General features: G+C 36.5%; 1 non-coding gene across 1 annotated transcript; it reads right to left on the bottom strand.

Moving 5' to 3' along the window:
* Positions 1-45715: 45715 nt before the first annotated feature.
* LOC131922065 (U1 spliceosomal RNA) lies at positions 45716-45881 on the bottom strand. The gene has a single exon (XR_009382183.1). It is a non-coding gene; the product is annotated as a U1 spliceosomal RNA (small nuclear RNA).
* Between the last annotated feature and the right edge of the window lie 26208 nt (positions 45882-72089).

Below are 72089 nucleotides of genomic sequence, written 5' to 3'. Positions count from 1 at the left end.
TTCCTTCTGTAAAGCTGAATATATTTGTCATGTAATTCTTTTCTTTATCTATTACAGTTGACATTTTTATGCATATGGTGATTTATACTTGCGTCTGTGGTTTTTCTGAGTTTATAGAAAAATTTTCTGGCTCTTCGGACTTTCAGAGTTTCCACTGAGCAATCAGATATTAAAAATAATAGTCTGTCTTTATACAAGACTTGCTTGTTTTCCCTTGCAGTTTTTAATATTCTTTCTTTGTTCTGTACATTTATTGTGTTGATTATTATGTGGCTTGAAGAATTTCTTTTTGTTCTGTGTATTTGGTGTTTTGTGTGCCTTGGTATGCACCTCTTTCTCTAGGTTGGAGAAAACAAAAAGACAAAAAACAAATTGATGTTGTTAAAATATTTTCTGTGCAGGTGACCTGGATTTATTCTCATTTCTCTAGTCCTATAATCATAGATTGGATCTTTTCACAGTATCCCAGATTTCCAATATGTTACATACCTGGATTTGTTTTAAATTTTATATTTTCTCTGACTGAGGTGTCCATTTTTCTACCTTGTCTTCAATGCCTAAATTCTCACTTCCACATCTTGTACTCTGTTATAAGGCTTTTGTTTGACTCCCTAGAATTTTTACTTCCAGTTTTACTTCAGTTTGGGTTTGCCTTAGAAATTCTATTTCTACTTACCAGTCTCAAACTGTTTTTACTATTTTCTTTGATTCTTTTTTGTTTTGTTTTTTCACAGTCTTTATTAAGGGATTGATTCCTATCCACTTCAAAGACATTGAATATATCCATCGTTGTTATTTTGAAGTCTGTGTCTTGTTCTTCACTTACATTGCATTTTATGGTCTGCTGTACTGGTTGTGGTGGAATCATATTGTCTTGGTTGTTTATGTTAGGGCTTTGGGGCTACTGTATGAGTATCTGGAGATATAACTGAGGTAATACAAAGTGTTGATATCATATCTTCACTTTGCTTCATTGCTTAGCTTCTGTTGGTTTCTCTGGATCTTAGAAAAGTGTTGAGAGTATAGAATTCTTTGTATAGAGTGATTCTACAGTTCAGTTGGCATCACAGAGGAATAGTTTATCTAAGACAAAAGGCTGAGAGGTATTGTGAGAAAGAGCTAGAAGTATCCTGTCCACACTAAGAAGTAGGGTCTCCAAGGAATGTGGTGGGAAGAGGGGCTTCTGTAAGTAAGCTGCAGTAGAGCAAAGAATGAGTGTGAAGAGACAAGGATGAAAGTGCTAGGAAAACCTTGGGTTTATAATAAAATAATGATGGACTCTGAGAGCACGAGACATTTGTCAAGGATTTTGTACACAGAGAGTGTAATCAGCCCAAGGAAGAGAAGTGTATTACAGTAAGCAAACCTGGAAGGGTGGAGCCATCTGAGCCCTTTGATATCAGACATTATATTAATGGATTGGGAGCCTGCACTGCTGGGTTCCGTTTTGCTTTGGTCCAGTAATTCCTCACTATGCTCCATTCCTTCCTTTTGTCGTGATAACAAACATTCTGTGCTATAGTACATTTAAAGTATGTAATTTGTGTTTTGATTTTTATCCTATAGGGGTGTTATAATTGGGAGATTTTGATGCTCAGAAGAGACTTTGGAATTTTGACTTTTAAGTCGTGTCAAGACTATGAAAGTCAATCTACACATTTGAAGTTGGACTAAAGGTTTTTATTTATTTATTTATTTATTTTTACTTTTTTTTAGCATTATGATATGGCTACACACCTATGAGAGTCAACGTGTTTAATGTAGTGGTTTGAAATGCAAAGGCTACAAAGGCTCATGTATTTGAACATTTGGTTACAAGCTGGTAGAACTGTTTGGGAAAAATTAGAAAACCAGGCCTTGTTAGAGGAAGTCTGTCACAGGGATAGGCTTTGAGGTTTAAAAAGACTCATGCCATTCCTAGTCTGTCCTTCTTCTTTGTCCTCTCCTGAGGATCACACTGTAAAATCTGACTGCTTTCTTTCATCATGCCTTTACTCTAGCATTATAGACTCTAATCCTCTTTAATTGTAAACCCAGATTAAAAGCTTTCTTTTATAAGTTGTCTTGATCCTAGTGTTCTGTCACAGCAATAGAAAAGTAACCATGACAAGTAACCATGACAGAATCCCACTAAGTTTAGTTAAAGTTATTTACATGAGTGTGGATAGGACTTTATTTTGTGGTTCAAGGGTAATTTATTTGTTGCTATATTACTGAATAAAAATAACATCCCCTCCCCAAAAAGCATTAATTTTTCTTTTATATAACAAAAACAAAATTGTGTTCTATAGCCAAAGTTTGTGATTGTGGTAATCATTTTTCATATGAAAACTTTAACATTAATTATAATATGTGTGCTCTTACTTAGACATTCAAACTTTTAAAACATCACTATAAATTAATTTTAAACATTTTTAAATTAAAATGTTATTAAGTGATTTTTTCCCTTCCCTTTCCTTCCTTTAATCCTTTTCATGCATTTTCACATTGCTCCTCCTCAAAATTGCTGCCTTTTCATCTTTGTTATTGTTATATACATACATATATACATATAGTAACATAAATACATATATATGTATGCTGTGGATATCGCTCTGTATAAATAAAATGCTGATTGACCAGTAGCCAGACAGGAAGTATAGGCAGGACAAGTAGAGAAGAGAGTTCTGGGAATAGGAAGGCTGAGTCAGAGAGACACTGCCAGCGGTACCAGTAAGCCACGAGCCATGTGGCAACTTATAGACTAATAGATATGAGTTAATTTAAGACAGAAGAACTAGATAACAAGAAGCCTGCCATGGCCATACAGTTTGTAAGCAATGTAAGTCTCTGTGTGTTTACTCGGTTGGGTCTAAGTGGCTGTGGGACTGGCGAGTGAGAGAGATTTGTCCTGACTGTGGGCCAGGCAGGTCTGGAGAAAACTTAAGCTACATATGTATCTATGTCCAAATATGGATATGCAACCTTGATGATCTCTTTAGCATTACTTATACGTTTGACTTCAGAGTTATCCACTTGGTATTGGTTAGCAAGCTTGAGGAACATTCTTTGGGAAGACTATTTCTCTCTCTTAGAAATCCTTAGTTGCCTGTAATTCATTTTTTTATGGTGGAGATATGAGAAATCTGCCTTTCATGCTAGCATATCTGTTGGTTCTGTACTTGTTCAGGTCTTATTTAGGCAGCCACATTGTTGAGGAATCCTGGGGACACTTCCCAGTCGTTTGTAGAATATGTAGTCTCACAGCAAATTTTCTGATCCTCTGACTCACAAAATTTTCCCCCTCTTCTGCAATATTCCCTGTGATTACAAGCAGAATTGTGTTATAGATTTGGCTGGGGCTACTCCAATAACACTAGTTCTCAACCCTTTGAACAGTTGTGGTTTTCTATAATATTCTTCATCTGTCCCAAAGAGAAGTTTCTTTGATGAATGCTAAGAGCTACACTTATTGCTTGGTATAAGGATAAGTATTTGAATGCAGTCAGGAATTATGTTGCCCCAAGAATGTGGCTGTACTAGGTCCTCCTCTAAAATCTATGACTTCATGAATTACCCACAGGCACTTGGCTATGTTTCCAGTACCAGAAACAATTCCCTCCCTGTTAATTGGGCCTAAAGTCTAAGTATAGAACTGTTGGATGCCACCAAATATTAGCGTCACTGCTGCACTCTTAGGATCATTGTCACATGGTCATCACCCTTACGGTCCATAGGAGGTACAGCTATGGAGGACTGTTCACTGCCTCCCTCCCTTGAACGCTTGCATAGCAGCTTCATGTACTCCAATTCAAGTCCTCTGGGTCTTGCTTCCAAAATTCATGATGTCCTCTATAACAGGGATCTATTTTCAGCCTCTTGGAGACACCCAAGTGCAACAGCAATGGATTGTATTTTTTGGTAGTCCCCTGACCTAAATGATAACTCAAAAGAGTCCTTTTTTTTTTTTTTTGCTTTTAATTTATTTAGAGATGTTCTATGGTGGGGGGGCACATGCATACCATGAAGGTCAAATGATAACATTTGATAGATCAGTTTACTCCTTCTACCAAGTAGCTTCTGAGGATTAAACTTTAGTGTCAGTTATGACAGCAAGCACCTCTACCTTCTGAGTTATCTTGTCAGTCTTCACAATTTTAAATATATGAATTGATTTAAAAGTATCAGCACTTATGTGAATAATATTTAATATGGTAGATTAAAAAGTGAACATTTAAAGGCTGAAATGTAATATTCTATTCATAGAAAATTGACATAATTGAACTTGGAATGAAACAAATCCTTATAAATGGTTAGCTAAAATGCTTTTGGTGTTAATAATGGTTACAGAATTAGATTATTAATGATTCAATATCTTAATCCTTAAAGAGAGACATGATCTTTCACTTTAGGCCACAATATCTAGAATAGTGTATAATGGTTAGGGTCACATAGTAAGATAATTTCAATCCTAGCTTAATACTTACATTAAATACTTGATAATATGAGTAATAAGTAATGTGCTTTTATTTGTATTTTTCAAAATCATTGTGGATTCTGTATTAAACATTAGCATCATGTGCTATATATTATGATATATTAGGAAGAACAAACAAAGGTTATAAAAATGTAGAATGAAACTGGTTGTCATAAGCAAAGCATTCTTGTGATAAGATATTGTGAATTTTCACCAGTGTTTAACACATATAGTAATAGATGAAATTTTATTAATTAAAAATATCATCTACTGTGGCATAGAAATGAAAAGATGTGAAAAAGCAAGATCAATAACTGCCACCTTGCTATAGAAGCAACTGTCAAGCTGCCCATTGCTTAATACTAAGGTCTCTGGAAAATAATAAAAATTTATGCTAATCAGGGCCTGACTAATGAAGAAAGAACCTGTCATATCTCTAACATGTCACTGTCACCCACCTACCACCACTCTCCCAACTCTCCCAACTTGACATCTGATGAAATAGCCATCTAATGTTTTGGTACAGTATGATACAATATATTTGCTATATTTTGTAAGAATCTTTGTCGTTACAGTACTTTTATTGTATTAGAGAGTGTGGGTTATCATAAAACACATTTCAGCTTTTAGCTTATTAACTTATAAAGTTAACATTTTAAAAAATATAGTATTTTCATTAATCTGCATAAATTTAATATACTTATACAATGTACTTTGATAAAATTCATCTCCCTCTTCCTCAGTTACTGGTCTGCAGCTGTGAAGGTACACCATGACCAAGGCAACTCATAAAAGAAAGCATTTAATTGGAGGCTTGCTTTCAGTTTCAGAGAGTCAGTCCATTATCATCTTGGCAGTGAGGACATCATGGTGCTGAAGCAGAAGCTGAGGGTTTAAATCTGAGTCCAAGGGAGCAAGCAGAGAACCATAGACATGGGAGTAGCATAGAGTTTTGAAGCCATAAAGCCTACATCGAATGACTAACACTCTAAAAGCCTGACCTGTTGCCAGTGGAATCTGTGCTGGAGGTATACGAGAATGAGGACATCAATCCCTCCAGGCCTGCCCCACCGGATATTCTACTAAGCCTGCCTTCTGTGGGCCGGGGGAAAACAACCCTTGTGTCCTGAGGGCAAACTTTATGGAGCATACATGTCATGTTCTCACCCATCCAACTGTTACAGGTCCTTATATTCCTCCTACTCTATTTGCTCTTTATGGTTTTCTTTCTCTCTCCTGCGGTGGTTTCCATGAAATTAGAAATGATATTGAGATTGTGACAATGGCAGGAGTTAAAGCTATTCTGCAGGTCATGGGAAAAACCCGAAGGCTGGTGGCAGAAAACTGTAGATGGAGTGACATATAGATGGGGTAAAAGACAGCCGGGCGGTGGTGGTGCACGCCTTTAATCCCAGCACTCGGGAGGCAGAGCCAGGAGGATCTCTGTGAGTTCGAGGCCAGCCTGGGCTACCAAGTGAGTTCCAGGAAAGGCGCAAAACTACACAGAGAAACCCTGTCTCGAAAAACAAAAAAATAAATAAATAAATAAATAAAATAAAAAATAGATGGGGTAAAAGACAAGAGTTGTTCAGAACTAGTTAGAAGACAACTTGACGAATTACAGAGAGATGAAGAAGGACTTAGGCTGAGAGGAAGCTGACAGTCTGGTACCTTAAACCATTGCTTGTATTTCTGTGCTTTCTGAGAAACCACGAGTAGATGGCCTCTGGGGTGATTACCTCAGATGTTCTGATAATTATTAATCTGTAAAAAAATAAGCTGATATGCTCTGGCTTTCTTCCTGGGAACTTCTATGTACAATCAAGGGGCATGGGGTACACTTTGCTGATTTACAAAAAGAACTTTTAAAACTATTATAAACAACTCAATCACCTGTTAAACTTTCTTATCCCCTATTTCCTTGTATTATTACAATGAAAGACTGGGGTGGAGTCAGATTGGGAAATGGTGGAAAAGACACACATCTCCAGATTTTATAAGACAACTCGTGTGTCCAAGTCTTTTCTTGCACCTGCCAGACATCCCTGCCCTTTGAGACCCTCAAAACTTCTGAGGCTGGTCCCCGGCACTCCAACAAGGCTGCATTTTTTCTTTTTTCTGTTAAGAAATTTTCTACTCATTTTAAATACCAACCCCAGATTCCCCCCTCCTCCCACCTCTCAGCCTTCCCTGCCCAAACTCACTCCTCCTTTCCACCTCTTCCAAGTCAAGGTCTCCCATGAGGAATCAGCAGAGCCTGGTATATTCAACTGAGGCAGGTCCAAGCCCCTCCCCGCTGCACCAAGGCTGTTCAAGGTGTGCTCAATCATATCACAAGGACACATGCTCAATTATGTTCATATCAGCATTATTCCTAATAGCCAGGCCCTAGAAACAACCTAGATGCCCTTCGACTGAAGAATGGATAAAGGAAATGTAGCACATGCACACAATGGAGTACTGCTCAGCAGTAAAAAACAATGACATCATGAAATTTGCTGCACTTCTTATTCCTTTCTGAGACTGTTAATCATGTGGGGACTAAGCCTGAAATTATATGACCCTATGGTGGGAGGGGCAATTTTCATTAGAACCACCATACTGACTCATCCTCCCACAATGCTGTCTAGATCACTCCCACAAAATTTCCCTCTCCTACCTGCTTTCTTTATTCTTTTCCTTCTTTCATTTTGTTTGCAGCCCAGTGAGTCTAATTAAAGATGCCAGTATTTGCATGGATCTGGGACCATCCTGGTACCATCCTGGCCCTACCAAGGGCCACAAAACTCACTTTTCTTTCTTCAGGAGCTATCAACTTTCATTAGCTCCTCAAGTAAGGAAGGACTTCTGTGTCCCTCGCCATTGATGTTGGGATGCAAATGCCTTGACTTTGTGCAGGTCTTGTACCAGAAACCACAGCTGCTGTGAGTTCATGTGTTTTTCAAAAAAAAAAAAAAATTGTCTTAGCCTGCTTTTTCTTGATTTCTGGTTCTTTCAGCATTCTTCCAATACCTTACATAATATTCCTTGAGTGTTAGACTGAATGTAAATGATAACAATATCCTCTTTATGTTTGAGCACTTCACAAACACTTATTCTTTGCACATTGAGCAGTTGTCCATTTCTGTACTAGCTGCTTCTTGCTGCAGAAAGAAGCTTGCCCAACAAAGGCTGAAAACTGCCATTACCTATGGACATAGAGATCATTTGCTTAGAAGGCATTTTGATACTATATCCTTCATCAAAACAACAGTAATATGTTCTCTACTGGGGCCTCTGAACTCCCAACCACAGGTACATGGACAGATATACATTATTAATCATGAGTTATCTCCTGTGAGATTGGGCCTTAAGCCCGATGAGAAAGTGCCTGGTTAGCCCTATGGCATACTTGCTGCTGTTGTACTCATAGGTATTTCTTACCAGGTTGTTTGTTATTATAATATGCAAGCTTCACAGCTGGGGAATATTGTTCATTACTTATCACTCTAATTGGCAGTATGAACCAGAGAAAGTGCGGCCTTGAAGTGAGGCTTCATGCAATAACCAACTTTATTCAGAGTATCAGTTTATACTCTGAGGGAAAATTGTCACCTGAATAAACTTTACAATCACAAGGATAAGCCAAATGTGGCAAAAACATGGTTTTCAACAGAAATATATAAACAAATAACAATGCCATTTTCAATGAGTAATCTACAGTAAACTCTCACTCCTATCTGCTACACCTGGAAGTGGCATGAAAGAACACTCTAAATACAACCCATAATATGGAGGAACAGATAACAAGAATTTTGTCTTCTTTACTTCTAATACACTCACAAGGTCTCAGAAATCTTCTCACATTAAATCATTCATGGACCATGTTCCAAAAATTGATGCTTTTCTCCTCCAGTAACATATATAGCAACTTCCAGTGCTATGAAAACTAGTGAACAAAGGAAGAAGATTCCAAGTCAGGACTAGCTTGATTTTCTGATGCCAATGTCTAATGGTGTCATGGCAATAGTGTCTTACTATCAATTCCTAGTGAGCAACCAAGAGCAGTGAATATAGATTATGTTGTTTGGGGCATCTCCTGTAGGCCATGACCAGTACCTCAAATGCCACATTTTTTTCAACTGTCTAAAATGGCATCAATCAAATTAAAATATTTATGTACACTCTTTCTGCCCTCTCTTCCACAATGATACTTGAGCTTTGAGGAGGATGAAGTATATGCGTTCACTAATGGCTGAACGTTCTGTACTTTCCCATTCTCTGTAACTTGGCTAGTTGTGGGTCACTGTATCAATCAGTATCTATTGTAAATGGAAGCTTCTCAAATGAGGGCTGATATAAGCATTGATCTGTGGTTATACAATAAGTCATTAGAAGGTAGCTTAATATTATGTCCATTTAGCAGCATAACAGTACCCACAAACAGTGGATGACTACATGGAAAAATTTTTTCGACACAGAACAGCTGGGCATATGAACTCATATATTTAGACAGAATATAAAATATCTGTGCAAGGCCAAGCCAGACAAAATTCAAAACAGAGAGGAGATTTGGGTATACAGTCCTACACCTTTCAAATAGCTATTGGCAGTTGTTAGTCACTGGGAGAGAAAATTTTCTCTAAAAGTATGGCCCTTGGCCGTTAGGTCACACTCCAGTGGATAATTACACATTCAATAATATTTGAGAAGAACAAATTGTTTTTGAAAGACTTTTTAAAAAATATGACATAAAGTTATGTAGATAAGGAAAAGGGTGGATCTGAGAAGAGTGTGGGGGGAGTGAATGTAGCATGAATCTTAAAAGTTCTTATTAATAAAATCAAACCTGAGGCCAGTTATTGGGGTCAATGCTGGTAGAGCAGAGAGACAGAACAAACCACAGCTAACCTCACCTGACCAACTTCTCAGCTTGGTCTTGTTTCCTCAGACTGGAAGCTTCTGTGTCCTCATCCCAATGGCTCTCAGCTGAACTGCTGCTTGAAAGCCTGAAGCTTAACCAGCCAAATGCTTAACCAAACCAAATGCCTCTAGTTCCTGGTCCTTATGCCCTATATATCTTTCTGCCTTCTACCATCACTCCCTATGATTAAAGGCTCGCTTTCTGGGATTAAATTCTGGGATTAAAGGCGTGTGTCACCATACCTGGCCATTTCCAATGCGGCCTTGAACTCACAGAGATCCCAGAGGGATTTCTGCCTCTGGAGTGCTAGGATTAAAGGTGTGAGTGCCACCATTTTCTAGCCTTTGTATCTAGTGGCTGTTCTGTCTCTGACCCTAGATAAGTTTATTAGGGTGCACAATATTTTGGGGAACACAATACCACCACAGGTGAATATTATAAAATCTCATTGACCAATACTCTCAAAAAACTAATAATTAAAAACTATATGGGGTATTTTAGAATAAAGTATCAGAGTAAAGTCTGTTGACTATGAACTTACAATATACACACAATTTATGATTGAACAATATACAAAAGAATGCCAGTGATTCTTTTCATTTAGGTCTAAAGATCAATTTAAGCCGTAATCTGTGTGTTGGAGGGAAATAGGATTTTACATCACCAACTCCAGTCCTCTGTTCTGTGCTTATCTGTTACTTAATTTGTTAATCCTAACAATGCAGTGATCCTCACTTTCCTGAAGTCAATGATGTGAGAGAAGAAAAAGCACTAATGTTTTAAGTATAATTTATCTACATGTTGTAGTAGATCTCTACTCCAGAAAGGTGATTAATACAAGAAGGATGGGTGATTCCTTAAGATATCAAACATTTTTTTTTTTATTTTTAAAGTGATAGGAATGTCTTTAAACTCCCCAACAATGTGAAATATACCATAAGGTGAAAATGAAAATCCAGATGTATGTGAAGGTTTATATTAGGAAGTGAGTCATCTTTCTTTTCTGTTAGCCATAAAGAGGAACCATGTTGCCACTCCAGAAAAGCCTGGGGCATGAAAACTGATTCCTCCTAGTACCTTCAATAACCATGGCATCAAGATTATCTAGGAATGACAGCCCAACAAAAGAAGCAAGGTGTGATAGTTATTCTTCCTTCCACCAGCTTGACCCATGTTGAAAATGTCTATTGCCATCTATGTGGTGTTATATTTTACAGTAAATCATATGGAAAACATTAAATATTTCTTCAGCAACAAGTTAATGTCTGGTTTGTTATTGTTATTGAAGCTAGTGAAATATGAAGTTAATGTGACTGAAGGTAAAATGTAAATACAATAAATGGTGTTCCAAAGAAGTATCAAGTTGAGAATAAAAAGATGACTCAGCAGTTAATAGTGTTAGCTTTTCTTCTACAGGACCTAGGATTGGCTCCAAGTACCTACACTGAGGAGCACTTAGTGTCATAGAGAACCTCTAAGTGCCTAACTTCTGCTCTAGGGTATTAAACGCTCTCTTCTGATCTTTATGGGTAGATATATGTGTAGAAATAAAAATTAAATGTTTGAAAAAAATTCATATATTTCCTGTAAAATTTTCAAAAAGTGACAATGCATATAACAATGTATATTATAATTATATTTTAATTTTGAAATTATATATATAATTACAAGATTTCTCCTTTGCCATTCCTCTCTCCAAATCCTCCCTTACAGCTATCCCCATTTTCCTTCAAATTTATGGCCTCTTTTTCACTAATTGTTATTGCATAAATATGTGTATATATACATCTCACATGACTTCTCTTATATGAGCTGGTCAAGTATGACAACTTTGGACATGCAAAGGGGTCTGGGAAAAGCCCTCATGACCTCAATACTACCAAAAGAACTATAGGCCATTGAGGAAAGCTGGGAGTTGAAGGTATGCTCTTCCTCAGGGAAGAGGACAAGCATTTGTTGTCCAGTACCTAAGAACAGCCCTGAAAACATACATACAAGTAACGTTATATGTACAAAATGGATTATACTTAAAAAAAATTAAATCTTTTAAAAAAAGTGCCAAACTGAAATTCCAAGAGTACTGGATTACAGTGACAAACGTGTATTATTTGTCGTTAATTTCTAATTGTGTATTTTGAAAAATTAGCTGTAATTATGACCATATCTCATTCAGAGCAACAGTCTTAAGTGAAGTTAAAATATAAATTTTGGAGTACTTTAAAAATTATTCCCAGATGCATTTTTTTTATGTGTGTGTGTGCATGTGTATGCATGTGTCCTTGTATGCAGGTGCATAGAGAGGGTAGAGAGAGTGTTGGTTCTCCTAGAGCTGGAGTTACAGACAGTTGTGAGCTTCCTGACAGGGTGCTGACCTGCACTCCTAACTGCCTAGCCATCTCTCCATCCTCAATCTGCCATCATCATATAGATATTATTTTATCCCCAGAGAAGTAGTTGTGTAAAAGTTTCCTTCCCAAAGAAAAGAGATGGAGTTTGTTGGCATTCCTGATAACACATTTTTCACAAAGCTACACGCTTCTTCCTCCACTTTTATAGCCATCCTCAACCCTTCCTAAAGCTCTCTGATTCAGGAGTTTCTGCCTTTTCTCTGTTGCTATGTATACATTTTTGCCTGGTGTCTTCCTTTACCTGCAAGCTTTAGTTTTGAATTCTTTGTCATTTTATCAAGGGCATTTCCTGTGTTCTTTCTAGAAAATTCAATTTGCTTCAGGTTTCCCTTTTTATGTTTTATTTTAGAAATACCTGAACTCAGAAATTTCAGACTTATGGTAAATCCACACCCATTCCTTTGTCTCAACCCAGTTGCTGACTTCTTCACACTCCTTAGTATAACATCCCACTTGTTGATCAGAGAGGCTGCCAGCTTCTTCACTTTTGATCTGAAAAGCATAGCCTATGAAATATGTTTCTTGTAGGTTTTAAGCCACTACTTTTTTTTTTTTACAAGAATTGGATTTTGACTGTGTAGCCTTGGATTTGTCAATAAAATAAGATTATCGGCTATGTTATACCACACTGAGGGTCACTCAGTGCTTTGGCCCATAAATTGGACATAATACACACCAAAGATCAAGTCATTCCCATTTAAAGCAAGAGTATACAGCTCTGATACTAATAAAACCTTGTTATGACATCATGTAACTCAATCTTAGCACACCCAAACCATGTCTTTTCAAAGTAAGATAACTTACTGCCATGTTGCCTCATATATAATTTCCCCAAGCACTTTAATGACTATGGTGGGTCTTTGAGACCAACCTAATGGTTGAAACTCTACGTATTTACCAGAACAGACCTTGTTGGCTCTTCCCATAGAATTTGAACAAAGATTTTATTGAACATTAACCTTTAAAAACACTCAAACTCCAGTTTAAATTAGAGTATAAGTTTTTCTCCCATTGACTCTGTGACTGACTATTGACAATCATATTTATATAAAATAAAAATTTTATAGTAGCAGTGTTTATGCACATTTATAATCTTTTTTTTTTAAATTTTTATTTTGCAATACAATTAAGTTCTACATACAGGCACAGATTCCCTTGTTCTCCCCCCTCCCGTCCCCCTCACCTTCCCCCCAGCCCGCCCCCCATTCCAATCTCCTCCAGGGCAAAGCCTTCCCCACAGACTGAGATTAACCTGGTGGACTCAGTCCAGGTAGGTCCAGTCCCCTCCTCCCAGGCCAAGCCAAGGGACCCTGCATAGGCCCCAGGTTTCAAACAGCCGACTCATGCAATTAGCACAGGACCTGGTGCCACTGCCTGGATGCCTCCCAAACAGATCAGGCCAATCAACTGTCTCACCCAGTCAGAAGGCCTGATCCAGTTGGTGACCCCTCAGCCATTGGTTCATATTTCATGTGTTTCCGTTCGTTTGGCTATTTGTCTCTGTGCTTTATCCGACCTTGGTCTCAACAATTCTCTCTCATATAAACCCTCCTCATTCTCGCTAATTGGACTCCCAGAGATCCACCTGGGGCCTAGTCATGGATATCTGCATCCAGATCCCTCAGTAGTTGGATGAGGTTTCTAGCACGACAATTAGGGTGCTTGGCCATCCCATCACCAGAGTAGGTCAATTCGGACTGTCTCTCGACCATTGCCAGCAGTCTGTTGTGGGGGTATCTTTGTGGATTTCTGTGGGCCTCTCTAGCACTTTGTTTCTTCCTATTCTCATGTGGTCTTCATTTACCATGTTCTCCTATTTCTTGTTCTCCCTCTCTGTTGTTGATCCATCTGGGATCTCCCGCTCCCCCAAGCTCTCTTTCCCTCGACCCTCGCCCTTCACTACCCTCACTCATGTCCAGGCTGTTCATGTAGATCTCATTCCATTTCTCTGTCATTGGGCGATCCCCGTGTCTTTCTTGGGGTCCTGTTTTCCAGGTAGCCTGCCTGGTGGTGTGAGTAGCAGTCCAGTCATCCTTGTTCCACATCTAGTATCCTGTTATGAGTGAGTACATTCCATGTTTGTCTTTCTGAGTCTGGGATACCTCACTCAGGATGATTTTTTCTAGGTCCATCCATTTGTCTGCAAACCTCATGATGTCATTGTTTTTCTCTGCTGAGTAGTATTCCATTGTGTATATGTACCACATTTTGTTTATCCATTCTTCAGTTGAAGGGCATCTAGGTTGTTTCCATGTTCTGGCTATTACAAACAATGCTGATATGAACATAGCTGAACAAGTGCTCTTGTGGTGTGGTTGAGCATTCCTTGGGTATATGCCCAAGAGTGGTATAGCTGGATCTTGGGGGAGATGGATTCCCAATTTTCTAAGAAATCGCCATATTGATTTCCAAAGTGGTTGTACAAGCTTGCATTCCCACCAGCAGTGGAGGAGAGTTCCCCTAGCTCCACATCCTCTCCAGCATAAGGTGTCTTCAGTGTTTTTGATCTTAGCCATTCTGACAGGCGTAAGGTGGTATCTCAGAGTTGTTTTGATTTGCATTTCCCTGATGATTAGGGATGTTGAGCAATTCCTTAAATGTCTTTCAGCCATTTGAGTTTCCTCTGTTGAGAATTCTCTGTTTAGTTCTATAGCCCATTTCTTAATTGGACTGTTGGGCATTTTGATGTCTAATTTCTTGAGTTCCTTATATATTCTGGATATCAGTCCTCTGTCAGATGTGGGATTGGTGAAGATCTTTTCCCATTCTGTAGGCTGTCGCTTTGCTTTGTTGACCGTATCCTTTGCCCTACAAAAGCTTCTCAGTTTCAAGAGGTCCCATTGATTGATTGTTTCTCTCAGTGTCTGTGCTACTGGTGTTCTATTTAGAAAGTGGTCTCCTATGCCAATGCATTCAAGACTACTTCCTACTTTCTCTTCTAGCAGGTTCAGAGTAGCTGGATTTATGTTGAGGTCCTTGATCCACTTGGACTTAAGTTTTGTGCACGGTGATAGATATGGATCTATTTGCAACCTTCTACATGTTGATATCCAGTTATGCCAGCACCATTTGTTGAAGATGCTTTCTTTTTTTCATTGTGCACTTTTGGCTTCTTTGTCAAGAATTATTTGTTCATAGGTGTGCGGATTAATGTCAGGGTCTTCAATTCGATTCCATTGGTCCACATGTCGGTTTTTATGCCAGTACCAAGCTGTTTTTATTACTGTAGCTCTATAGTAGAGCTTGAAGTCAGGGATCGTGATGCCTCCAGAGGTTGTTTTATTGTACAGGATTCTTTTGGCTATCCTGGGTTTTTTGTTTTTCCATATGAAGTTGAGTATTATTCTTTCCAGGTCTGTGAAGAATTGTGTTGGTATTTTGATGGGGATTGCATTGGATCTGTAGATTGCTTTTGGTAAGATTGCCATTTTTACTATGTTAGTTCTGCCTATCCATGAGCATGGGAGATCTTTCCATTTTCTGACATCTTCTTCAATTTCTTTTTTCAGGGACTTAAAGTTCTTGTCATATAGGTCCTTCACTTGCTTGGTTAGTGTTACCCCAAGGTATTTTATGTCATTTGTGGCTATAGTAAAGGGTGATGTATCTCTGATTTCCTTCTCCGCTTTTTTGTCCATTGTATATAGGAGGGCTACTGATTTTTTTGAGTTGATCTTGTATCCTGCTATGTTGCTGAAGGTGTTTATAAGTTGTATCAGTTCCTTGGTGGAATCTTTGGGGTTGCTCAAGTATACTATCATGTCATCTGCAAATAGGGAAAGCTTGACTTCTTCCTTTCCAATTTTTATCCCCTTAGTCTCTGTATGTTGTCTTATTGCTCTGGCTAGAACTTCAAGTACTATATTGAATAAGTATGGGGAGAGCGGACAGCCTTGCCTCGTTCCTGATTTTAGTGGAATTGCTTTTAGTTTCTCTCCATTTAATTTGATGTTGGCTGTTGGCTTGCTGTAAATTGCCTTTATTATGTTTAGGTATGTTCCCTGTATTCCTGATCGCTCCAAGACCTTTATCATGAAGGGGGGTTGGATTTTGTCAAATGCCTTTTCAGCATCTAGTGAGATGATCATGTGGTTTTTTTCTTTGAGTTTGTTTATATGGTGTATCACATTGACAGACTTTCGTATGTTGAACCATCCTTGCATCCCTGGAATGAATCCTACTTGATCATGGTGGATAATTGTTTTGATGTGTTCTTGAAGTCTGTTTGCCAGTATTTTATTGAGTATTTTTGCATCAATGTTCATGAGGGAGATCGGTCTGTAGTTCTCTTTCTTTGTTGTATCCTTGTTTGGTTTGGGAATCAGGGTAATTGTAGCCTCATAGAAGGAGTTTGGTAATGTTCCTTCTGTTTCTATTGTATGGAACAATTTAGAGAGTATTGGTATTAACTCTTCTTTGAAGATCTGGTAGAATTCTGCACTGAAACCATCTGGTCCTGGGCTTTTTTTGGTTGGGAGACTTTTAATGACTGTTTCTATTTCGTTAGGGGTTATTGGACTATTTAAATAGTTTATCTGGTCTTGATTTAATTTAGGTATGTGGTAACTATCCAGGAAATTATTCATTTCTTTTAGGTTTTCCAGTTTTGTGGAATAGAGGTTTTTGAAGTATGACCTGATGATTCTCTGGATTTCCTCAATGTCTGTTGTTATGTCCCCCTTTTCATTTCTGATTTTGTTGACTTGGATGCTCTCTCTGTGTCTTTTGGTTAGTTTGGATAAGGGCTTGTCTATCTTGTTGATTTTCTCAAAGAACCAACTCTTTGTTTCATTAATTTTTTATATTGTTCTCTTTGTTTCTATTTTATTGATTTCAGCTCTCACTTTGATAATTTCCTGGCATCTATTTTTCCTGGGAGACTTTGCTTCTTCCTGTTCTAGAACTTTCAGGTGTGCTGTTAAGTCACTAGTGTGAGATTTCTCCAGCTTATTTATGTGGGCGTTTAGTGCTATGAATTTCCCTCTTAGTACTGCTTTCATAGTGTCCCATAGGTTTGGATATGTGGTGTCTTCATTTTCGTTGATCTCTAGGAAGTCTTTAATTTCTTTCTTTATTTCTTCCTTAACCCATTGGTGATTCAGGTGGGTATTGTTCAGTTTCCATGAGATTGTAGGTTTTCTGTAGTTTTTGTTGTTGTTGAAATCCAACTTTAGACCATGGTGGTCTGATAGAACACAGGAGGTTATTCCAATTGTTTTGTATCTGTTTAGATTTGTTTTGTGACCAAGTATGTGGTCGATTTTAGAGAAGGTTCCATGGGGTGCTGAGAAGAAGGTATATTCTTTTTTGTTAGGATGGAATGTTCTATAGATGTCGATTAAGTCCATTTGAGTCATGACATCAATTAAGTCCTTTATTTCTCTGTTAAGTTTCGATTTGGGGGATCTGTCCAGTGGTGAAAGTGGGGTGTTGAGGTCTCCCACTATTAATGTGTGGGGTTTTATATGTGATTTAAGCTTTAATAATGTTTCTTTTACATATGTGGGTGCCCTTGTGTTTGGGGCATAAATGTTCAGAATTGAGACTTCATCTTGGTGGATCTTTCCTGTGATGAGTATGTAATGCCCTTCTTGATCTCTTTTGATTGATTTTAGTTTGAAGTCTATTTTGCTGGATATCAGGATGGCTACACCGGCTTGTTTCTTAAGACCGTTTGATTGGAAAGTCTTTTCCCAGCCTTTTATTTTTAGGTAGTGTCTATCTTTGAATTTGAGATGTGTTTCTTGTATGCAGCAAAAAGATGGGTCCTGCTTTCGTATCCATTCTGTAAGCCTATGTCTTTTTATAGGTGAATTAAGTCCATTGATATTGAGGGATATTAATGTCCAGTGATTGTTCATTCCTGTTATTTTTTGGTGGTGATGTGTGTGTACTTCTCTTCGTTGGGGTTTACTGCTGTGGCTTTATCTATTGCCTGCGTTTTCGAGGGTGTATCTGACTTCCTTAGGTTTGAATTTTCCTTCTAGTGCTTTCTGTAAGGCTGGGTTTGTGGATAAATATTGTTTAAATCTGGCTTTGTCATGGAATGTCTTGTTCACTCCATCTATGATGATTGAGAGTTTTGCTGGGTATATTAGTCTAGGCTGACATCCATGGTTTCTTAGTGTCTGCATTACATCTGTCCAGGACCTTCTGGCTTTCAAAGTCTCCATTGAGAAATCGGGTGTTATTCTGATAGGTTTGCCTTTATATGTCACTTGGCCTTTTTCCTTTGCTGCTCTTAATATTCTTTCTTTATTCTGTACGTTTAATTGTTTAATTATTATGTGGCGAGGGGACTTTTTTTGGGGGTCTAGTCTGTTTGGTGTTTTATAGGCTTCCTGTATCTTCATAGGCATTTCCTTCTTTAAGTTGGTAAAGTTTTCTTCTATGATCTTGTTGAATATATTTTCTGTGCCCTTGAGTTGGTATTCTTCTCCTTCTTCTACCCCTATTATTCGTAGGTTTGGTCTTTTCATGGTGTCCCAAATTTCTTGGACATTTTGGTTCATGCCTTTGTTGACTTTAGTGTTTTCTTTGACTGATGAATCTATTTCTTCTATTGTATCTTCAACGCTAGAGATTCTCTCTTCCATCTCTTGCATTCTGTTGATTATACTTGCATCTGAAGTTCCCAATCGTTTTCTCAGATTTTCTATTTCCAGCATTCCCTCTGTTTGTGTCTTCTTCATTTTTTCTATTTCCCTTTTCAGGTCTTGGACTGTTTCCTTCATTTGTTTCATTGATTTTTCTTGATTTTCTTTCAGTATTTTATTGTTCTCTTCCAGGACTTTTTTGATTTCTTCTAATTTGTTTGCCCTTTCCTCTAGTTGTTTACAGCGTTCTTCACATTTTTTTGTCTTTTCCTCTACACGAGCCTCTAGCTTCTTCATGATGACATTCATAAGGCTATTTTCTTCTGCTTCTTCCAATTTCTGATGTTCAGGTCTAGGTGTTGGAGGAGGGCTAGGGCCTGGTGATGGTGTATTGCTATTCATTTTGTTGTATGTGTTTCTGCCTTGACGTCTGCCCATCTCCTTGTGGTTCGTTCTTGGCCTTATCCGCACACTTGGTTCAGACAGAGCTGACAGATTCAGGAAGTCTCTCTCTCTTGTCCAGATGGGAGCTCTCTTGTCCAAATTGGAAGTCCGGGGCAGGATGGGAGCTCTTGTTCAGAAGGGAAGTCCGGGGGAGGATGGGTGCTCTCCTCTCTCTCTCTCTCTCTCTCTCTCTCTCTCTCTCTCTCTCTCTCCTCCAGATGGGAAATCCGGGGCAAGATGGGAGCTGGGGGCCAGCCTCTAAGTCTCAAGAAGAGGCTTGGGGCTCGGGCGGATGGGCGTGGGGTCAGGGCGTGGAGACTGCAGGGTCTGCCAGGGGTCTTGGAGAAGGGGATCCTTCCTGGTGGGGCTAGAAGGGAACTTGCCCAGTGACCAGAACCTGGGGCCAAGTTGGACAGGTCTTCCCGAGTGGCTGGTGCCCAGGTATGGGGTTGGGGGCAAGTTAGGGGACTCACCTGTGCTTCAGAAGGGAAGTCCAGGGCAAGATGGGAGCTGGGAGCTGGGGGCTGGCCTCTAAGTTTCAGGAAGAGGCTTGGGGCTCAGGCAGATGGGGGTGGGGTCAGGGCGTGGAGACTGCAGGGTCTGCCAGGGGTCTTGGAGAAGGGGATCCTTCCTGGTGGGGCTAGAAGCGAACCTGCCCGGGGACCAGAACCTGGGGCCAAGTTGGGCAGGTCTTCCCCGGAGTGGCTGGTGCCCAGGGATGGGGTCGGGGGCAAGCTAGGGCACTCACCTGTGCTTCAGAAGGGAAGTCCAGGGCAAGATGGGAGCTGGGGGCCGGCCTCTAAGTCTCAGGAAGAGGCTTGGGGCTCAGGCGGATGGGCGTGGGGGCAGGGCGTGGAGACTGCAGGGTCTGCCAGGGGTCTTGGAGAAGGGGATCCTTCCTGGTGGGGCTAGAAGGGAACCTGCCCTGTGACCAGAACCTGGGGCCAAGTTGGGCAGGTCTTCCCCGGAGTGGCTGGTGCCCAGGGATGGGGTCAGGGGCAAGCTAGGGCTCTCACCTGTGCTTCAGAAGCCAGATGCATTTTATATACTTTCCCTTAAAGCAATAATAGATTTTCTTATTGATTCAATGTTTAGGCAAGGCAAAACTCTAGAAGCTGGTAGAATTTTGCATTTTGATTGTGAACTATAAGAAATCATTGCTCTCAATGGTAATCTATGAATTAGCTATTATTTTAATGATGCTTATAAAGTACAGCAGGCCTTTGTGTTCTATAAAATATTCTTCTGTTGGGTTAACCCTATTACAGTACAGTCAAGATCTTTAAGCTCATAGAAAAGCAAATTGTTCTTTATGGCAGGAAACTTCAGTTTCCAAATTTAGTCTAAACATATTGCTAGATTTTACCACTCTAGACATTTAATAAGAATCATGGTAGGATTATTTTGACCTAAATTAAGAAATAAAAACTTTCATTAAATGTAAACTGCTATCAAAATATCACTAGCAAATTAAATACAAGCATATCCAAATAATTTTGAAAATTCACAAATATTTTTCTATCAAATTCACTGAATGTACTAGGTCCTATTAAATTTAACATATCTATTGTTTTCTAGATTTTCTCATAGATATATCTTACCCAAACAATTTCAATATAAAAGAAGAGTTGGCTTTTATATTTGTTTCTGCAGTTGGATTATTATTTCTCCATTATTTATGGAAGTTCACATGTTTAAATAATGAATACACTGCATAAAAGCACTACTTCATTTCACTAGTAGTACATGTTCCTTGAGAAGAAAAGTATTCTGTTTCTTAATGAAGTCTATGAATCATGTTTGAGGGTGCAATCTGGAGTGCACATAGCTTAATTCATCATTTGTTCAATTAACAGTAACCACTGACTCATATTCCAAGTTTTGTTATATTCTTTAAAGTCATTGCAATTTATAACCTACATGCTTTAAAAAATTGCAAGTAGGTGAACACTGATTGATCTTGGAATTCAGATTTTAATTGTGCAAATGTTCATTTAGAAGTTCGGGTCAATATAGAACTAGATAGAAAATGCATCATGAAATTTAAGGAATTGACTTCAGAAAAAGGACCAAGCTATTTTGAATTTAGCTCTCAACATTGCAAATGACAGTGAATCATGTTATTTAACAGCTACACATTGATTAGGGTATGTGTGCATGTGCCTAATAGCCTCCAGTGTCTGTAATTTTTTCCAGGGTGTAAAAGCACAACTCACATGATGAAACATTCTAACCTAATCACTGAATTAGTGTTGAGGAACATATTCTTATGAAGCAGACAACCATAGTGGAATCTTAAGCACATTGCACTTTGACAAGTATGCTAAATACTTATTACCTGCCATCTATTAATGCATGTTACAGTTCATACTCAATTCAAATCCTATGACTCTAGAATATAGATTTAAGCCACTCTGATTCAATGCCATTCATTTGTAGAATGTCATATATTGTAGGTATATAATTTTTCAAATGATAGAACTTTCAGGCAGAGCTAATTCATAAGTATAAGAATACTAGAACCATAGGGAACATAAACTATTAACTGTGCATTTTCTAGTATCTGTATCAATTTGGATAGGGCCAGAATGGTTCAATAATATTCCAATAGATCACAGAATGTGGCAAACATCAGAAACAGATGTACTTCTGTACCCAGTAGCAAGTTCTACACTGTCTGAGTCTGAAGCAAAATTAAGTCAAGGTCATAATCCCAGTAGTTGGGTGGGTTGCAGGGAAAAATAATCAGAATCTTCTTTAAATTTTTATTAAGAAAATTTTGTATTCATTTTACATATCAACTACACACAGATCCACCTCTCTTCCTTCCTCCCACCCCCTAGCCTTTTCCCTAACACACCCCTAATTCCCTCCTCCAACAAGATAAGGCCTTCCATGGGGAGTCAGCAGAGCCTGGTACATTCAGTTGAGGCAGGTCCAAGCCCCTTCCCCAGCTGTGAAGCACTTTGAATCTTAAAATGTCATTATTTAATTACATTAACAGAGCAGACTTTAATCATGATCTCTATTAGTAAACTGGGGATGAGGGGGGCAATAAAGAGGAAGGGTTGGGAAATGTGAACATGACAGAACAGGATGGCAGAGCTGTCAGAGGGATATAGTAGGAGTGCAATCAAAGGGATATCTTGATAGAGGGAGACATTTGGGGTAAGGGAGAAACCTGGAGATAGGGAAATTTCCGGAAATCCATAAGGACGACCCTAGATTAGACTACTAGCAATGGTGGAGAGGGTACCTTGATAATCAGATTGATGAATGCCCTGTCATCATGGAGCTTTCAACCATTAACTGATGGAAGCAGATGCAGAGATCCACAACCAAGCACCAGGCCAAGCTCGGAAGAAAGGGAAGAGGGACTACATGAGCAGTGGGGCATCAAGATCATGATGGGGAGATCTACAGAGACAACTGAATCAAGCTTTAGGAACTCACGAACTTTAGACCAACAGCTATAGAACCTACATGGGACCAGACTAGGCACTCTGAATATGGGTAGCAGTTGTTAGAGGGGCCCCTGGCAGTGGGATCGGGACCTATCCCCTAGTGCATTAGCTGGCTTTTTGTAGCCCATCACCTACAGTCGAAGGCCATGCTCACCCTTGATGCAGTAAGGAGGGGCTTGGTCCTGCCTCAACTGAATGTACCAAGCTTTGCTCACTACCCATGGGAGGCCTTACCCTTTTGGAGGAAGGCTTGTAGGGTGGGTCAGGGTGGGGAGGCTGGGGGAAGCAGGGGGAGGGCTGAGAGGGAGATCTGTGGTTGGTATGTAAAATGAATAAAAAAAATTAAATAAAATAAAAGAAAGAAAAATAAAAAAGCAGGAAAAAGCCTTCTCATACTATAATGTTAATATGATTAAAAAGTATAAATTTTCCTATTTGAAATACCTTTTGAGGATGCAAGTATGATGATGTTTATGAATTAATCCCTTTTAGGACACATGAAAATTTCCTAAGACATATTTGTAATTTTCTCATTTTTATCATCCTATTCTTTTCTTTTATGTTCAGTTCTTCCAAAAATAATTAAATATATTACAGTGAATTAAAAAAAATATTCATTTAGCATTTAAATTCTTCACGGACTTCAATACTTTATTTGTGACATATATTATACCACCCTAAACATAAGCACACTTATCTACACACATACTTTGAATAAGGCACAGGCTCTTCATTTAATGTGTATTATATTTCTCTGCCTTATCATGGTCTTTAATGATAATGTTATTTTATTGCAAAAAGAATCCAAGCAGGGAAGAAATCACAAGGAGAAATAAAATACATGCCTTCCTATCTTTCATTTTATCACTGACCATTTGCTGCTAATGTCAGTAAAATTAAAGTCTCATCTCAGATCTCTTCTCCAGTCATCTGCCTTCTACTATAGACACTACAATGGACTTATCATAGTGCTGTCAAAAGGGCCTTTTGACAATTATGTTTGGCTATTTTAGATCCTCTTCTTTCTTCTTCACTCTTGAAGGCCTGGCATAATCCCCTTAAGTTTCTGGATATACTGATAACATCTCAAACATGACCTTCTCTGAATACTAATACTCTCTTTAAGTACAAGTCCTCCTTCTAGTCACTATTCCAGTAATTCTTAACATCCCATGTATAATCTTCACAGGAGCTATGGATCATTTCTATATAATTCTTTATTTTCTGTACTCTATAATATATATAGAAATATATTACAGCTTTTGCTCCTATTATTTAGAAGAGTCTCAGGATTCTATTAGGGTTTTTTTTTGTTGTTGTTGTTGTTTGTTTTTGTTTTTTTGTTTTTCGAGACAGGGTTTCTCTGTGTTGCTTTTGGTAGGCACAAATCCTGTATCTTGCTCTGTAGACCAGGCTGGCCTTGAACTCGCAGAGATCTACCTGCCTAGGCCTCCTGAGTGCTGGGATTAAAGGCATGTGCCACCTCTGCCCGGCTCTGAACCCAGTAGTTTTGAAAGCATATAAACTAATGGTGATTCATGAATCACCCTCTTTAAATATAAGAAATAATATCATAGTCCCATAAATATCCACTTTAATACGTTAGTTGATATGTATGTCATAACAACTTGAAAAGTGTTGCTGTCTTAGATAGAATCATTTAAAAAAAAAGAGAGAGAAAGAAAAACTTTTGCATGATTTATAAACTAACAATATAGGTATTTGTGTTCTGGAAATAGAAAAAAAATACAAAAAAAATTTCCTGGAATCATATGGAACTTAGGAAAAATCTCACTTATATAGGAAATAACTATGCCATACATGGTAATGCTAGATTATTTTATAATCAGTTCCTCGATATAATGACAGTTAGACGCAGTCTCTTAATTATTCACTACTGAACTGAGGAATGTATTTCACTTCTATAGTTTTCTCTCCTCTCCCTAGAAGTTGAGTCTTTTGGAATTTTACACATATTTTTATTAATTCTAGAATTTCATGCAGTGTATATTAAACATGTTCATCCTCTCTATTCTTCCCTGTAATACACGCTCATTCTCCCGTCTCTCCCAATCAACACTGAGATTACTTCTCTTTTTGGTTGACTGTTTTTCTCTTCTTTCCTCATGGAGTCCAGTTTGTGTTGCACAGCTAGCTAGTTCTTGGAATTGGGGCCTCTTCGCTGTATGGCCAGCCTATTAGGGATCCTATCATTGGGCAAAACAAAACAAACAAACCTAGAAAAATATCAACAACAATGAGAAAAACAAAACAAAAAGTCAAATGACTCTCCTTTTGTCAGGAGACGCAAACGCAAATAAATTGTCTGCTACTGGTCAGATTACAAATGTGTTTTCCTGCTGGCTGTGCTGGCATTTTATTTGTTTTGATTTACTTGTCAATATTACTTCTTTAGTTCTCTTAGATGTTTTCATTGTAGCTTAGTGCCTTAATTTTCTTTTGTTATCAGAGAACTTTTGAGATGGTGTAATTTGTTTATAAGTGTTTTACTGTGACTCACAGTTCTGCAGGTTAGTAAGGCTTAAGAATCCTTTAAGTCTGTATGGATGTGGATACATCGTATACATGCCCACCTAAATGCATGCAAATGCATGTACACACACACACACACACACACACACACACACACACACACACAGAGGTAGGTTTTCACTGACGCACATACCCACATATAGAAACACCAGAAAGCAGAATCTGCAATGGTATCTGACTCTTATTAAAGTGAATAGAAAGAACTGATTTCCCATAAAAGACACGGCAATCCATGACTGAAGATGAATCTTACAGAATCCTATAGAGTTTAAAGGGTAAGAGCCAATTCTTTTTGTAAACTGGTAAAGGTGATTAACCTAATTCCACCACAGCTCTCAGATTTACAGTACATCCTGGTACTAGGTAATATTTGTTCTCTACCTAGCAAAATAGGATTCACCATGCAATTAGTTTACCCTGTTCATAAATGAAAATGTTTGTTTAACTTTATGTGATTTTTGGTTTTGAAAAAAGAATTTTAGTTTAAAAAACAATCCTTAGATAATCTCCCATTAAAGTCTTTAAGAAAAATCATACATCACTGAACAGAGACAATTAGGTCAGTTTAATCACTTTGAACACATTTTTTTAAAGGATATTTTTGTAGGGTAAAATGTGCAAGCCCAGTTCTAAATTTGAAACCTACAAAACCCCACCAGTCCTGGAGCTAAACATCTCACCAATCCCTGAGCTCAAAATCCCACCAGTCCCTGGGTTTGGCTTGCATTTCCACCAATCACTACCCTGGAAATTTCTACCTTGGAAACCTTATGGAGACCTATCTTCTGCTCAGTTCCTTTCTACTTCTCCCTCTAGCAGAGGTAGCCACCCACTTGTGTTTCTCCCAGTAAATCTCTTGTGTAAGGTTTGTTGTGTGGTATAATTTTGTACTATTCTTATGCTCTTCCTGGCTATCAGGATACCTTTCCCTTCAGAGCTGTAACACGTGCATAGGGGATCTCTCCTCAAAGTTGTAACACATGCATCGGAGAAGCCTTTCCCCTCAGAGCTGTAACACCTACAATGCTCATATTGTTTTTCTGCCTCTTTATTGTAAGTTTTACTTTCCTCAAACTGTGTTCCGGTGAATGTTGTAATAAAGTGTGAATCTATTTAGTCTTATCAATAAAATCCAGGAGTCAAAAATTGGGGTAATAACCTGAAAAATCAGAGAAGCAAAGGAGCAGCCCTAGTGACTTCTTACCTCTCTGGATCCTCAAATCAAACCAGGCTAAGATCCTGTCTCCACCCTCCTTATATTCCTGTTTCCACCTCCCAAGTGTGCTGGGACTAAAGGGATGAGCCTCCTGAGCCACCACTGCCTGACTTCTGTGGTTAACTAGTGGCTAGCTCTGCCCTCTGATCTCCAGACAAGCTTTATTTGTCAGAACACAAAGAAAGCATCATACAACACTGTATGTTTTATAACTAAATCATAACTTGAGGAACTTATTTTTTTTTTATATCCTATACTCTTCAATATTTCTCAACATTTCCTCATAGTGACCTGCTGAGTATTTATATAAGCAGTACTAAGTTGATATCAGTAATCATAGAAATATTTTTATTTCAGTTTGAAGTTTTCACTATAAATTTCTATCACATTTCAGATAGAGCATAACCTCAAATCTAAAGGCTCTTCATAGGAGCTTTTAGCTTTTATTTCCTTTATTATTGGCATTCTATCTTTTTGAGTCATCCTGTTACTGCACCTTGATCTTTCCATTATCTGCTGCTAATTTTACTAAAAAAATGCGATGAACAATGGTTTTTTTGGTTGTTTATTTAAATTATATGTATATAAATATGTTACACACATATGTGAAAATTTCTGCAGATTTCATAATAATAGTGTTTAGAGTCAAATACTGAAATGGTGATGTTTTTGAAAAATCTATCAAATTGAATATAACATAAATATTAATGTTTATATTAATTACATAATTATATAATTAATATATAATTAATATATGAAAATAACATATATATACACAATAAAAGGTTAGTGGCTATATATATCCCCTTTTACTAGTTCTTTATAACAATTACTTATATATTTAATAATTATAGCACCTCTTAAATTTTCAAGAGTTGAGCAAAGATGATTACTGAGGTATGAGCAAAATTAGGTCTGTAGGTAAATAAGAACTAAAGAAAAAAATCTTTGAAAAGAAGTCACCTGTCAGGATCGTCACATCCTAGTGAAATACAATTGAGGTGACAGGGGCAAATTGCTCTCTGTATTTGTAAAAGTAGAGTTATTTAGTGAACTTTGGCTTTAATAACACAACTGGGAAAAGAAATTAGTAAATGCAGTAAGTTTTATCTAAATATCTATGGTTTAATCTCCAATGTCATCATGATATATTAATATATACTTCTATAAGACAAGAAGATAATTTAAAGTTTTTATTTAGTCAATGATATTATATTTTGACGCCATTTGAAACAATGGGTATTGTGTGGCAGTTGGACACACAGAATATTTCTCTTGTGTTCACATAAATACAGTCATTCCTTTAGTTAGAATGTTTAAAACAAGATAACTTTATCTTTGACATTTTATCATTAGCTGTTGCGTATGCCATGTGACATCTGTTAACAAGATTGGTCAAGAAAACAATTTAATATCTTAAATAGTAGACCATGATGAGTTGAAAGACTAAACAAAATTAGTATCCTACTTTTAAAAATCTTTGTGATTTGGATGTGGGGTTTTAAATGAGATGATTGGAGAAAAGCATATTTGTCTATGAGAAAATGTTTTACTGAGGAGGAAAAAGTGGAAAGAAAAAAATGTTGCTGGCTAGGAGATGGTATAGATTCCAGGTAAGGCAATTAACATTTTTATTTTACAAGATGGAAATGTCACTAATAAATATTTCCATCCAGGTGTATCTAGAAGCAAATCAGGAGACCATTGATCTCAAATTATGCATGGCACATTGCAGTAGTAGCATGATAAATGATTATTTTAATGAAACTGTTTCACTGAAGAGAACTTTCCTTTAAATGGACCAAAAAATATTTCCAATGTGTGCTACAGTCTGGAAATGAATGTCTTGTGAACTGTCACCCTTCCAGGACACAAGGGACTTTTGCTCAGTGGTTCCAAGAATTATGTCCCTGCACTCATTGATTTAATCTAATTTCAGTCATTTACACAGTTTGTGCTTGGTTTTTCAGATCTTCTTTTTTTTACTTACTTTGAATAGTCTGTAAACATAGCTTCATATTGTAGTCTTATTTTAATTTCTTTTCAATCATCAGTGAAAATGTGTGAAAAGGCTTCAAAAGGATGTGTGGAGACTAGTTGCCTCCCTTTTACCAGACATCTTTTCAAAGGAATTGGAGGAGCATAGGTCATTGAATGAGTAATTCACCTAATTAAAATGCCTGCCCATATTTTACTTAAGGAACTAGGAAAATATTGGATCAACTATTCATTTTACCAATGTTCAGTATTTTTTTTTTCTGTGTAATGTAATGTACCTGGCCTTGGCATATTTTTTTGAGAGTAGCCACAGGGAAATTCTGTGTTTGGCAGAACTGAAAGATTTATGACATGCCTCTTAGCAGTTCTAAGGAACACAGCAGAAATTGTCACGCTTACTGTAGTTCTGTCATGCAAACCATTCTATGTGATCTGAGAGACAGCTTTACACTGCCATAAGCTTTCATACTGCTTCTCACTTGAATACCTGTGGCCATAGTCGATCTAAAATATTTCAGGATTTTCCCCATGAGAGGTGTTTTTAAATAATTTATAGCTATTAGAATGAATGACCACAACCTTGCTAAGGGAAACAGAACTAAGATATGAACATCAACTTCCTGTATAATATGGACTTTAGATGAAATCAGTTGTTCTGGTTTGGTAGCAAAAATATAATGGAAAGAGTATACCATTTATGACAGTGAACAAAAAGCCCTTCTTTATCTCAGCCAGTTGAAAATGTACTATCTCTTGACTTTTCAGAAGAACAGAAAAAAATATTGCTAATCATTACAATGACCCACTTAATTCTGTTTTATAACACATCCTAAGGCCTTTATGTATGATCTAGTTTTTGTACTTTCATTCTGAAATTTTATTTTGTGCATGTAGTCAGTTTTCCTGTGTCCCTCCCAGTCCTGCAGCCACTCAGACCTGAGTAAGTACACAGAGGCTTATATCAATTATGAATTGCATGGCCATGGACTATGGCTCAAATTTCTTTCTAGCTAGCTCTTCTAAACTAAGCTCAGCCCATTTCTATTAATCTGTATGTCACCATGGCCACATGTTCCCTGACTTTACCTGTGTGCCATTACATGCTGTCCCCTGGATGGCGGGATGGCATCTTCCCTGCTTCTCCTTTCTCTTTTCACTCTCTCCCTTGGATTTTCTTGCATGACTCCATTCTGCCCTGCCATAGGCTAAACGTCTTTATTTATCAACCATTCAGAACAACACATGTTCACAGCATACAGAAATATATCCCACAGCATATGCATAGAATTCCAGGAATTAAAAGACCATCAGAGATGTCAGATTTCCACTGAACACTGTAAACCTCTTAGAAAAAAATAGAACATTGATAAATTATCACAAATTAATGTATAAAATGAAAACTGCTAATTTTGAAAATGTTTCCAGATATTTCACTTTGGACATCACCAAGCTCCAAGGGATAGTTCCAACCCAAGGTTTCAATAGACGGCCCTGTTTAAAATATGTGGGTCACAATACAAAGACAACATTATGAACCTGCACAAAGGATTGATAGGAAAAAAGAGGTGATGTTGATTGATTAGGAGAGAGATAGACAGTGCATAGAGAATAATAAGAATGTATTAAATATGTATGGAATTTCCAGGAAATAAAATGAATAAAAATACGTATTCATATAAAAATTTAAAAAATAAAAAAAAATTTGAAGGACAGGATTCATTTCAGATGAAGGAATGAAGTGAACAATAGCTCTATAAATTGATTAACAGCAATATGGCAGTTATATAGGTCTTGTCAATAGCAGAGAGTAAGCAGAGCTGAAGCCCTAAGGCCCCTCCAGAGTTCCCTGCTTGTGGTTCCACTGGGTCATCAGGTGACAGTCTGATTAAGGCCGTCATTATCTGTCAACTTGTTTGGCCATCTCTATGGTGGTATTTTATTTGTACTAAAATGTGATTTTAATTATATGTTAATAAATAAAGTTGCCCAGGGGTCAGAGCTATTAGAGCCATAGCAAGAGCATGGCGTTGGTGGCGCACACCTTTAATCCCAGCATTTGGTAGACAGAGCTAGATAGATCTCTGTGTGTAAAAGGATATAGCCTTCATAGGAGACACACGCCTTTAATCTCAATCCCAACCATAGAAGACCTGGAAGTATTTACAGACAGGCAGTGATGAGGCAGTCATGTGTTTGGGTTTATAATCAATGAGAAGGCAGAACAGAAAGACTATATAAAGACAAATACACAGGAAGTAGCTCTCTTTTCGGAGAGCTCTCTTGGCTGAAGAGGATCACTGAAGCAGGAAGGGTAAGGCTCTTAGCTCTGACCTCTTGGCTTTCTTCTCTGAATCGGCTCTGTGTTTCTTATTTAATAAGACGGTTGGTTACATCTACACATCTCTTTTTTATTCACCTTTAATAGTCACCATGCCTGTAGAGTTTCATTTCCCCCTGATAAACAACTATGACAATACCCTTTCTACCCAAGGAATACGTCACTTATTAGTCTGAGTTTCATGGGTAGTGTTCACGTGTTCACCCAGAAGCACAGTCGTCCTACATCTTCACAACGGAGCCAAAAGCTGGTCACCAGGTGGAATCTGTCAGAACAAGGCAGAGTCTAAATGAGCCTGTTTTACTCAATGTGGAAGGCATAGCACAGAAAACAGCCTGATCTTGATTATTTAAAACAACTCTTTTGAATAAAGTTTTTTCTAGTTATTTTTAAATGGCTAATATTTTTCCAATTCTTGATGATATTAATAGAGTTAAAAATTCTTTTGGATGAATGTCACAAAATATTTGAGTAATTACTAAGGAAAAGAGAAGTGTTTGAAAGGACAGAGGACAAAAGTTGAGAAGTCCCACAATGGCAACGGAAGAGTGACAGATATATGAAGAGGAGAGACAAGATTGTTGTATCTAGTTAAATTTCTGTGCTACCTCCCTTCATACACACTTTCCCATCCCCTCAAAGTACTGACCTAATTATTTCTGTTTTTTTTTTTTCTTTTCTCTTTTTGATTTTTCAAGACAGGGTTTCTCTTTCTCTGTGTAACAGTTCTAGCCATCCTGGAACTCACTTTGTAGACTAGGCTGGCCTTGAACTCACAGAGATCCATCTGCCAGCCTCTGCCTCCCAAGTGCTGAGATTAAAGATGTGGGCCACCACTGCGTGGCCTCTAATTATTTCTAATATTTTCTTTATTAGCATGTATTAATTATTCATTTTATGGGATTTAACATATTTTCATATGCATACAATGAACCTAATATTGTTCTTGTACTCTTCATGACCACATGTTTTCCCTTCCTGTCCCATATTGAATTTTTGCCATCTCAGAATCTTCTTACTATTTATAGTGATTTTCTGTTCTTTGTGACACTGGGAAGGGCTTGCTTACCATTTATTACTCATGACCCTTTGAGATGAAACTTGAGAAGAATGTCTTTCCAGTTTTGTTCTGGCTGGGTGACAGAAAGTCATAGACTTCTGTAATCGATGATTGGTGTTATTTCTGTAAAATGTTTCTTTTCAAATCAATTATGCTCTGAGGACATTTTCTTCAGTCAGTTCTGATATAAGTAACTACAGCTGAGAACTCAGCTTAAATATAGTCCTTAAAGTTTTGTGTTTTCAGTTTTCTGGCTTCCTTACTCAAGCTCTTCCCCCTTTCCTTTCCAATGATTGCTATTGTCTGGAGGCAGTTTGAAATGATAGCCTTAGGTGAAGAGTCCCCATCCTGAATCCTCCCTTTGCCTCCCTCTGCCTAATTTTATCAGTCTTATTACCTGCTGTGACAGCTATTTCCTGCTTCTAGGGCTAGCCACAATTTGGGGTACATACATTGTCTTTTCAAACCCAGCAGGCCCACAAATTATGAGATTCTAAATCACTTAGATTGCGGACTACATGTGGAGAGAATGTCTCTTCACACGCATCATTTTCTCCCCTCTCGGCTTTAGGCTGCTTTCAAAACTTTGAGTTCACACCTCTTTCAGGAAACTTGGCTGAATAACCTAGAGGTAACTACATTCTGTATGATTCTATGATTATTCCTAACACTGGATGTTCTGTGTCAATCACAGTGTAAAGCAAGTTCTACACTTTAACCCACTTTTTATCTGCCACATATGCTAAAATGACAACTGTATCTGATCTTGGCATGATTGTGTATTCAAGACTAGAATAAATGGTATATGTTCAGAAACAGCTGTTCATCTTGCACAGAGCTATTGGTGCTTTTCAATATGTATCCAAGGCACATCTGGTTATATATCATTGGTGATGACTTTGTACTGGGACATCCTTAGAAGCAAGGAAGATTAAAATAACATAGAATGTAACTTCAAGCCTCTAGAGTAAACAAAGGTTAAGAAAAAAGGTGCATATTTAATTAAGATGTAAAGTCATTACTTTGCTCTGAAGGTGACATTCCCTCTCTATTAATATAATATAATATCTAGTCATCTGAGATATTTTCAAATGTTTTTATTTTTTTTGAACTAGTTTTAATAATGTGGCAAGTGACATTGTCATAAATGAATTTCCAAGGCTTTCACATGATTTGTTGTTTACAAATTTCTCATAAAGAACAAGAGGCTTTGTATTGAGACATAACTTACATAACTGATTTCCCCGTTTACCGTTTTTGTGGTTTCTGGATTCTTAATTTATATTACTCTCTCAATTTCGTTAGTTGAAAACTCTTTGTTCACAATGAATAAAATTCAACATATTACATATAGCAAAGTTAAACAAATAGAAATACTCATATGTATTTTCTCATGTTACTCACCGCTCTTACTAATGGATAGTACATATGGAAAAAAAAAACTAAACAGAGAATCTCTGAAGTTAAATAATATCACAAATCAATCATAAAATCAATAAATTTGTTTAGTGACTGCTTACAATTTAAATTGATGTGTTTGATAACATAGTGATAAATTTAAAACATCCCTGTAGTTCAGTTAAGATAATGTTTATTGTGGAATGTTTGCTTCTCTTTTACTGTATAGAAAGTTAGAATACTTGCAGTAAAATTGTTTTGTACAAATAATTGTCATTACTTGGAATCTTTTAAAAAGTTTTGGTGTGAGCATTAATTTTGATCTGCTTTTCAAAAAGCTCTTCCCTCAAGTGATATAATAATGTGATATTTTTACATTATATATTATATATGATATATATTTTATATATACATAGTATTTTTCTTTTTTTGTGTGTGTGGTTAATTAACATACTGAGGGTTTTGGTTTTCTTTTAATTAATTATTTTTAATTTAATTTTATATAATTAACATTTTCATTTATTTTACAAACCAATCACAGTTTCCCCTTCCTCTTCTCCTCCTGTTCCCTCTTCCAACTCCCATCTACTCCCCCTCTGCATCCATTCATCCTCAGTCTCCATTCAGAAAGGGGCAGGCCTCCCATGGGCTTAAACAAAGCATGGTATTTCAAGTTGAGGTAGGATGAAGCTCCTCTCCCTGCATAAAAGCAGGCTAGGTAATTCAGCATGGGGAACAGATTCCCAAAAGCCAGCTAGGTGCCAGGGACAGGTTCTAATCTCACTGCTAGGAGCCTTACAAACAGACCAAGATACCAACTGTCAAATTACAGAATATTTAAATTTAACAATTATAACTAATTTCACATATATTAATTGATGCTAATAAAGGCTAATAAATTAACAAATATATGTTAAATGATGAATATATTTCCCATTGTTTTGTTTTGTTTTCATTTTTTTGGTTTTTCAAGACAGGGTTTCTTTTTATAGCACAGGCTGTCCTGGAACTAGCTGTGTAGATCAGGCTGGCCTTGAACCCACAGAGATCCAGCGGCTTTCACCTTTCAAGTGATGGGATTAAAAGTGGGATCTTAATTTCTATGCCTCAAAATATAAACTATATTGAGGGAGAAAAGAATGTGCTTAGATGGTTGTAATCAGAATGTTATGTAGACAAAAAGCAAGATATTAGCTTAAATATTTTGTTCTTCATTTGTTTTATGTATCCTATATTGTTCACAGGTATACTGCAGAATATTTATTTTTAGGTAGCATGTGGTACATGGCCATTTGTTTATAGTAGCTTACTCTAATATCTGACCACTGATTAACAAATAATAAAAGCTCTTAATACAAGCTATGGGAATAAACTAGTATGTGTGGTTCAGCCTGATGTAGCAACCAAACTGGTTGTGAAGCAAATGTATTTTCCTTAAATATATTTCCTGAATTTGGAGGTTTGTGTTCTAAAACAACAGTAGAAAGAAATCCTCAAAGGCATCATTAGATGTAAAGAATTTAATTTGTTCACCATACATAGAAAATTAATGTATCGCATCTTTTCCCACTTTTTTTTTCCAAGCTAGATCCAAAGGAACGTCTATCACTTTAACAACTCCTAAATATACATGAAAAGTTTTGGACATTATGTGGGTATGTAAATGGGCAAAGCTTCCTTCTAAAATCCCTTTCTTATATGCAGCATCCTAATGAAGTCTATAAGACCTGGAGACAGTGATATTTATGCTGGGATGCATTTGTAGGGCTAAAATTATTGACAAGTATGTAGAAAACTGTCCATCTCATGTTCCCAAATAGTTTACACAAGCAGCAATCAATGTCACTCAACTTTATAATTTTGAATCACTCCCTCATTAAAAAATTGGAAATGTATTTATCAGAATCAGTAAATGCTATATGCACCTATAATTTCTTTGAGTTTGATTATTGAAGAAATAACTACATATACATACATTTTTCTACCTTCTTAGAGTAATACAAAGCATTTATATGACTTAGTGATGATTTCTTTCTTTCTTTCCTTCTTTTCTTTTTTCTTTTTTTTTTGGAACATAAGCTGCTGACAAAATTCTGTTTAGAACAAAACATTTTTACACAAATTTGGAGAACTGTTGCAATGGTGTCTCTTCTTTTAAATTCAAAGCAGATAAACTTAATAGTTTGAATAAAATGATCATTTTTTTTTTTTACTTTTCACTTAATTATTGGCAGCTAGGTAATAGAATGTTATTTGTACAAAATCAGTATAAGCTAGAAAAAAAAAGTTGAATTGGTACAGGCTCCCATTGCTCTAGTAAAATACTTCTAACACAAGTTAAATAATAATAAAAAAAAAAAAAAAACTGATTTTGGTTCAGGACCACTTTCAAACCCAGGACAAGGGGCTATTAACACATCAAAGCAGACTCTGTTGGGTCTCAAATCCAGGACAAAGGGCTATTAAGATGTCAAAGCAGACTCTGGCCACCAGGTTCTTCCAGCATCCCTCAGTCTAATCCATACCTGTTTCAGGGTCTTCCTGGCTGGCACAGAGCGCCCCCATCCAGGTAGAGAACTGGGCTGCCATTCCCCCAGCTGCTCTTCCCTATATGACCCAGCCATTTTGGCTAAGCTCACCTTTTTGGCCACTTGCACTCCTGGCCACTACTCCTGATTCCCCTCTCTCCCTCTTACCTCCCTACTCCTCCCTCTTCTCATTTAGCACAGCTCAGTTTGTGGCCATGCTGACTGGACTCTCCCAGATGCCTTTGCTGCATGCCATTTTCTCCCTTATTTCTATAATTAAAAGCCCCAATGCTTTAGGAGCTTTTATTTCTTTTATTCTCCTTTTATTTCTTTTTTCATTCAGCTCTTAGTTTCAGACTGTTTCCCATGTCGCATTGTTTCTGGGCCTATGATGAAGCAGGAAGTCATAGCATTGGCGGACAGCATGGGAAAGCTGCTCACCTCCTAGGAACAAAAAAAATAGGAAATGAAACAGAAGTTCATTCTACAATGATTAAGTCTTCCAAATAGGCGTCATAGTTGCCACAGCGCTGCATAATAATACAACTGACTGTTAATCTGTCAATGATTAATACATTGAAGATATTAGAGCCTTCATTATCTAATTAAGTCTGAATATTGAATGCTGCACTGTGGACCAACTCTGATTTATGTGTCCTGGCAATAGACTTCATATCTATGCAACAATAAAAATATGGGAAAATTTCAGTGAAAAATGCTTGCACACACTCATCTACTTTTAGCTGGTTACAAGGTCTTCTGAAATAAATGACAGTATTCTCATTAAGAAGTTAGACTCTGAGCCGGGCGGTGGTGGCGCACGCCTTTAATCCCAGCACTCAGGAGGCAGAGCCAGGCGGATCTCTGTGAGCTCGAGGCCAGCCTGGGTTACCAAGTGAGTTCCAGGAAAGGCGCAAAACTACACAGAGAAACCCTGTCTCGAAAAACCAAAAAAAAAAAAAAAAAAAAAAAAAAAAAGTTAGACTCTAATAGTTAGAGGCTGTTACTATGGAAAAACTGGATGATGGTCTACACTCCAAAGATTTGCCATGCTTTAATGTGTAACTTCTTACACTTCCTTGAAAGAAAGCTATATGCTTTTTTCTTCAGCAATATTTAATGTTGATATTGGATAGAAAATAATAGAAAAGAAGGAAAATAAACATATTTGAACACAGAGAGAAAGAAATTACATTGAACAATATTAAATGTTTTATATGCTAATAATTCTTCCTATAAAAGCTTCTAATCAATAAAATTTAATTCATTCTCTAACTGAAATTTTAGTTGAGCCAAAGATATAAGCATAGCTAAATTCAATTAAAATGGTTTGAGCCTAGAATTGCCTTCATATATTTAAAATATTAATTTGTTAAGCCTGAATTACTAACATAGAAGGCACCGAATATAGTAGAGGTAAGATACTCTCTGAATGTGGTATTTTATTTACCACACTTTGATATATTGCTTTCCTAGTTATTCTATTAATAGCCTTCTAAAATTACAACCACCACCAGCACCAAATATAACAAGATTTTCCTGCTGGATTTCTTTGTTTTCTTTTTATTCTATTGCAACTATTCTGTCATTTTTATTGAGTCTTTCCACACAATCTATTCTTGAAATGATAGTCTCATGGCCAGTTTTTCATTTACCTCATATTCTCTGTTTGGGAAATTACAGTTCTTCCTATTTCTTAATGGTATCTAAGAGCACATAACCCCCCAAAAAAGACTCTTCAACTCTTCTTTCTGAAGCAAAAGACCAATAATTTCAAGTTTCACTTGTCATTTCTTCTGACAAGTTAAAAATGTTGACGAGTGCATCACTTTACCTATTTCCTGAAAACATCTCCTTCTCCTAAATTCTGGCCAACCCTCAATGTTTTTGTTTTGTTTTGTTTTGTTTTTTCTCTAACACAAGTAACATCCTATGCTCGGAAATACAATGACATGCATTTGAAGCTCTGAGTTCTTTTGGACAGCATTCTTTCAGGTGTTAGGTTTGTTTGTTCACTTGTTTTTGCTAACGCCATATGAAAATGTATTTTATATCACATATGAATATGTCCCTATAATATACCTTTCTTTGTGTAAATTTGCATTGTTGGAATTTGGTTCTAAACCAATCCTAGATAAAACCCTGAGGCTGACATTTGATATTTAAATTGTTATTTTCCCACTATACATTCAAAGTCCAAGTCATTTATCCTTCTGGTGATTGGAAGCTTTTATTAAGTAAAAAGAACAGTTCTATCACAGCAAACCTATTTATAAACACATGTGGTAAGCATTTGGTTGAACCTTAAAAAGTTAGAAAGTATATATGTATTGCATACAAGGCAGATATACTAGGTAGCTTATCCTTAAAGAAGTAGAGAAATATTTCATGTGCAGATATATCAAATGTTTTCCTGAAAACAAATATATGTGCCTACATAGAATAGATTTCCTTTAACTAAATAATCAGCTAAATTATAGATACTGCTTAATAATTTATTACTTAAAATGGACTATTCTAACTCTAGATTTCTATTAATTGACAATAATGCAGTATGTATGAACAAGCAAACAAACAAAGAACATATACTGGGCACCTGACTTACTCTATGTACCATACCTCCTAGTATAGTGCTTCAGAACTATAGGCTACTTATTCTTAGATGGAACTATGGTGGGACTCTCAACAAAGCAATCTACCATATCCTTATTTTGAATTTTTATGTCCAAAATTCATATTAAAATATAACACACAATGTGATAGAGTTAAAAAGAGGAATCTTAGAAATTGATTAGGCCATGAAGGATTTGTTTTCTTTCAAAAAAGTCTTCAAATTCATCTTTTCTCCTCTCAATATAATCTGCTTTCTGAGGTAGTATTGTGTTCCCCAAAATATTGTGCACCCTAATAAACTTATCTGGGGTCAGAGACGGAACAGCCACAATATTAAACATAGAGGATAAACAGTGGTAGCACACGCCTTTAATCCTAGCATTCCAGAGGCAGAAATCCATGTGTTCAAGGATACAGCCAAGCATGGTGACACACGCCTTTAATCCCAGGGAGTGAGCCTTTAATCCCAGGGAGTGATGGCAGAAGGCAGAAAGATATATAAGGCGTGAGGACCAGGAACTAGCAACATTTGGCTGTTTAAGCATTTGGCTGTTTCAGCTTTCAGGCTTTGGAGCACAGTTCAGCTGAGACACAGAGGTTTCCAGTCTGAGGAAACTAGACCAGCTGAGGATCTGGCAAGGTGAGGTAGCTGTGGCTTGTTCTGGTTCTCTGATCTTCCAGTTCACTCCAATACCTGGCTCAGGTTTGATTTTTATTAACAAGAACTGTTAAGCTACAGCTTTCCTTGTCATAGTCTACAGTGTGCAGCCCTTCCAGGAGACAGCAGCAAGGAGCCATCCAGAAAGCAAAGATGTGGCCTTAAACAATAGCTGAACCTGACAGCAGCCTGTAATCTTCAGCCTCCGAAACTGTAAGGAAATAAGTAAATTTAATTTGTTTATGAATCACTCAGCTTGGGATATGGTGTTATATAGCACAAACAGACTAAGACAGTTTCCTAGTAATATATTCTGTGGTCAGAGTTGATATTTTGTAGGAAGCTGGGAAATGAAAAAAAAATTTGTAAAGCTTCTGAATTATAGTTGTGCAGAATGTTTTTAACAGAGAAGGAAAAAGTTATGTGAATTGCAAATCTATTTCCTTAGTAAAAATCATACTCTCTACATGATGAAAGGGTCTCTGAAATAGTCTCCCATCGGGACTTGTCTTGATACTGGATTCTACTTTTGCTTACAGTGGCAGTAGGTAGTCCATTCTGCTTTAAATAATGGAAATGCCTGTTACTGAGCCAATTTTAGGTCTTCATTCCTGCTACCATGGAGAGATTTAAATAAGTCTATCTAGCAAGCAGCAGGATGGCTAGGGAATTAGACTAAGACCCACAAGAAAATTATCTCTTCTACTTGATTATTGAATTTTAGCTTCTCTTGAATTTTACTCTTACAGGCATTTACATGAGGTACAAGTACCTCACTCTTATCTCCTTTCTGAAGGGCACATATAAATAGTTCAACAGATTACCTGGAAGCAATCCTTAAACTGCATCCTTTTTAAGTTCTGACAAGCCAAAAACTTATTTTTTCCAGGGTTATAAGTAAGTACCAATCCATTTCTGAGTAAATATCTTATTCCACATAAGGGCAAAGGCTCATGAAAAGTTACAGGATTCCAAATTTTTCCCTTTATACTTGTTGACTTTCAGAGTTATTTCTGAGCACATGTATGTAGTGGTAGCTATTGTCTTCCAACTGATAGTATGTGGAAACTATTAAGAACAAACAAGCACCTTAAAAGTTTTTTTTTATATTAACTGACTAATAGAAAATTTCTCTGAAATTTTCAGTGTTACATTAATAGTGGGCAACAGAACGAAACACCCAACAGAGGGGTTAGTTGTTTACTCTGGGTATACACCAATTTTTTACTATCTATGATATATCATTTATATCTACCATGGACTACTGTTGTGTGGCTATTATTTGGGTTCATTGGGTCAGGTTATGATGTATCATTAGCTCATATGGTATTCCACAACCAGGATTTCAGTAACTGCAGAGACACAATATCAAGATATAGACACCCCTTCAAAGAAATTCACAGAGAAAAAAAAAAACAGATTCTGCTCTATAATCATCTTACTTGGTCTGTCTATGTGTTTCCTACTTTTCTATTTATATACCAAGACTTTATTTTGTGGTAAAAATATAAATCCAAGTGTTTTTAATTTTATATTCTACTGGCACATAAGCAGAACACAGAAAAATGATTAGATTTTATATTATACTTCTGTTGTTTTGTTTCATATTTTTTGAGACAAAGTCTCATTATGTCACTCTAGGTGGCCTAAAACTCACTATGTAAAAAAGGCTATCCTAGTACTCACAGGAATCTCCTTGCCTCTTTCTCCTGATTGCTATGATAAAGGCATAAATAAATTATACTTTTACTTGCTGTTTGGATTAAAATTGCTTATTAGTTTAAAGAGGTTTTTTACAATTAATTTCTGAATCACTGTAACATATTCACATCATAAGTTGGAATGGAAGTTTTATTTTTATCTCAATGTGTGATTCATTTTTTGTCACATTGCCATAACTATGTTGTCTAATACAGTGTTGAAATTAGAGATGAGAGGAATTATCTTGCCTTGTCTCTTATCTCAGACTGAGAATTTCAGGATTTTCATAATTATGGATGATGTTTACTGCAGGGTTTTTGTTGACCTTCTTATTAAGTTGACATAGTTGTTTTCTATTTGTGGTTTTCATGGGGATATTTTTAAGCAATTAATGAGTATTGAACTGATTAACAATTTTTCTACACTGGTAGATGAGCCACTTATTCTTTTTGCAGATGTAATGCATGTCATATTTGAGTCATTGAATATTGGAATATTTAATCTATATAGTCACATCATTGTATTTGATTTACTACAACATTTGTTGTGAAGTCTATGTCATTTATGTTTATGAGATGTGCTTCTCTTCCAAGGTTTGTTTTCTGATGTAGTTTTATTGATTGGTGTGTATGTGTGTTTGTGCATGCCTCTGTTTCTTCTTGTAATGTAAATGCTTTAAGTATTCAAGTAATGTCTTCAAATATTGATTTGGAGATAGTAACATTAGCTCTGTGCTTAAATAATGTGGTAGAAAATATACACAATTTCTTTCTATAGGTTAGAAATGAGCAATGCACCTGTCTAACCTTGTACTTTTTTTCCTGAATTGGTTAATAATTGAATTAATGCACTTAATAGATTTATGCATATTCAAGTTATCTGCTTTGTATTTTGTGAATTATGCCACATTTCATCTTTGAGTAATTGATCATTTTATCTAGATCATCAAATTCATGATTATAAAGTTATCCATAATGTCTTCTGCTATATTTTAATGCCCTTGTAGTTTTTAGGGGGAATCTATTTTTTTACCTGATGTTTGCAATTCATGTCTCTCTCTCTCTCTCTCTCTCTCTCTCTCTCTCTCTCTCTCTCTCTCTCTCTCACCTTGTGTTTCTCATTAGCACAGCTGGAGGCTTACCAACTTTTGGCTACAGGAGGATTCATTATTTTTCTCTATTGACTATTCACTTTGATTTTCAATTTCATTTATTTCCTTAGCCATTTTATTTCCTCTCAACTTTATTTTGAATATAATCTGTTTTTCTTACATTAGTTTAATGTATTTTAAACTTATAATTTTGATATTAAATCAATTGCATTTTATTTTAATATAGGTTAAACTATTATATATTTTCCCTAAGATTCTTAGTTTTATATATGTGTTATTTAAATAAATAGTTTTATCTACAAATATTTTGTGATAGTTCAGCAAATATCTATTTTCAATTTCTAGTTTAATTTTCTTGTGAACAGAGAGCATAGATTATATAATTTGTATTAATTTAAAAGTATTATAGAAATGTTTCATGACCCAAAATATGATTGATATTGGGGAATATTCTATGTGAGCTAGAGGATAATTATTTTACTCTGTGGATGAGAGACATATCCAATTGGCTGATGCTGCCCATTTCAATGATTGTCCACTTTTTCTTCCTGAGATATCTTTCCACACTTGGTAGGCATCTTTGTATTTATAATGGTTTTCTTGTAAAAGATGCACAGTTGAATCTTTAGAACAATTAATTCTGATGTCTCTATTTAATTGGTGGATTTAGCCAATTATTATTTAAGTGATTATATTTGTTATTCCTTTACATTATCATTGTTAGTTATTTAGCGGCGCTCTTACCCTGCGAGGAAATATCACGAAACATGACAGAATCCACTAACAAGAGTTTTATTAAGATAGAAAAGAGAGACAGGCGTGACAGGCCTGTGTAAAGACATGTGAATAAAGATGGAGTTGAAAACATGGTTCCAGCTTATAAAGGCTGGGCCGCACCTACGCACACAGACCCATGTGGCTATTCCATGCATGCATGTAGATCATATGGTTGCACTGCGTGCTTTATGCAACCACACAAAGCCACGGGATCCTGGTCACACAAGACATTTTGACCTGGAAATGGCTAGGTGGAAGTGTCTAGGTCTGCCGGGCATGCACAATCCTGCCCAACCATGGGGGCATATTGTGAATCCCTATCAATCAATATGTTTTCTTCCCTTTGTTCTTTCAAGCTTTCTCTGCCTTCTTTTTTTTTTTCTTTCAATACATCCACTAGGCATATTTTCCAATTAGTGATTTCTTTAGAGTTTTCAAACAGATTTACAACAAATCCACAACCTTCTGTTTTTGGCAAATGGAATTACAATACTTCTCCTTCCCCCTACAAAACCTACCATATACACTAACTTGTTAACTTTATAAATCCATGTCCTTTTTAAAAATTAATTGTCAATACATGCTTACATGTGCTGTAGATACATATATATTCTTAAATATAAACTGCTCAGTCCATACAATATTACTTGTATCTGTGTTTTCAGGGCTAACCATTTGGTATTGGATAAGCAATTAAAAGTAGTATTGTAAGCCTAAATGGGAATATTTTATATACATCATGTATATTTATTTATATTGAGAATTCTGTGTTTTATAGTTTTGGGGAGGTAGTTTGTTTTATGATTCCTTATGACTTTTTCAGTCATAACACATTGTGGTATGAATTCATGAAAAAGCTGCTTGCCTGTGGCCTTGCGGGCCCCTGCTCAGACCCGAGCTACCCTCAGCCAGTTATGGTGGCACACTGGCTGCTGCTCTGAGTTACTGGCTGCTTCTCATCATGTTGGTGACTGTGGTGATGCTGCTACCTGGATAAAGGGTTTACTGATGCTTGTTCAGAGAAGAATTGCCAAGACCATCGTGTTACAAGAAAGCATCAACAAAGGTCAGTTTGGAAAAGTTTGGCAAGACAAATAGTGGGGAGAAATTGATGTGAAGATTTTCTTTTTTAGGGAAGAATATTCATGGTTCCGAGAAACAGACATTTATCAGACTGTGATTGCTCCAAACCACAGAGGAGGCACACACACACACACACACACACACACACACACACACACACACACACACACACACACGCGCGCGCGCGCGCGCACACACAGAGTCTGCAGGGAACCATGACCACACCTAACAGCAACTTTGGAATCTTCAAAAGGATGACAGGATCCCACAATGATGATTCCACATGGATTACGATAAAGCCATGAAGCTGATTAACACGACGGAAAGATCGACTTTGGACTACAAACTAGTCAGGACAATTTTGAGATGACTAGCTGAGATGATCCAGCCTGACAGACTACTCGAGAAAGGACTTGTGACAAGCCCTGAAATTTCCTGTTATGCAGAGACTGGACAAATGATACAGGACTTGACAATTAACCCCCCAAAATTTACTTTTCAGGATTCCTTAAAGATGTCTTCACCCCTAGAAAGCAGGAAGTAATTTTAAGAAAAAGACGCCCACATTCCCAAGAAGTGGGGTGGGTAGTTTTTGGTTACTTAATGAGTTATGGATATTGTCATTGTTTATGATGGTTGGTTACAACTTGTTAATTGTTAACGGTCAGGAAAAAAGCTGAATAAGGAGATTAGATTCAGAGTTTTTGTTTAAAAAAGAAAAAAGAGAATATAGATTTGAGGTAGATCATTAAAATCTACTCTGAGAAAAAAGATAAAGAAATAATAGGATAAATGGGTAGATCACTGAATCTATTCTAAAAAGAAAAAGGGGAAGGTATAAAAATGACAAAAGGTAGATTACTGAATATATTATGAAAAGAAAAAATACTTCTAAAACGGAACTGCTTGTTTTAAATAAGATAAGTAATGAAAAATTTTTTGTCTGAGTTTATCAAATGTTACTGGACTGGACATTGTTAATATATATAATGGAGTTTTTTATCTGAATCTGTCAAATGTTAATGGACTAGACATCGTTAATGTAATCTTGACTGTGTATATATTGCATATACTTATTGAATAGTTTTTCTTGTATTAGTTATAAGCTTTTTAAAATTTTAGATAAAAAATGGGAAATGTGGTGGTATTGTGTTCCCCAAATATTGTGTACCCTAATAAACTTATCTGGGGTCAGAGAACAGAAAAGCCACTAGATACTTAGGCTAGAAAATGTTGGCACTCACCCCTTTAATCCTAGCATTCCAGAGGCAGAAATCCATATGTTCAAGGATATAGCCAAGCATGGTGACTCACGCCTTTAATCCCAGAAAGCGAGCCTTTAATCCCAGGGAGTGAGGCAGAAAGCAGAAAGATATATAAAGCATGAGGACCAGAAACTAGAAACATTTGGCTGGTTAAACTTTTAGGCTTTGAGCAGCACAGTTCAGCTGAGAGCCGTTCTGGATAAGGACTCAGAGGTTTCCAGTCTGAGGAAACAGGATCAGCTGAGGAATTGGCAAGGTGAGATGGCTGTGGCTTGTTCTGCTTCTCTGATCTTCCAGAGTTCACCCCAATAACTGGCCTCAGGTTCGATTTTAATAAGACCTAAGATTCCTGCTACACTCCTTCTATGTTTACTTCCTCTCATTTCCTAAAGAATCCATCCATTTTCTGATTTTCTGATGAAATACCTTGGATTGTGCTATTCTCCTGTACCATTTTCCAGCTTTCTCCTGTGTTTATGTCCCTCCTGTTCCCTAAATAGCCCCCTTTCCCGTTTCTCCGATCAGATCACGGGCACCCTGCCATTATTCTCTCTATTGCTCCCCACTCTCCTAACCTGGCATTTTATCTTCCAGTTTTCTTCAGCTACTCCAGGCTTACGTCTGAGGGTTTGGAGCTAGGATCCTCCAAGGAAAGAGAACATGGGACATTTGTCATCCTTTGGGTTGTGTCACACAATATAATCTTTTCTAGTTCCATCCATTTTTTTTTCTGCAAAGTTCATGGTTTCATTTTTCTTAGAGTTAAATTGAATTTCAAACTATATGTAAACCAATTTTTAGCTACCATTAATTGCCTATGCCTTCCTTCCTTCACTCCTTCCTTCTTTCCTTTCTTGCTTATTTTTGACCGGATTTGGACTTCCAAGAGATAGTGACTTCATAGGAGGAATTTGGGAATGCTCCTTCTGTTTCTATTTTTTGGAATAATTCAAGAATGATTGGCTGTAGATCTTCTTGATCTTGGCTTGCTTCTTAGGTTCATTTCCCTGAAATACCTTTTTCAAACGTTTATCCCTAAGGTGATATCTATTCTTGATAATAAGGTGTTTTCCCTGGATGTAGCAGAAGAATGGATCCTGTTTTGACACCCATTCTGTTAGTCTGTGACTCCCCCTACTCCCCAGGGGAGAACGCTAATGCAGTCTCCACTATCACAAATTATGCAATCAAGTTTCTCACATTTGGGGAAATCTCAGGGGAAGGACAGTGCAACCAGAGTGCACCTTATAAGCCTTATCTGTGGGAAAACCACTTTTATGATCCATTGTATCTCCCCTGCCAGGTAAGTTTTTGAAGGTTTTGTTTTCTGTGTGTGTGTGTGTGTGTGTGTGTGTGTGTGTGTGTGTGTATGTATGTATGTGTGCGATCTTTTTTTGTTTGTTTGTTTGTTTTGAGATAGGTTTCTCTGTGTAACCACCCTGGCTGTCCTGGAACTAGCTTTGTAGACCAGAGTGGTCTTGAATGTTATAGAGATCTACCTGTCTCCCCGCCACTCCCCCGTCCCACCACCCCCCCCACCCCCAGTGCTAGGAGATAAGGTGTATACCACTACCTCTCATCAGTCTATGACTTTTTATTTAGGATTTTAGACCATTGGTGTTGAGAGATAACAATGATCAGTGTTTGTTAATTCTTGTTATTTCTCTATTGTTGTGTTTGTGAATGCGTGTGTGTGTGTGTGTGTGTGTGTGTGTGTGTGTGTGTGTGTATTTCTCCTTTTTGGATTTGCTGCTCTGGGATTATTTATTCCTCTTGTTTTCTAGGGTGTCATTAACTTTATTAGTTTGGAATTTTCCTTTTAGTACCTTCTGTAGGGACAGATTTGAAGGTAGATAATCCTTACATTTGGTTTTATCATGAAAATGTCTTATTTTCCCCATCTATTGTGACTAAAAGTTTTGCTAGATATAGTAGTCTGGGCTGACATTTATGGAGCACATCTGTCCAAGCCATTCTGGCTTTCAGAGAGTTCTTTGAGAAGCTGGGTGTTAACAGTTCTGCCTGTATATGTTACTTGGTCTTTTCCCCTTGGTGGGATGAAGTCAGAGGAGGAGGCTATAGCAGGTGGTCTGCTGCAGAGTTGGGGCTGAGCTGGTGGGGGCGGGGACTGGATTTAGAAGAGAGGAGGGAGAGGTGAAGGACCAAAGTTAGTCTAGCAGCAGGGTTGACCTGTTAGTTTTCAGGAAATGCCTGTTGGATCTGGAGCCTGGGATACAGAGATGAAGGGGAACAGGGAGTTAAATGTGAAGATGTGTGTGATCTCCTGGAAATATGGGCTGGTGGTGGGAGGGGGTTGCAGCATGAGTTCTACTAAAAAGGGATGAGAGGGGAAATGGATCTGGAGGAGAGGAGCAAGTGGTGACGATGCAATTAGGTGATCGGCTTTACCTTGAAGATTAGGGAAAAGACACTTACACACTCCCTTGATGGTTTCGTTTAGACCTTACATTTGTTCTTTTGCATTCTCTATTCTATATTTTCCTGGTGATTTCCTTCTCTCATTCTTGATCTTTTTCTTCTAACTTTATCTTTATTCTTTGTGTTTCCTTTCTAGTACCTTCCAACTCTCTCATTCCTGATGTTTCCGTTCTCATTCATTTTAATTCTCTCATTCTTGATGTTTTCCATCTAGCCCATTTTAAATCTCTCTAACTCTATTGCTATTCTTTCCCTTACAGCTTATATACCCCAGCAAAATCTTTCAGGCAATATAAAAATTACAATGTGGTTACATTCTATTTTTCAAATGAATGATTACTATGAATACAAATAAAAACTTGTATTTTATCTTCCTTACATGATTAAACATTTTGCATATTACAGGTGAAAAACAAATTATCCCAAGAACCCATGTACATTCAAACTCAAGCAACTTCTTATAGATTAAATGTGTGAGTAAGAAAGTTACTCTTCTCAGTCTGGTCTCTTACTGGCAGACTGCATTTTGTATTTACAAAGAAAGGACCAATTACTTTATTGTTTATCTTGAAAGACAATCTTACAAGACATTTTAAAGGAATCATAAACCTATCCTTTTATGTATGAAAAAGAATCAGTCAGCTCTACTTTAAATTTTTAGGGTGTATACCCACTCATTGATAATTTTTTTATATCAGAAGATTGAGGGCAAAAATGAGTACAAGGAATTAATCATCACCTTTGATCATCAACCAAACCTAGCAAGGAAAAGCACATCAGCTAGTAATAATTGGGCTGCTTTGTTCTTGTTCCCTGAACTGAAAGAATTCCTCACTCAACTATGTGCCTTTTTAAAACTTTAGATTATCTTCTTGGGTTTTTTTTTTTTTTTTTTAACCTCAAAGCTATTTGACAAAAACATCTTAGTCTAACTTTAAGTTATTTTCAAAGCTTTGTTTCAGCTGTGATGCACTCCAAAACCTGTGAACACACCTCCCAACATTAAGGTTAAAAGAATTTAAGTTAGCTGGGATAACTAGGACTCAATTGTTTTTCTTAATCATTAACCTAAGCCACAATCTATCTAGCTCCTCAATAGAAACTTATATGTTGTAGCAGTGTGACACTTCTGTGTTTATCTTTAATCATCAAAACTCTACTTAATCTAATATTATGATTATCATTTAGACAATACAGCTTAGGAAGAAATCATCTTCATAATAATCCACAGGTAAAAATGCCCATTAGAACAAAATGCTTCAATGAGACAGATACACTACATTACAGGAAGTAGGTAGGGATCTCCCCCATCCTTTCATACACTTCCAGATACCAGAGGAAGATGGCAGGGGCAAACATTTAAAGGCATATCAGAATCAAAAGACATCCCAAGGATTGTGGTTTCATGGGGGGTGGGGGCTTGCCTAGCCAAGGTTGACCCATCAGGAGAGTACACCCTGAAGTCAATTGTCATTTGCTGCTCCCTGGACATGGCCACCAACATATATATGAGATTTATTAGAGTACAGGATGTGGTGCAGCAAATCCAACAGTAGCTGACTATGAAAAGAAAGTCCAAGAATCCAGTAGTTGCTCAATCCATGAGGTTGAATTTCTCAGCTCATCTTTAGTAGACACTGGAATCCCAAAGACATAATCTCTAATGTCAGTAAAACAATAGGCTTACTAGTGAGGTGAGAGCAAGTAGGCAAACAGCAAAAGCTCTTTTCCTCCCATATCCTTACAAACTTTTAGCAGAAAGCGTGACCCAGGTTAGAGATTGGTTTTTACCAGTTTGAAAGAGCTGGATTAAAGGTGTATCCTCCTATCTCATGTATCATGATTAGAAGTATGTCTTCCTACTTCAAATTAACCAAAATCCCTCATAGTTATGCTTTTCATGTTTGTGTTTTAGCTAATAGTCAAGTTGACAACCAAGAATAGCTATCACAAGCCTTATGTGGGCATCACTAATGCATTTATTCTTCTTAGGTCCTTTTCTTTAATCTCATTGAGCCATACATTTGTATCTTCTTTAAAGTCTTTGAAATCTCTGAAGAAGTTTATGTTTCCTATGATTTTTTTCAGGGTTTATCTAGGTAATTGTCATTGGCAAGTGTATACTGCTGGTACATTTTAGAGAAGAGATACTGGATTAGCCTTTTACATTAGTAGTATTTTGGCAATGAGACCTGTGTATGTGGACTATTTTTATCACTTCTGAGTTTGTTATGGGAAGAGCAGACTGAGGCAGAAAGGAGGGATATCAATAGGTGTAGTTTGCTGTTATTTTACTCTTTTCCAATTGGGTGCCTATCACCCAGATCTCAAATAAATCACACATGAAGGCTTATTCTTTCTTATTAATGCTTGGCCTTGACTTGGCTTGTTTCTTACCAGCTTTTCTTAACTTAAATTTTCCCAGCTACATTTTGCCACCAGGATTTTACCTTTCTTTATTTCTGTATATCTTTTCTTTCCTTCTTATTCCATGTCTGGCCATTTGGCTAGGTGGCTGGTCCCTTATTTTCTCACTCCTTTTTTTTATTTTCTCTGCCTACCAGCACCACCTATCCTTTCTCCTACCTTGCTTGCTATTATTAGACCAATCAGGTGCTTTAGACAGACAAAGTAACACAGCTCCACAGAGTTCAACAAATTCAGAGTAAAAGAATGCAACATATCTTTGCATCATTAAACAAATATTCCCCAGCATAAACAAATGTAACACATCTTTAACTAATATTCTATAACAGGTAGGTAGAGCAGAGTGGTTGAGAATTTCTTGCATAGAATGAAATTCAGTGGACTAAGGGGACTGGGTAGCTATGCAAGCTGTTCTTCCTGTTTCAATCCTGGAGTGTGAGGGTAGATTTGGCTGAGTGGAAAAGTTGTATGTAGCATGGGAGATTCCTGTGGGTTGGCAAATATGTTGGGAATAACTTCACCAAAGTATAGAGGTCTTTGCAGTGGAGGCATGGGAGGCAAGAGTGGGCTGATGCATTTTTTTTTTTCTGGGACTCAGTCTACTTTTGACAGATTCCAGATATACAAATGGAGAAGTCAGGGAAATTCACCAGGCTATACACTGGAGGAAAACATGAGAAGTCTGGGTACTGAGTGAGGTGGAAGAGGTAATATAGAAGAGATATTTGGATAACTGAAGGTAGTATAGGCCCTGGCAGAAGCCTTGATATTGGTATTGTGCAGGTGGGGGTGGCTAGACTAGGCCAGATAACTGGTTGTGTGACCTGAGATCGATTCCCAGGTTGCACAAAAGATGTGGATGGGAAGATAGGGGTTATTCACCAGGATATCCCCTGGAGAAGGACATAGGTAGTCTGGGTTTTAAATGTGGTGGTAGGGGCATAGCAGAAGGACTAATCTACATCTTCTTAAACAAAAATCTATATGTCTCAGTCACCTTACAGCAACAAAATATGTTTCCCTTTCTTTTTGCATCTATAATTGTTGTTATTAATACACAATTATGAATAGATAGTATTACAGTTTCTTATCCATTTATTTCCTGGCCTCCAACGGTCTAGAATTCAGGATCCTATTCCTGATATCACTTGCTATAGTGGTCAAAATTCAGAAAGATATATTTGTGGAAAACAGTATGAATCCAAATCTCATTATGAACAAAAATGATGGTAATATGCTTCAATGATACAAAAATGTATCTTTTATTCAAATTGAATTTCAGATACTTGTTCATAAAGGCCCAAATGACTGTCTAAATCTTTAAAAGTGGAGGCTATTAAGCAATCCTGAAGAACAAGGGCTGCATGTTACTGACTATCAGAAAAGAATCTTTAAAGCAAAGCAGTGGAATAAAACTGCCATGTGACAGTGTGTTAAGATCTGACAGGCATCATGAAGTAACTTGTTCCAAAGAAGCAAGGAATACAGGATCCATGACAAGGTAAAGTGGAAAGCAAGAATATGATCATATGGTATTCAAATATTCAGAGTGCTGGTCAGGGCATACATTATCAACTGGATCACATTTCTTCACAAATACTTGAAATTAATGTCATCACTATTGATCTGATAAAACCTTCTCAAAAATCTGAGAATGATGTAGGCATAGCTGATGTGATTTATTAGTTTGATAAGATGTTAAGGGTGGCTTCTTCTAATCTTCATATTATAGATCTGAGAGAAAATTGTATCTGAGTCACTATCAAATTTTAATTTACTCTGTTGTTAAAAAAAATCTGAAACTTCAGTGCAGTCTACACACTAGTATATTTGTGTCAGTATAGTATGAAAATATTGGTGAAATCATTGAGTTCATTATGCCATAAGGAAGAAAATGGCAAAGTGTAAGGAAATAGATATAAAGGAAATGGTGAGATGCAACATGATTCCTTTTTGAAGAACACTTGCTAAAAAAGAGATTACTTAGAATACTCAGATGGCAAGTATAAACACAGAGCAAGAAGATCTTTGAGGATAAATATCTTTTTCATTAACATCATATAATTAAAAGTGTAAAATATGTGTTCTATATAAAAGATGTTTGAAATTGGGATCACTGATCTCAAGGTCAAATCCTTATATATACATAACTTATACAAAGCTTAAAATTTTAATTATGTATTTAATATTATGTTATGTTTATTCTGCTACAATGGAATTTGAGTGACCATTTGAGATTAAAAGTAGACTTCTTATATTGATTCTTGTACATAAAATTTTGTATAAAATAGAAAATAAAATATCTTAAAACTGAAGAAAAAGAGTTAGAAAAGTAATTTTAATTTATCCTTTACTTATTCCTTTTTGGATTCTCACTCTGTCTCTCCCTCTTTCTCTCTCTCTGTGTCCTTCCCTGTCTGTCTGTCCGTCTCCCTCTCGTGTATGTGTGTGTGTGTGTGTGTGTGTGTGTGTGTGTGTGTGTGTGTGTATTTGTGGCTATACCTTTTTAATATGAGCTGTGTTTTATCTTTCAAATTATTAGTTTATCCCTTTCTCTGTAAAATCCTCTAGAAAAAAATTCCTTCAGTTCTTATTCCTAGATAAAATCCTAATTTGCCAGCTTTCAAGCATAAACTCATAAGAGAAAAAAATTAGACTGAAAGACTATTTTCTCTCAAATTAAAAAAGCAACTCACTTCATTTTCTTTACTTCTTGCATTATTGAGAAGCGAGTATATGTTCATACAGTTTTCCTTTATTGGTAATATGACATTTTTCTTTTGCTGTTATTAAGCTATTTCATTTGTTTTGATTATCTGTCTTTATTTATTCTTTTTTGTGAAAAAAAAACCTAATGAAATATTTTTGACCATATTCCACTTGCTGTCCACTGAGCTTCCTAGATCTGTTACTTAATGCTTTTATTTCTTTGGATAAAATATCACTCATTAGCATATTTACTTCCTACGACTAGCATATATATTTATCTGAAGTATTCAGTTATGCTTTTTCCTTTGCTTTTCAGTTTTATAATGTTGAACTGTCACATATTCAAGCTCAGATTTTCTAAGTCATGCCAAATATATTAATTTACTCATCAAAACTTGCTCTTCATTTCTGTTGTACTCTTCTTGGATTTAAAAATTGTTTATTGTGTCTTTGAATCTAAACTTCTTGCTGTATTAATCTATTCTTATATTATTTTTTGCCTTAAGCTTCTTATCATATTAATCCTATTTTATTTGTTTTTCTTTAATTCTATGAGAATTCTAAAATTCTTAACATATTTGACTCTGTTTCTGATGTTTATGCAGTTTCTTCAACCTATGTATACATTGAAATTCTCTTATGTATATAAATGGGTTGTACATAAGGTATATATATGGTGGATAAGTGTTTAGTAATGGAATGGACAGGTAGCATGAAGAGAAAATCTTTTATATGTCTATAATTTGGTCTCAGTCTTTTGTTGCCTCTGTTTCTAGACTTTGCCTTTAATACTGCTTTAATAAATAGTTGATGTTGGCTGGAGTGGTGTATCTCACTTCCTCAGAGTAATCTCAGCAAGTTTGGCTTTAGTAAACACATTTTCTAGAATGCAAAATTTATTAAAATCAGCTAAATATTTTCACATATCTTAGTATTTTTCATTTTCCTTTTCTTCCTGGAAGAAGGAAGAATTTTTTTTTTTTTTTTTAATGATGCAACTGTTTGAGAATTTCCCCGGAAAGAAATGAGGAAACTTCTACTTGCCTCAGATAAACCAGAGTAATGATTCTGTCAGAGTACCGCCATGTAAGGCAAGATGTTTATTGGGACTGTTGACTGGAGTGTGTGTGAGAGGTTACTTACAGAAGAATAGATGATTAAAAGTCAATTTCACCTCCACAAAGCCTACAACCGTGATAATTCACAAAATCTGCAACCCTTTGGCTTTTTACACAACATCAAGGAAGTTCCACAAGTCATCAAGTTGCTTCTCATTCTACTTAGTTTGATTAGCTGGAGAGTGTTCCTCAGCAGTCATTAACTGCTTCCATAACCTTAGAGAGTGACTCTGTGTGTGCCTTGTTAGTTTCAGGAATTTTTTGAGACTTGCTAGTTGTTTACTTCTTAAGCTTCTTGATTCCCTCTGTCCATATATGTCCATGAGACCTTTAGTTTAGAACTTTCTAAGATTTAAGTAGTCTCCTTACTTGAGAGAATGTTTCAACTTGGAAGAAATTGCTACACAACATTCTGCCCCTTTCCCTGCCTCTTAAATTATCTCACCACTTTTTCTGCAATATTTCTGAGACTTTGAAAGGGTGATATGCATTTATGGCCAAGTATTGGATAACAATGCCACAGCAATAGTCACTTGTTCTCAAGATATTCATCCTTGGTTTGAGTCCCCATGTTATAACTCTTTACCAAGGAAAATTCCTTCTTGATTGATTGAAGCTGACAGAAACCAACTTATGCATGCAAACACAAATTTAGAAAAGGCAATTTGACATATCACATTCATTTAATAAAACAATGGTAGTGCTTTACCCTACTGGAACCTATGACTTCCCATCTATAATTTTGCTTGTCCTGGCTTAAAGTGTAAGACATGAATACCCTAAAATCCAGTTGGAAACTTTGTGATCCGCAATAGTCATGGCATGGTTGCACCATCAAATACAACCTTTCTGGTGTTCTGGTACTGTAGCATGCAGTGTCTATGAAGCAGGAACATTGGTGAGTGTTTCTTCTGTCTCCTCAATGACCTGCATAACACTTCTGTTGCTATGTCAGGAAACTAACAAAGATAAAGCTTACACTTCATCCTCAGCTTTATTTCTCCATGTCCTACAACCAAAGCATGTTGTATCTTTACCCCATGGTTTGAACATGCAACCAACACAAATGGCAACAAACTTTTTAGCTTGTGGAACTTTAGGGATACCACTTAACAACAACTTGTAAGAAGGTTGCCTAATACACTGAAGTTTTCATTTCACAATCTTATGGACCAAAGTAGTACCTCTTTCCAACTGTGCAGGGTGCCTTCTGTACTAAAACGTTTTGACTACTACTTTAACAACACATTGTTTTTCTTTCAATAAACCCAGCCTTGGTATGTTTACAAAACAGATGGGAGAATTATTGTATCTGGTTATTTTTCAGACAATTTTTTCACTCTGTGTTTGTGAAATAACTTTCTTGTCACTTTAAATTCTCCGTAGGAGCTCAATGTTGTGCAGCACTCTCCTCAGAGATTGAAATATCCCATCCTACACAGAAGATCCTTAAGAAAAAACACTAACAAGACCATCAGAAAGCCCCTGAAACATACCAGATTCACTAGACCCTCCCCTTCCAAGAGTAAACAATAAAAGATTGTTGAGTGTTACTTTCAGACGAGCTAAAGTACAAAAAAGACTCTCAGACATGCCACATAGCAAATAAAACTCCCCAAGAGCAGACCATCTGCCTTAAATTAGCAAAATCCAGCTAAGCATCCTGAGAGAGGTTTATACCAACTGAGTCGTTTTGACAGGATGCTTCAATCTGTGAAGCTTCCTTCATTCTGTGCAGTATGTTCCATATTCCAGCTTTTGTGAGCTGTCACTTCTGCTGAGGTGGGCTTTGTTGACACCTTGAGGTGACTGTAAGTAACTCCTCACCATTATTTCTGTATGTAATCCCAATAAAACTCATTTGTTTACCAAGTTGAACATTGGTGAAATCTACACTTTGGTCTATTGTGGGATATCTGTCAAGGGTGTGTAGATGTATGTGTAACATCTCCCTAGGAAAAGACTTGTCACACAAAATAATTGGTGATCAAACAGGGACAGAGTAGAACCAAAGACAGGATGGAGAAGAGTGAGTGCATGGTCCTGGCTATGCAACTGAAGTTGAGCAGCTGATGGGAGAACATCTGTGGAGAAAACTCTAATACAGGTTTCCTTTCCTGTATGGTGTGTGTAAATGTGTCTTTGTTCTATGACAGTAGTTACATGTTTCTTGTTCTGGGTAAATGAGATGTGCAACTAATACTGCTCACTGAGATTAGGAATGCCTGTCTATAAGAGGAATCCTCAGATGAGCAGTTTTCATCTATGTGGTAGGAGGTGGCATGCCTGCTTGATGAGTGGTGTCCATCACATGATTATGGAGATACCTGATAATAGTTTTAGAGGAAGTGTTGCAATGCTTTAGATCTGTGCACAAGGTTCAAGATTGTCAATAAGCAGTGGCAGCAGATACAGGGCCACTGTTGTTTGTTGCACTTAGAAATGCATCATAGTCTGAGATGGCATCCAAGAAGAAAGTTGTTATATAAAAATGACTAATTGAAACAAGAAAGGGAAATGCTGCCATTATCGTCTATGTTAGCCACAAGTAAATTTGATGACAGAATAAGAGAGAGGTGATAAAAGTGATAGCAGATATACCTATGGTACAATCTCTAATGGAGAAAGAAGGAAAATATGTAACCCACCATGCAGATGGGGGCATTAACCATGGTCCAATGCAAAACAAAAAAACAAACAAACAAATAAATAAGAAAATAAAAACCCTAGGTTAAACAGGAAATACCCGGCACTTGAACTGTTGGAATTTATGTCACTTTTAGACAAGCAGTGAAAGAACCTTTCACCCTGGCTTGTGAGGCTCTTGCACATGGGAGCAGATGAGATCAGCCTGACTACAGCAGAGGCAGACAAACTGAGTAATGTAATTACCCTTCCCTCCTTAAGGCAATGGCTGCATAACTTGAGGCAGTTTGAGAGAAGTCTGTCCCTGATGGACTAGTTTATCAAAGCCATTTGAAATTCCTGATTATCTTTATTTAAAGTTGCCACAAATATCTGGAGCTGGAGGACCATAAAGGAGGAACAGGTGATATTGAGAAAATTAAATAAAAGAATTGTACTTAAATTCCAGTTCACTGATCCAGATAGAACTCTTTTCTTGGAAGAGTTAAGAATAAATAGATGGATTCATCTAGGATCTCAAGGCGGTTATGTAGCCTTAGAAGCTATGCTGAGACCTTTGTTAGGGCAAGATCTTTCGGAAGTAAGAAAGGCTTTGGCAGATATATGTAACTTAGGCCATCATGAGACGGCCAGGCAAATACCATGAAATGCTCCTAATAACTCTGTTAAAAACTAGGCCTCAGTTCCTGCCTCTTGAACCTGGATAGTCAGTTTCTGAGGAAGCCACAAAACAAAGGACAATCATTCTTCAACACCTCTGCCTAGAGGGTCAAGGAAGATAGCATATACCAAGCCTGGACCCACAGTCAGTAGCTCAAGATAATAGCTCAAGATAATAAGCAAATAAGGACAAAGCCTGGGACTTGTCCAAGTCTATCCCAAAATGGAAAAACTGTAATCTTAACCAATCCCTGCTAGTCCTAGCCAATTAGAATGTACTAATATGATTGCCACTCGCATAAGCCAATCATGTCTGAGATAACCTAACTGTTCCTAAAACTCCCATTAGCTGTGCTTAAAAGGAGCCTGCAAGGTTCTCTCAGGTTCACCATCTTGCCTTTGTGTTGGATAGGCAGCCTCGGCATGCTGGTACATTTATTCTTGAGATAATTAACGCTCTTACTGATTGCATATGTGGATGGTGGTCTTTTGTGGGACTTATCCAGGACCCTAACACATCATATAAAGAGTGAATAAAATGAGTGAGAAAGAGTTCAGTCTGGGTAACACAACAGTGTGGCAAGATTTGATAGAAAGCTAAATTGTGTACTCAGGGACTTTTAGAAGTTTTCAAACTTTAAAAGAGTTCTTAACTTGTGGGTCATGACTATTTTTATGATAAGATTCCGTAGTTCTTGTCCAAAAATTGTCATTGACAGGAATCTCTTCATAAACTCAGGGATTATTGTAGAATAGAAAGGCAAAAAAGAAGAAGGTATGGAGAGCTGTGTAGCAGTTTCTTCAGAGAATGGAAGATTCTACTCTATAGGGAAGCTCCTTAAACCAGGAGGTAAACAACTCAAAATAACCTCAAGAAGTCCCTAAAACTGACAAGATTCACTATAAGTAAGGCCCAAGATATTGTTAGTCCAATGATTATAAAAGCAAACTCCACAAAGTAATAATTCTGTGGAGCCAAATTGACTCATATCTTATCTATGTATGAGCAAGGCTTGATTTTGTAATAGACATCCAGCAGTTGCTGCAGATATCCAAGCAAGCTAGCATTTTATACAAAAGTGGAACTTAGCAGTTCGTGACCCATTACCCCATAAGAATAGCTGACGCAGCGAAATATTTTGTATCAGATTTTTCTTTTATTAAAGAATAGCCTAACTGCACCAGGGCATCATCCATCTTGGGCTAGCTGGAGGCAGGCAGGGAACATTCAAGATAGGAGCAACTTCCTTACAAAAGCTAAAAACATTTCGTTTTTACAAGTATATCAAAGCAAATTATCCTCTAAATATAATGTTCACCATCACAATCTAAAATCTGGAATATAACTTTGATTAAAAATATACATAGTATTTTCTTCTTGGATTTGTCTACTTTGGTATCTCATAAACACCTATAAATTGACCTTCCAAAAGTCAAAACCAAAACAAAACCCAAACCAAATTCATTCCAAACTTTATGTCTAAATGAACCACACTGAAGTAATTAACATCCTTGTACATTATTAAAATTTTATACATTTTAATATAAAGTATATAGTTAACCATTGTTTTCATAAGAAAGAAATAGTAATATAGTATACTGATAAAGAAATAATTTTGTTTATTCTGCAGATCATTTTAACATAATTTACATGGAATTCAGTTTTGAACATGCAGCTATAGACATGCCAAGATTATTCATGTTTTTAATACATGTGTTGTTCAGCCATCACTGGAGTGAGCCACAGCCAAACAATATAGAGAGTGGGAGACCTTGCAAAACTGAGTCCTAAAAGACAGGTCTCCATCAAACCCACCCTTAGGTTTCAGCGAACTCTGTGGAAGAATGGGTGGTATGAGACTATAAGAGACTGTCTGTTACTGTAAGAGACTGTAAGTTCACCAGGGTATGGAGGACACCAAGGAATCAAGGCCTTCTAGACACAATAGCACTGGTGCATAGAGAATTTACAGAGACTGGGGAAGCATGCCCAGAGCCTGCACAGGTCTGCACCAAACAAGGTCCTAGAGCTCAAAGAAACGACAGGACATATGCCTCCATTCTTATCCAGAAGCCATCTTCAATTGATAGCTACTTACAAATGGAAAAAGAATTATTTTTCCAAGGTAGTCGCACTGGAGAAACCAGCCACTCTTAAGAATAGGTCCCATGCCCATCAGTAGATGGCCAACAGAAAAGAACCTCAATGGCATCTTTGCAGGTTCTTTGGCTCATCACATTAAATCAGGGCTTTGTTTTTTTTATTTTATTTTATTTTATTTTTTTGTACTTTTACCTTACAGATTCTTTGCAAATATATTATAACTTCTGGTTTGGGATCTGTGTAATTCCTCCCTGAGTGTGTGAATATGTGTGTCTCTTCATCTGTGTGCATATCTTGTAATTTTTCTTTAGCTGTTTTCTTATTTGATTGTTTTGTCTTATTCTGATTTGTATGTGACTTATTTTATTGCATTTTATTTATTATTCCTTAGATACATGTTTATTTTCTAATAAGAGATGAAAAGGGAATGAATCTGGATGTAAGGGGAGGTGGGAGGAACTGGGAGGAGTAGGGAGAGGGGAAACAGTAATCGAAATGTACTCTATGAAAAAAATCCATTTTCAATAAAAGAAAAAATTGAAATTGAAAGAAAAAGATTATTCATGTTTGTGACCTCATATTATCAATTCAATCTAAATAGTTGACAACAGGGAGAGGATTATTGATGCACAGGAAGATGATAGAATTAATGCAGAATTGTACATTGTACTTGGTAAACAATGAAATATTCACATATGAATAAAACATAACTCACAGTTCTTGTCTAAAATCACAAGCTTAAATAAGCCTATTTTCATTAAGGTCTGAAGAAATCCCATTCAGGTTGTTTTGAGGAGGGTCTGTGATAGTTAATTTAAGTTTCTCAAGTACAATTTGACTATGTCACAGAAGCTTTCTTCTCAGAACTCTTCCTCCAGGAAGCACAGTGGTTGTGTGTACATTCCTGGCATTGTGGTCATTCTCTGAAATTGTGAAGTTTATATTCTTATTTCATACAAGGCTGCTATCTTTTTTAAATCTACTAAAGCAAAATGAAAATAGTAGCCATAAACCTCTCTCTATATATCTGTTTCTCTCTCTTTCATACACACACACACACACACACACACACACACACACACACACACACACACATTGTAACAATTTAGTAGAATATATAAGGATGTGGCGTTTAGAAAAGATGCTTCACCATAGCAAATCTGTAATAATTTTGTCCCTCTTTTTAAACGTCTGCTTTAATGTCAGTCTTCTAACCCTCATTTTACTTTTCTACTTTACCTTCACTTCTTGACTAATTTATCACAGGACCTCCACTGTATTAGGCATCAGTATGGAATTTAAACCATGCAAATGTTGCTCTTGTATAAACACATGTCCCCAGTGGCAGCCTTGTCCTTGGGGAAGCTTCTGTCTCTCACACTGTTTTATTAAATCAGTTTATATCTGTTACGTACATCATAGTTTTTCTGGGACACTCTAGTTTGAATAATAAGCCATTTCCATGGATGTTACTAGCTTTGAGTCAAAGCCAAGTTTCAGGTTGTAGCCCCTCTCTCTTCCTTTTGCTGCAGGTCTGAAATCAAAGCCAAACACATTCAAGTAGAAATTTGTCCTTAATTACTCAAAATTGTTTTGCTGACTTGCTCTTTCTTGGAACATCTTGGGTTGACTCTTTCCACCTCCATTCAACACTGGCCTCCTGCTGCCTTTCTGTTTCCCATCTGTTTCTGTCCTATAATCTTTCTCTTACTCCACAAACTCATGCTCATTTCTCATGTAGAAAAATAAGCCAGTTCTTTTATAGAGTTGCTACCCAGTGACTGCCCCTGGGTTCTCACCTTTCCCCACAAGACAGATATAAATGCATTTACTAAGCAAAACTCATTTCTCTTCAGGAAGGACCATGGTGACATTTATGTTTCCTTCTGTATTTTACTGCTGCACAAATCCAGATAAACACCAGAAAACATGTTTCTATTTGAGTACCTCTACAGCACCTTCATTAATTTTTTTCCCTTTTAGATTAACAAAAGTCTATGAAGCTATAGGCTATTTTGATGAAACTTCAGTGAAGTCAAATGCCCATTTCACATGTACTGTGATTGTTATTAATTCATTTTATATATTTTTATCCTACTTCCTTGCTAATTTAATAAACTCATGCTTTTATATCCACCAATATAGATATGCTTTCTAACTCATACTTTAAACTGGGCATACTAGATTTTCTCTTAAACATTTAAATATGACAAAATCATGTTTTCTAAGTAACTGGAAATGTAGTCTATTCACCTCAGTTAATACTGATGATCTCTTCAAAAGCATGAAATACACCCCCCCACACACACAAACACATAGGCACATGGAATATTCCCTCTTCTTCAAAAGCATGCTTCTTGTTAGCAAGCTATTGCTTCTCACCTTTAAACCTGCCCTCAGTACAATGCTTTCTGATGTTTGGATTGGAACTTTGGAAATCACATTTCCCCTGTTGAGCTTTCTTTTCGGTTCTGAATATAGATGATATTGGTTATTTCTGTGTTGAAGTGAATAAAACAGCATACAGAAACAAATGATGTGCCACTGAGAACTCCGTTTTGCCTTGGCCTCCTACTTTATTTCCATTCTCTTTATTTTCTGTGTAAGAAAAAGGGAAAATTGCTTTCTTTACATGTCACTGCTAATGTAATGCTTATTCTCACATATACAGACAAATATCCATGGAGTGAAACTTTTAGCTAAAATAAATCCTTCCTCCTATATTTGTTTTTGAATTTATTAATCCACTGATAGAATGTGAGTTTTTTTTAAATAAATGGGCTTTGAGATATCATATATTCTAAGCCATGCTCAATGAGACAGATCACTTCCTGTTGCCCATGGGATCAAGATGTAGCTCCTTTTCCACTTTAACCTCCTTTCTGTCACCATGTCTATCTGCATGCCACCATGTCCCTCCATGATGATAATGTACTAAGCCTCTAAACTGTAAGTGAATCACCCCAATTAAATATTTTTCTTTGTGAGTTGCCATGGTCATAGTATCTCTTCATAGCAATAGAAACACTAAGACAGAAGTTGTTACCAGGAGTTGAGTATTGACATGAAAGGCCTGACCATGCTTTTGTTTGGAGGAATTTGGACTTTGGGAGTTCTAGCTAGGAAAGCAGTTGAACGCTTTAAGTGCTGCTTAACAGGCCATAACAGTATAGTCATGGAAGACAGTAGTGTTGAGGTGATTTGAACTGTGGGGGGACGGTTTCAAAAGGTTTCAGAGGAGAAGAATTTTATTATGTTGCCTATAGTTCATTCTTGTGATGTTTTGGTGAAGAATGCAGCTTCTTTTTGCCCTTGTTTGAAAAGTTTGCTTAAGGCAAAAAACAAACAAACAAACAAACAAACAAATAAATAAATAAATAAATAAATTGGATTAATCCCCTTGGCAGAGGAAATCTCAAAAACAGCCTAGTATAGACTCGGTTGTGTGATTACTAGTGTTAATTGTAATGAAGATATATAATGAAAAGGGGCAAACTGTGCAAGGAGATAAACAGCTTAAGAAATAGAATAAAAAGAATGGTAAACTCAGGGCAAGATCCCAGCCAGCTAAGTTTCCATCTTGTGAAAAGGAATTAAAGAAAAGTTTAGAGCCAGTTATTGTGATACATAACTTTAATCCCACCTCTTGGAAGGAAGAGGCTTGTGAATCTCTGAGTTTGAGGCCAGCCTGGTCTACAGAGCAAGTTCCAGAATAGCCATGCTTAAGCAGTGAAGGAAACATTTGAACACAGAAACTTGGTGAAGATGTCGAGTGAATGGGCTCTGTTCCTGCCCCCAAAATCAGTAGAATGTGGCAGCTTTGGCCACATGGTTCTAGAGTAAGGATAGAAGAAAGGGGTCTAGGAAATTTGCTTCTGCAACTAAGGAAAGCTGCCGAGGCAAGGTGTCTTTGAATGGTGGCCCAGAGAGGCCATTTCATGAAGCTGTGAAGTTGAAAGGGGAATCTCCTTGGAGACCCTAAGATATTGGAGATGCCAGAGCCATGGGATACATGCTGAGGTCTGAGTTTCTTCATTTAATATATTTTCTATCTACATCCTTTATGTGCAAAATTCATGACCCTATTTTTCTTTATGGCTAATTAGAACTCTATAGTGTTTACATATCATATTTTCCTCCTCCATTAGTTTGTTGAATGAAATTTAAGTTGTTTCTATTCTTAGCAAAAATCTGTGAAGCAGGATATCAAGTCCTTTGGCCTTGTCTCGAGGTTTGCTGTAGCTGGGTCATATGGTAGCTTTAAGTTTAGCATTTTAGAATTTTGTAGTGGCTGCACCAATGTGGAAGACCACCAATAATGAATGAGAGCTCTTCTTTACCTACACAGCTGCCAGCATCTGTTTTGTGCTGTTTCATTAATTTTTGCCTTTGTGACTGGGTAAGGTGTAGTCTCAAAGTGGTTTTGATTTGTATTTACCTCATTCTTATAGGAAAATCAGTATTTTGAGATATTTTTAATTTTTTCTTCTTTTTGAGAAGTATTTGTTCAGGTTTCAGTCTCATTTTTATGGGTCATTTTTATATTATTTGCTTTTTGAGTTCAACAGACATTCTGAATATTAATCCTGTGTCAGAAAAACTGCAGCCAGCAAAGATTCCCTCCCATTCCTTGGGTTTCTTACACACCTGTCTGACTGTGCCATAAGTTGTTTAGGAACATTCTATTTTCCTGACTTTCCACTTGTCAAATGTTAATCTTATTTTTTAGGCAAGTGGATTCCTATTCAAAGACTCCTTTCCTATATCTATGTCATGGGAGAACAGCCTGTGTTTTCTTCTAGTAGTATCAGGTTTCATGTTTAAGTTTTTGGTCCATTTGGATTTGATTTTCATGCTAGGTAATAAATATGAATGTAATTTTATTCTTCTTCATTTTGGACATTCAGTTTTTCCAGCACCATTTATTGAGTGCTTTTTACTCCTCCAGATTATGAGTTTGGCATCTTTGTCAAATACAGAATACCAAAAATTGCATGTATGCATGCTGGTAGTTAAGATTTGGAGTGTTCTTTTGTTTTGTTTTGTTTTGTTTTGTTTTGTTTTGTTTTTTTGTTTTGTGTGTCTTATTTGTTTTGTTGTTGTTGTTGTTCTGGATTGTTTTGGCCATCTGAGGTTTTGGTGATTCTATATAAATTTTAGGATAGATTTTTCTATTTCTGTGATTAATGAAATAAAAATTTTAATTAAGATTGCATTGAATCTGAAATTGCTTTTGGTAAGGTGGGCATGTTCACGTTGTTAATTCTACTAATCTATGAACATTGGATATCTTGCCATTTTCTGCTTTCCTTCTCACTATTTTACCAGACATTTAAATTTTTCCCTGTAGAAGTCCTTCACATCCTCAGTTAAATTCATGCCCAGAGATTTTATTTATCTATCAGTCTTTTATTTATTTATTTATTTGAGGCATTTTTCAATGGGACTATGTCCCTAAATCCTAACAATAATCTAAATATTTCTATTTTTACAAATTTATAACTATCGTCCTCACACCTCAACAAGGAAACTTCTTTCACAACAGACTGATATCATTACAGAAATCCATAACACAACACAATGCAGTTTTGTGGAGTCTAGTACCAGTGGATACATTTATAAAACAGCCCTAAGACCCAGAATCCACTGTAGAAGAAGAGCTGAAAGATAATAAAAGAGCTTGTTGTGAGATTGTGTCTCCTAGTATTATTGGAAGCTACACAATTAAAGTCTTATCAATATGAGTCACTAAGCATGAGCTGAACAAAGAGTAATCTAATCGACATGCCAAAGTGGATGTGGTAAAACCCACAAGGCCGCAATGCTACATAAAGAGCTATAGGCAATGAAGGAATGCTGAAAATGAGAAAGATCATCTTCCCCAGAGAAGAACACACCAATTAGTTATCCAATTCAAGGTAGCAAGCTCTACAACATATATATGAGTGACCTTATACAGACTAACCACGGTATATTTGATAATTTAGATAGATATACATATGTATACATATCAACAGAAAATAGTAAAAATGAGGCCAAATTTGAAAATGTTCAAAGAGGGGTTTGTGAGAGTGTTTGGAGGAAGGAAAAGTAGGGGAGAAATGTTATAATTATGCTGTAATCTCAAAATAAAATAAGAAATGATATAATTATACTGTAGTATCAAAGATAAAAGAAAAGAAAAAAGAGTATTGGTATTGATCTTTGGAAGTCTGGCAGGATTCTACTGCGAATTCATTTGGCCCTGAAAATGATTTAGTTGGAAATTGTTTCATTACTATACCAAGCTCATTATGTGTTATGGGTCTGTTTTGGTTGTTGCCATCTTAATAGAATTTTGTGCTCTGGCTGAATCTGTATTTTCATCCATTTCTTTTAGGTTTTCCTGCTTAATGGAGAACAGGTTTTTAAAGTATCTCCTTAGAACCTTCTGAATTTGATTGTGTTTGTGATAATGTTCATTCTGTTGACTCGTGTCCTCTCTCTCCTTTCATTTGTTGAGCCAACAGTCTGTTAATCTTCTTTAACTTCTCAAAGAACCAGCTCTTAGATTACTTGATTCTTTTATTTTTGTCTTTGTTTCTATTCCATTGATTTCTGCATTCATTTTTATTATTTCTTCCCCTTGCATAGTTATGGATTTCATTTGTGTTAGCTTCTTCAAATTTTTGTGTTGCATTTTTAAATCATTCATTTATTAACTTTATTATTTATGAATGTAGCTATCTACTACTATAAAGTTCCTTCATAGTGTCTTTTAATGTGTCTCAGAAGTTTTGTTGTGTTTCATTTTCATTTAGGTGCAGGAACTTTCTTTCTTCTTTGACCCATTCCTTCATTACTCACTAACAAGTTGTTTAATCTCCAAGAGATTGTGTATCTACTAAAGATATTTTTGTTGTCAATTTTAATTTTATTGCATTGTGACTAGATATAATACAAGCAGTTAGCAATTCCTTTATGAATTTGTAAGGATTTGTGTATGTTTCCCAGAATATGATATATTATTATATAAGAAAAGATTCCCATTTGCTGAGTAGAATGTGCGTTTTTGATGTTTGGGTGAATGGATTGATATGAGTCTTTATTTTTAAATCTATCAGTGTAATTTTTAAAATTAGTTGATCCATAGGTTACTGCATATATGTTTGGGATAATAATGTCCTGTTAGTTAACTATACTCCTAATTAAAATGGATTGTCCCTCTTTATCTTATGATTAATTTTAGTTTGAAATCCATTTTGTCAAATATTAGTGTAGTGATGCTGCTTGATTACTTGTCTCATTTATTAGAATAATTCCATTTTATTGAAATAATTTTGTTGATATTGCTAATCTAAAGTGACGATTATCTTTAAAGCTGTGTTTATTGTAGACAACAGATAGGTTTGTTTTTTCAACAATTTCAGTCACCCTTTATGATACACACACACACACACACACACACACACACACACACACACACACGTTTCCATAGAATAGATAGCAAATCTCTGAAGGAATAGCAAATCTCTGAAGGAATGTTGTGTGTGTGTGTGTGTGTGTGTGTGTGTGTGCGTGTGCGTGTGCGTGTGTGTGTGTGTGTGTGTGTGTGTGTGTGTATGTGTGTGTGTTTTGTATACGTATACACACATACACAGACATGTTAATCACAAAATAGGACACTCATTGCAATTCTCATTTCTATGACTGTTCATATGGTCTTAGGTGTATAAATAACTACTTTATTCTAGTACTCATTCTGTATTTTGTGAACCTTCAGAACCTAGAAGGTATAGATTCTTTACCTGGAGGGTTGACACATGGCTTAATTCCTTATGGTCTGGGTTGGATTGTGATAGCTCCCCATTGACTTTAACTATAGGATGAGGTAATCTCAAGTGATCCCCTAAAGGATCATTTGAACACTCATAATAATTTTCCTTGTCTCTATGAACAACATTAGTCCAGCTTCCTACTGGTTGCTTTTAACTCTGTAGCCTCTGTCACAATGGATTCAGGAGTCTGAACTAGCTATGATGCTGTCTTATTTTTGCCAGTACAATGTATTATTCATTCTGCATTCTAGAAGAAAGACCACAACACTGTCCCAAAACTTCTAGGTCGGCAGATCATTATGTCAGGAATAGGAAGCAAGCTTAATTTTTCTAATATAAAACTAGGAAGATTGTGAGTAGTGAGCCATCCCCAAATCTACCCCTTGATTTCTGGACCCATGAACTCTGACTATAAGAGAAACAGTATATAAACCTATAGTAGATGGTATTTCAGAGCATACACAGTTTTAATGGAGGATCCCATCTCAGATCTCGAAGTGTTTTGTACATATTTGGCAATGTAATTGTGTTTTAAAAGACCATTGGCATTCCTATTCACAGAAACTTTAGAATGATGGGCCCATAGTAAGCCCAAAATTTCATGAACACAAACACACTGCCACACATTGTCTATGAATTAAATTCTTCCATCACAAACTGTGCTGTGAAAAATGCTATGGTGTTAAAGCATTCTTTAAGTTATATAAGATAGTTTTGGTATCATTACATACAGAAAAACAAGTCCATACTGGGAACAAATATCTCTCCCAGTAAAGACAAATTGGTGTGGAAGAAGTCTAAGGCATTCAGTCTACTGCCGTGAAGATGGCTACTACTCCAAGGAGTGGTGTAGCACTAGGGACTCATTGTTATTCTTTGCTCCTGGCAAGGCCACTTAATTAAGTAAGTAGCAGTTCATGTTGTTGAGCTCATATATAAGTTCCATTCATGACACCATGGTTGTGTGTGGGCCTCTTGGGGGGACGGTAATGATAGAAATGGTTATGCAGCAAGGGTGGTGACTGTCCACATGATGAGTCACAATACTTACCTTATTATTGAAATTAGCTACTTAGGTCAAATTTCAATGAACATTTAAATGGGACAGAAGTATCTACATACTCTTGGACCATTTGAAGAAATGGTCATATAAACACCCCCAAATGTCTCTCATCAGTTTCTAATAATGTATCTTTTAAACCTAAAACTATCCAGCAAAATGAGTATACAGACAATCAATCAGTATATAATCACATACCTAGTTATTTTTCCTTCCCAATAAAATATAATACTATGCATAAAATATAATACTATGCGCACATCCGAAATTTCTGCCCCCTGTAAAAACTTCACTTGTGACCTACATGTATCATTGCTTGCTTTGAAAAAAATCTGCCCTTTGAAATCCATACAAGCCTTTCTTTCAATTCTTTGAATAAAGAGGCATGAACATGGAAGCAATTGACTCAGGTCCTAACCACTGGTAACAGTTTTGATAGATGTTTTTAAAGTTCATGGAAAACCTTCAGTGGTATTTGCAAATTAGACTTTCTTCTTCATATATTTTATATTTATATTTTTTACAAGATGGAACCTTTAGTGGAGGGATGGCTCTTACTGGAATTCGCACACAGGAAGCAGAGGGTCTTGAGTGTTTGGGTTCACATTGATTTCTTTTTTAATGTAATTTGCGACTCTACTCCCCAAATAGTGTTGCCCACACCTAGTATGATCTTGCCACCTCATTTAACATAAGACATAAATCCCTCACAGATATCCCAGAGCTTGATTTCCTATAAATCTTATGAATTTTATAATCAAGCTAATCATGACCAAAGGAGAAAATTTAGCAATTTAAATACATTCTATTTCCTAATGTATGAAATCTCTATTTTCTCATTTGGATTTTTCAATATTTTAAAAGAACTTTGACCTTTCTCTGCTGTTCAGGTTTTTCATTTATTTTAAGTATTCTGTTCCATACTTGGTTACATTGTCAATTATTTAATATATTAGATTAAACATTTCGAAATAGCCTGAGTTTTTTTTATGAATGTGCTTTTCTACAATGAGATTTGAGTTTGATTTATACAGTAAGTTAAGTTAGCATAGAGATATTTTTTTTCCACTTTAGAATTGAGTTAATGTCAAGCCACAATGTTAGGAGTTGTTAATACTTGAATCTCAGTAAATTGTTGAGTATGGATGGGCATTGGTGTCCTAAGTGAAAGTTTTATTCACTTCTAAGAAAACCTTCGCCTTCCATAATCCTGAATTCTAAGCAGTATTCATTCACTCAGTCCTGGGCAGCCTATGAGAGCAGTTCACCTCAAGTCTATGACTCCATGCTTTCATGAAACAAGCCAAGCATACTGGTCTTTGTTCTCATTCTTTCTTGGTGATGAAACACTTATTGATGTTATAATTTATTTTCTGGTAAGTGATATAATCGTATAGTTTCTCTCAATATGAAGGTTAAGGATCTAGCTCATTTAAAACCCATCAATATGAATTATAACATAGGACTATTGTGTTTTCTGATATAAATATGTGCTTCTGTAGATTTTTTTCTAATCTTCTTTCTAATATGCCATTTGTTTTCTAAATGTATTATGGTCTTCTTTCTGAAATACAATTTTTCATCCATATAATATAAGTTTATTTTTATATTATTTTATATCTTAAAAGGTAAACAGTGATATACTCTTTTGAGTATAGTTATGACCAAATATATTTTAATGTATAGACATATTAATAAGTGAGATGGCTAATTTATTTACTGGAAACTGTCTCTTGCAGCTCAGGCTCATTAAAAACCCACAAGTAGACAAGTTTAGCTTTGAACTTCTGATTTTCCTTTCTCTTTCTTTTAGATATTGGAATTACAGGCATTGGGCCATTGTTGTGTATACCACCATGTCTGATTTTAAACAGATGTTCTTGAAAGCATTATAATGCAATAAATAGTAATTAGTGACTAAGTGTCAGCACCAAGCAAGTAGAAAGAATCATAGGCGTTTGGAGAACTAAAATACTGTTATTTTATGTCTTGTTGCTTAAATACCCAATGGCATTTTCTGTGAAAACTGTTTAGGACAATGCATGCAGTGATTATTTTACCTAAGAAATATGAACTACTGGCTGCCTTCTGTGCTAACAGAGTTTAAATAAAATTTTAATCCCTTTATCTAATTTGTCTGTCAAGCTTTTAAAATCACTTTTATGACTTTTGAAGAGTATTCTGAAATGTTATGTTCAAACAACAGACAGAAAGAATAAAATGTGTTAAGGCATGAGAGGAAAGGAAATTATATTTTGATGTTTATCTACAAAGCAGTGCAAAACAAAAAAGGGAAATGAAAAAGTAACATGCAAAGATTATATCTTGACAGCTAATCAGTTTTCCAATACAGTGTAGAATTATGCATATATTTTTTTATTAACACGATAATTGCTTTCTCAGTTTTGAGAAATTGACACATCATTGTTATCAATGAAAGTGGAAAAGTACAACTTCAGAGAACTCACATCATAATTCAATAATGTCAGTTCCATGCCACTGTCAGACATAACTGTTTGTCAAAAAGAAAAAAAAAAGGAAGAAAGAAACAGATGACAAAGTAAAGCCAAAAACAAATTGGAAATAAATAAGCTCCTTCTGAAGCTGTAGATATGATACTAATCTAATCAATATTTCATAAAAAGATAAGTGTTCATCTGCTACTGAGATAGCTTACTATATAAAGGAGCTTAATCATAAAACCTGATGACCAGAATTTGAACACTAGGGCTCACATGGTAGAAGGAAGAATTGATTCCAACAGGCTGGCCTTTGACCTCCACATGTGTGTTCTGTGTGGCGCATATACCTTCCCCCAAACAAATAAGTAAACAAACAAACAAATAAATAAATGAATGTAACAAAAACATCAATGCTTATGTAACACTTTTAGGTTTTGTGTGCGTGTGTGTGTGTGTGTGTGTGTGTGTGTGTGTGTGTGTGTACATGGAAAAGATCTATTTTGTTTAAAATACTTTCTTCTGGTGTCAAAAAACCCCAAATTTCTGTTATTTTAGTATACAAAATATATAGCATATTAAAGTAATGCTGAGTGTATCTGATGTGCTTATTAATGTATTTTAAAAGAGTATCTTAAAAGAAGCTAAAGTAGCAAGTCACGTGTAACAGCTCTTTAAATGAGATTATATCATAAGGATTTGAGAATGAGTATAACAAAATACACTTTACTGTAGAGAGAAATAGGAAAATATATAAAACAGGGTAACTGTGGCATCTTGAATTCTCTGGCTCAATCACTGCTTATTTCATTCATGAGAGTTGCTTGTGACTTTTTATTTTCTACCACTATACTCAGATTTGATTTTACAAATCACATCTAGTCCAACTCATATCTGCTAAGGTGGAACCCAGGCTGAATAAGAAGAAGCAAAAGAGATAGATGTTGCTAAGGTGAAGGAAGAAATTCAAGGTAGAAAAGGAAACATTGCAATATCTCTGGGGTTCTGCCTTGTAGTGGCTGGGTTTGGAATTTACATAGTGGAGTCGTCAATGATAACATATCTTTGGCTGTAAGATGAGATATGCATAGCTACTATTAGAGAATATTTTATAAACTTCCATCACAACTGTAAAACCTTTTTTTTTTTTAAAGATTTATTTATGTGTGTGTGTGAGTGTTCTGTCTTCCTGTACATCTTCATGACAGAAGAGGGCATCAGCTCTCATTGTAGATGGCTGTGAGCCCCCATGTGGTTGCTAGAAATTGAACTCAGGACCTCTGGAAGAGCAACCAGTGCTCTTAACCACTGAGCCGTCTCTCCAGCCCAAAACTTTGTTTTTTTGTTTTTGTTTTTGTTTTGTTTTTTAATAAATCAGAATAAAAATCAATTGTGAAATAGTGCCCTCTCCCCCCAAAAACTCTGAAACCAGATAGACTCAAGTTCCTGTTCTTCCACTGAAGCACTAAAAACAAACGAACAACAACAAAAACCAAACAAAACTATCAGAATAAATTTTGTTAAAATTCTGTAAAAGAAAAAGTTATTGAGGCCAAGTAAAGCCAACAAAATGGCATATTAAAGACCCTAAGAAATGACTGGAGAGCCTCCTCTTTGTCATTGCTTCACCATATGTCCAACATGGTCTTGGGTATTAACATGTCAGCACATGCTGCCATTGTGGGACTCTAAACCCTGATTGTGAATGGAGAACAGTCCTGGGGAGTAGTCACTTACTGTTGACAATGTCTGTACAAACTTGTAATTCAGGCTGCCTGAACAAAGGGGCAAGTTGCTCATGCCACTGGTGCTTACCTCAGAATTAACTCAACAGAAAAGCCACTTTAAAAATGTATTACTGTCGGAGGCCAAGGATTACAAGTGAGACACGTAATTAGCTGTTTGAACACTCATTCCAAAATATTGGAAGCTTATTTCTCCACAGATGTCTTGGAGGGAAAAGAAGACATTGCAATAACATATTTCAAGTGTCTGGGGAAAAAAAACACATAAAAAAGGGCCTGTGAGATGGCAGCATATAAACATACTGGACACTAAGTCAGAAAACCTGACATCAACC

This window comes from Peromyscus eremicus, chromosome 11, assembly GCF_949786415.1.
Source record: "Peromyscus eremicus chromosome 11, PerEre_H2_v1, whole genome shotgun sequence".
NCBI lineage: Eukaryota > Metazoa > Chordata > Mammalia > Rodentia > Cricetidae > Peromyscus > Peromyscus eremicus.
This window is presented reverse-complemented; position numbering and strand designations above follow the sequence as displayed.